Source organism: Elaeis guineensis, chromosome 4 (genome assembly GCF_000442705.2).
Source record: "Elaeis guineensis isolate ETL-2024a chromosome 4, EG11, whole genome shotgun sequence".
NCBI classification, from domain to species: Eukaryota; Viridiplantae; Streptophyta; class Magnoliopsida; order Arecales; family Arecaceae; genus Elaeis; species Elaeis guineensis.
The window spans coordinates 17,851,003-17,923,091 of record NC_025996.2 but is presented as its reverse complement, the minus strand read 5'-3'; the positions used below and the strand labels follow the sequence as shown (position 1 = coordinate 17,923,091).

The following is a 72,089-nucleotide window of genomic DNA, read 5'->3' as shown; positions in this document are numbered from 1 at the left end:
TGTTTGATTGCACATAGATTCTTGCGAGCAACCCCTGAATCGCATGGAATCCCGTGCTTGGCTGCATGCCCGGTACATGCTCCTAAGAATAGGCAAACCATTTGGTTGCTAGATTGCACGAAGGGAAGAGAAGATAAGGATAATTTGATTAAGGTGGGGACTCAATTAATTTGGCCATAATCATCTTCATGTTTCTCTACTTTCAATTGTTGTTCTCTTTCCTCCACAGCAACCGCATTAGTTAAATTTTTTACAAGATAATTTCTACTATCCAAGCAGAGTAGACATGGATGCAACGAGAAGAAGTATCGATAATTTTTATGATGCAATCTTATAGTATTCTTCTTTATTAATATTATTCTTTATCATTTTTATTTGGCAGCCTAATTATGTGTCAATTGTTATTATTTTTTTATTTACAAAATCTGTATACTAATATAAATAATCTCTGAAATATATCAAATGACATTGGAACAGAGACAATATACTCCCTTCTCTCTGTTTCTTATTTTTTCTCTTCTTCCTTCTATATTTTAACATGATATCAAAGTTATTGATCACCTAATATACTATTATCATCTCTTTTACTTTTGCTGTGGCCACCATGATCGATCTATCGATCTCTATTTTCCTACAGATCCTTTGTTCTTTAATGGATCTACAGATTGTCTATTTTTTTGTAGATTAAAATCCAAAAATTTTTTATTTTAGATGAATCCGCAATTGTTCTCCATTGCTTTTCTTTTTGGCTTCAGATCTTAGATTGTCCTTTTTTATTATCGTTCAACAAATTTATCTTCATCATTGACTTTCGATTGTTTTTTCTTAGAGTATTGATCTTTTTTTATATAATATTTTTATTTACAAAGATCATCGATCTTCGATTATTTTCTCTTTGAGCGTCGATCTTACACGACCGTCACTTTTTATGTCTTCTTACAGTCACATTATCTATTAGTCACACAGCAGATATGTCAGTTTATCATGTGCTACAATACCATCATGAATTAAGTTGGCTCCTATAGTACCAAAATGAGTTTGAAAAGGTGTGTTAGCATAACTTTAAATAATCATATGATTATAGATGATCATATGATTTTAGAGATTATATGATAATTTATAATTTTTTTTTATTGATACGATCTCATAATATTCTCTTTTGTTTACATTATTCTATATCATTTTTCTTTGTTAATCTGATTCTATATCAGTTGTTATTATTTTTCATTTACGAAATTTGGATACTAATATAAATAACTTCTAAGATGTATCAAATAAAATTAAAAATAAGATAATAAAATCTCTTCTCTCTCTCTTATTTTCTTCTCTCCCTTCTATATTTTAACAAAGTTGACAAAATAATAAGTAATAATTAACCGAAAGGATAGAATACTTTTAAGTTACAAGATTTTATGATTTTTTTTTTTGACATCGTATTTCTAGAGGACATATATAATCAAAAAATAAACTACATGTTGTGCTCGGCATAGAAAACCAAGGGTAGTTTCACATATCCAGAATGTATGGATGATAAAATTAAGCTCATGTTGAGATATTCGAAAAGAAGATTGATAGTGGTAGATGTGCTGCACTGTTTATCATGTGATCTTTTGACTCAAATAACACCTGTAGGAAACTTGATAATTAATTAAACAAATGACTCTTTAGTTTCTCAAAAGAATGTAGGAAGTGAAATCAAAAAATGATGCGGGTTCAAACTGTTTTTCAGAGAAAGTCAAATGAAAATCGCATTACTCATATGCCTTGCTCTTAATTTTCTTAAAATAATTTATTTTTTGGTAAAATTGAAGTAATTTATTAACATCCACATTTTAAAGGGGGAAAACCTTAGAAAGCCAATCAATTGAAAAAAAAAAAAAATACTGTGATAATTGGATCTCATTATGTTCTACAATAAAAGATTCACACAAGCAATGCCACGTATCCATGAATAATCCAATTTATATAGTCTTTCCTGTTGAGCACTATTTTGAGACAAAAAAATATATAAAATTGAAGGTAGATGTACCTATTTCTTCATATTTTTTTTATTATATTATCACGCTCCCGATCCGAGATTGTGAATCGAGGGTCATGGCAACCGCCGCATACTCATAGAAAACTTTTCCCATAAGCATGCAAGCATCTCATCATGATATTTTACACATAAAGTTAAATAATTTTTTAATTTTTAACAATCAAATCTTAGTTCAAATAACAAATCAAAACTCAGTGTGCAAAAGAAAAATAATTATCTGACAAAATCAACACTTAAAATAAAAGTCTTGAATCAATTATGAGAAAATCCTAAATCAAATGGGCTAACTCCATCTCTAATCGCTCTCCCAACCGAAATCCCGCATCATGCTAATTTTCTGGATCTGTAAAAAAAAATATAAAACTCATCATGAGCTAAATAGCTCAGTAAGCAGTGTATACCTTTAACTGAATAAATCAGGTAATAATACTGTACATATCGATTTACTGATAATAATAAAATCAATATGTAAATTCATGAATTCATAATTTGATTCATCATACTATCAATAATATATAAAATTTCAATTCATCATAATTTCAACTTATGCTTATCATCTTAAATTCATCAATTTCTTAAGTTCTTCTTACCAACCATGACTATGACCATATTTTTCCTGTGGCAAGATCATAATACCGCGTATCTGCTTGCGGTAGGCTGTGAAGCATCTAGCAGCCAAGTCCTTTGAATCCGCTGGTCTCGCTGGCGGTTTGTCGCTGGTCTCTCTGGCGACATGTCGCTGGTCTCGCTGGCGATATAAACCCTTAGGATAATCAATTGCCAACGTATATGTCCTCATTGGCGGATCCTTTACATAGTCAGGTTGTCAAATTCATATCATCTTCCAATTCATATATTATTTTCAAAAATAATATAAATAAATAATATTCGAGTCAAATCAATCATATCATTCTTTATGATCATACATCATCATAATAATTTTTCAACAAATAACTTTAATCATAAATAATTTCAACAAATAACTTCAATCATAAATAATTTCAACAATTATTTTTATTAAATATTTTCAATCACAAACATGCTATGAATTTATTTAATTCAGAATTTATAATTTTTTAGATAAATTCAATAAAAGTAAACACTACTTACCTCAAAAAAAAATCCAAACTAGGAATTCTAGAAATCTTGAAAATCCTTCTCCGAACCTGATACGTCAAATATCATATTTTTGATCAAAATTTTATTGAATTAAAAAATTAAAATTTGTTAAAATCCAATGTCATCACATGGATTAAATAGACGACAGCATCCAGGATTTTCGGATTGATCCATAAAAACTCTTCTTATATTTCTTTTAATTATTATTATTATATTTTTTTTAATTTCATAAATTTTAAAAATCTAAGAGAGAGAGAGCAGAGAGAGAAAGTTTCTCTCTCCCTTTCTTTTTCTCTCTCTTTTTTTTTTCTTTTCTTTTCTTTTCTCTTTTTTTTCTTTTTTTTTTCTTTTCTTTTCTCTTTTTCTTCTTTTTATTTTATTTTATTTTCTTTTCTTTTCTCTCGGACTCCTTCCTGGCCGAAACAGGGGACCGGTAGGTCCCTTCCCTTGACCGACCGTTTAGACCACGGCCGACACGGCGAAGGCCGGTGGCAGAGAGGGGCAACTCTCTCGAATTCGGAGAGGCAAGGCCGGCGGTTGGTATTGATCGCCGACGCCGGTAAACCAAAGGGAAGAAGAGACCAAACAGGGGTCTCTTCTCTGACAAAAATCAACGACACCCGTCGCCGGCAGTCGTGCACAAAGGCACGGGAAGAAGGAGAAAGAAGAGAGGAAGAGGAGGAAAGCTTACTTCGATCTTCGGTGACCCCGCCGGCGAGCAATCGCGGCGAGCACGAAACAAGTATCCGCGGCTCCAATCGGAGAAATCAGGGAGGAAAAGAGGGGAAAAAGACCGGTGGAGGGTTTCTAAGGAAGGGGAGAGCCTTTTTATAGAGAGCCTTAGGATTTCTGGTGGTCCTAGGACTCCCGATCACCGTGGTTTCATCGGAGAAGAAGACTCCTATCGGGAGTCTTCTTCCCGATTTCTCTTTTTTTTTTTTTTTTTGTGGACTTGGGCTTGGGTCTTGATAGTTGGACTTTGGTTTGGGTCCTGATATACATATAAATAATGTTTGGAGTTTCAAAGATACTCTTATAAAATAGGATTAACATATTTAAATAAGTTGATTATCTACCGATCAAAATAAAATCATTATTTAACGAAGTAATTGAACATCATCTTTCCCACTAATAAGACACTGACGGATGCTCGAAATCTACGTGTGAGTGCACGTGTGCGCTAATCAGAACAATGCAGACGACAATCAAACGGCTGAGTGCTGTGGACCAACAATTAAATAAATGTTCCCATCCCACGTTCGCTGGGTTGTTTATTGGTTTCTCTAACAGCTGGCAGTTGTTCCTGTCGGTTGTTGCTCCTCTTGAAAGCTAACGAGAGTTGACGTTGTTTCGGCGGGCGGGACCCCAAAACTAAACCAATTTATTATTATTATTATTATTATTATTATTATTGTTATTTAATTAAAGACTTATCCAAGTTTAAATTATTCCATTTCCGTCGGCGGGCTTTAAATACTTTTAATTCTGACCGTTAATTGTGCCCGCGGTGGTTCCCGGCAGATCACGGATTGGGCGTGGGCTCCGGTGATCGAAATTCAAACACACCGCTCTCATTGGTCCTAAAAGCTGTTTCGTACAGTTTACCATCTTTAATCCTGACGTGAGGACGCCATGAGAAGTTCGCCGGTGGTCTTTTCCATGTTGATGAGATGGCCGACCTAATGGACGGACGAGATTGAATTCGATGGCATATGACCAAATTAAACAGAATTATCCATACTTGGGGGCCCTCTGGTTCTGGGCGTGTAAAGTTTCGTGTGGTGACAAGCGTGATCGTTGAGGCAACTAAGCTTGATCTCATTAGAAATGTTCACCTTTGAGAAAAATATCGATACTTTGGTTGCAAAATTTTAGTAACGTCAGGAAAGGTAGTCAGCGGAAGTTGTAACAACCATTCTTACATGTTTGATTATGAGATTTTCATATTATATATATATATATATGATAATTAAATATAAAATGGATGTGATTAAATCATAATATATTCCTCTTTATTACTCAATTGATGGAATGACTCAGAGGTTCAAAAGTGTGCAATAGGATGGTCTCTTCACACCGCCTAGGTATCATAGGAGATGATTAATGTCGAAAAAATGTAACATAAATGAAAAGTGGATGAATAACTACAATTTAGAAAAGTATTTTTTTTATTATATAGCATTTCTGTTGTTTCCAGTTAGTTAAAGAAATAAATAAATATTTATTTATTTATTATTAAATGTGAGAGTATATTTGGAGGTGAGGGGAATGGTAGAGTTTATATAGATGTGATGTATCATAACCTAAAAATTTTACAATGAGCAATTCAGTCTTTCATAATATTTTTAGTTTAGGAATTTGTATGTCAAGGGAGGCATTTTTTATTGAGCTCGATGTATTGCCGACACCAATCTGTTCCATATTAATCTGATATTTTTCTGATGTTCTCCAAAATATTCAAAGATATTGCAAAGTTTGCAGGTTTTCTTTTTTTTTTTTTTTTTTGAATGAAAATAGAGGAAGCCAAACACTTCCATCAAATTTATTAATCAAAAAAAGTAAAATTATTTACAAATAGAAATAATAAGGGAATCTTTGAATTTAACTTTAACTTTTCTCCATACCTGCTCAATAAAAAGGCAGCAAAAAAATGTGATAATATCATAGACACAAATATATTTTCTTGGTAATATTTTCTATAAGAAATTCAATCCCATTCCATTATATAACATAATTTATACTTCCTAAAAAAAAATCTACTATGTAGAGACGCAGATATGGTGATGCTTGGATTCATATAGCTCCATTAAAAGACTCTAACTCTCTCTCTCTCTCTCTCTCATTTTGTTCCGAGAGGAAGTGACTAAAGGCCCTCTTGACTCTAGCCTTCTCTTGAGAAAAATAGATTTTCGTTGTCTCACCATCATCGCAGGTCTACTGTTGTTCTATTATTTTTATTCTATTTTATATTTTACACAGGGGAGACGAGGACCCCTCTCGAGGCCAATTTTATTATGCCATAACTACTTACGCTACATGAGCTAGAGTGGTGCATGCAAGGCAGGCATTAGGTGGGCTACAGTAGCGGTGTGGAGGTTTCGCGAGCCGTGAAGCTAACAACAGACAAGATGATGACCCAGCCCTGCGCTCCATTTGGTTGGTGTGGACCCACTCATGAGGCTACCATCAAGGCATTTTCAGCTGTGCGATACAAATTGGTACGCCAGCAAACTTTTGCAAATAGGACGGAAATCTTAAGGATCATGGATCAGATCTATCGAATTCCATCACATCCATCTTGATACGTGTCCTGGCCAATGATTCATAAATTGCGTCATATGGTCCATGATACTGAGGATATTTCAACCAACCTCGATATCAACCGAGATGGAACCAATTTGGTAAAGCTCACCCTGTCATCTTGGATATGGACGACCTAAAGCCACAAACTTATCAACCCGCAAATATCAGCGGCAGTTACATCCGTATCTGTTATCGCACAATTAAGATGCTCAAAACTATTATATAACGTGATTATTCATTACTGTCTATTTAAATCACGAACTAGCGGTTACGTGTAGTTATTGCACATATCATTCATCGTGGAAATGATCATTGTCCTCCTTTTGTAAAATGAGGAAGGCAAGGAACCCTCAAGTAAGCTTCTTCAGCCCAACCCATTGCTCTTATTTGCTAATTACTCTTTCCGTCTTTTCTTTTCCATTGTTCTCTGAATTCTAAGTAACTAGAGTGTTGGATTTCTGTTGAAAAAACTCTAGCAAGAAAATTTTGAGATTTAGTAGTTGACTTGGGAGTTTCGACAATCAAATTTTGATTCACTTCAATCTCTATTGACCTCAGCCAAGTATCGGAGTCCAGTAACAACAGTTTTCATTCAGGGAAAACTCTTATACTTCAGCCAGCAGTTTTTTCAGAGGGCAAATTAAGCCATTTAATACCCTTTTCTACGATGCAAATAAAGAATAGTTCAACATAAAATTGCTACCTTCATATACATGATATCATGTTGCACAGCCAAAATTGCATGGCCGTGGACCGCTTGATGAGGTTCTCCAAGTGCAGGCACGGGCCCGTTAGACGCGCATCTATGATGAAAAAATTTGTTCCCTTTCGTTCTTTTGGTTGGGCAACTTATATAGCTTGATATGTCTGCAGCAACGTGGTAGATATAAGCTGGACTTTTACTTACCTTAAGATAATTAATCAAGCATTTTTTTCTCAAGGAAACGTGGATTTTTTTCATTGATTCATTTCATGGTGTAAGAATTAAATACAAAAAATGACTTCGAAAGGAAAATAAATTTTGAACTAGCAACTTCTCTTTTGAAGAAGTGGAATAGTGTCATTCAACACAGCATAGAATTATATTACTTAATAGTGGTTCTTATTCCTTCGAAGCTGAATGGAAGATCCATTTATTCCTTTCAAGCCACAGTTTCTTTGATCCATTGCCACAGAAGTCTCAAAATATAAAGATCCATATTTTCTTGACACTTATCAAATAGTTTTTAGATTCATCTTCTGCTGATGTCAGAATTCATCCCTTTATACAGTAATTCTCACGAATGATGTGTACATTATATTTATTGAGATATTATATAGTTATAAAAAGGTTAATAGTGTAGTTAATTGGATGGCAACTCATGTGGTGAACCATATTGAGATTACATTAGGGGATTCTTCAAAACATCTTTCTAATCATTTTTTGAATATTTTGTTTTTCAATTGTTATGGATGCATACATATTCAAATGGTTTAACTCGTCCGACTTAATAAAAAATAGGATCAACCAGAAGTATACTGCTTTTGTTCGTTTGAGAATCAAGTACTATTTTTTCCATCTAGCTGATTCTTAAAGAGCAACAAACCTCGCACCCAACGAGATATGTTCCCCTTGTTTAAAGGTCCGCATAGCGTTATCCTCTGTATGGGTAGACTAGATGATCTAGTTTCAAAGGCATGCCCAACACTGGGTTGTTGTGCAAAATGGTTCCCAAAGATGGGCCCGGATAGCTTAATGTCATTTATGAGACACTAGCCTACACGAGCAGTCACGTCCAAGATCCATCCGGCGTCAGCTCTGCACCCTCCTACCGGATCCCCACAAAAATTTGTTGTTGGCCTTGGACCCCATGTAAATCGATGATAATTCAACGTAATTTGGTGCTTTCTTCGGGTTTGATTTTTTCTCAAAAGAAGCCTGTCTTGGTTGGATTCTAAAGTGCCCTTATGCTTTGGTTGATCTCCTCTCTCTCTCTCTCTCTCTCTCATAATATAAATCATATAATTTAAATTATATAGGAGAAGGTATATCCATTGAAAATAGAAAATCTTACGGAATTGAAAAGAAAGATAAATTGAGGATGCCTAAAAAGTTGAGCCCGTATGGTTCACAATATTCGATGCCATCCGACTAGTAGTATTATTCACTACTCTATAGACATGTGAGACCTCAAAATATGGTAAAAATAGAAAGCATCTCTAGCAATCCTATAACAAAGGATGAAATCTACCCTTATTAATAGAAGGCTTAGAAAGCCATTTGATAACTGTCATATAATTGCTCTCTATTTAAACATATGGAGCCCCTCCTATACATACAATATATTTAATCCTTTTCTCGTTGCTCGCAGCCCAGTTATTGAAATCATGGTATCAAAAAATGTAACAGCATCAGTTGCTATAAAAGCACCAATATCACTTCCAATAATAAAATTTGTGCTATTTGAATCGTCTCTTTCCAATATACTACCATCAAAATTGCCATCCTTCCTTCCAAGAATTGGAATTCCCGGACTCCATTGCTTGCAGTACTCCACATGAATTTTATCGTGTCATTTGGAGCAGGGTACCAATGGCTGCACATTGCCTTAGAACTTGTAAGTCTCTCTGCAGCGAGAGATAGCTGTGCAATCTTTTTTTTTATTCCTTTGTTAGGAAAGAGATATTAGGAGACGAATGTGGAAGTCACGAGGATTTTTATTTCTTTCTACCCACTGATGTCCCGGTCATTCCAAAGGTGTTGAACAGGCTTTTCTTATTCTTCTATTCAACCATATTGGCATACGAAGAAGCTAGTTTAAAATTACTAAAGCAAACAAATAAAACAAAAGAGACAACTTTTATATGGTTCCTGGTACAGCATAGGTTCGTGGATGGAGAGGGTCAAAGAAAGCTTATTAGTGATAAAAAAAAGTACAAAGAGAGGGGAAAAATTCTTAAGAAAGATCCAAAACAAAAGATAAACTCCAAATTCTGAAAAAAATGTGTGTGTGTAGAGATCCGAACAAAAAGATTATTTTCAGCGATGCAACCTCTAAAAACAGGATAGATGATAGCTTATAAAATAATCAGCATGCTGACATGGCCTTCTTTCAATTAAATAGTTCATGCATGCTTGACAGTAAGAGATGTAAAGCTTGTGCTTGCAGGCCAAATTAGGTCTTTCATGAAACGACAGAATTTATAAAAAAAAAAAAAAGAACTTCCAGATCGCCCGGTGTTTAAATTTAACACACCGTTGGTAGCTCAGCGTGGTATGCATCTTTCCGCATAAGCGAAATCCTGCTTTAAATATAATGATGGCAAATAATTACTATATGATTAAAAAACTCATAACTTTGTACCAGTATAATCCCAGTACAATCTCTAGTTACGATGATTTTGGTCTGCCACCCGTACGATTGAGCATCTGATTGACGTGGTGGATAGAAAGCTACCAACTGATCATAATGGCTGGTTTGCAACGTGGCAAAGCATTGGAAAACGTGACGTCGCCTAAAGATTTTCCTTTTTTTTTTTGTAAGATCGCCTAAAAAATATTTCGTCACCATTCGGTTTCCAACTCCCCCGAGATACCTGAAGACCTGGAAGTGGTGTACTTCTCCTGTAATATAAAATGAAAAGAAAAATAGTTCAAATTCAAGAACCCTCCCTCTAGTCTAGCTTATGTTAGAATAAAATGGCACAGTTTTTGTTGATCGACGTAGACATGACAGCACCAATTGACATTCCGCTTTTCTTTATTAGTATTTTTAAACATTCAAAGGATGAAGGTCAAGCCAAATCCCTTTTTTCTAAATAAACAGGTTATAAATGCTTTGGTAGATATGGCCGGCCGGGTTGACCATAAGCTTGTGTAGATTAAAGATCCCATGGGCCATGACGCGTGCTTTGTGTCGGATTTAGGATTTTGAATTTATTATCGTGCTTCTTCCTTTTAATTGTGAAAGTGAGATGATCTCATCTCCTTTCTTCCTCAAATCTAATAACAATAATTACTTGTCTGAAAATGATATGCATTGAATGAACACCAGAATAGATCATTGAATCAAGTGTAATGTATTAAAGCAACTACTTCCATTGTTAACGGTGGAGACGTGGCTGATATAGCTATGGATTAGTTGTAGTCAAGTGTACTTTGAGCTTATGAAGGAGAGGAAAAGAGATGTGCTTCAAAATTTCATAAAGGGATAGCAATGATCAATTACTTTGATTAGTTGAGCTGCTTTTTATCTAATCTAATCATCATGCTAAGACTTGCTATATTTTGTGCATGCTTCTCTAAAGATGCCCATTGTGATGTCATGTAGCAAACAAGGTTGTAGTTGGGTTTTCCAGATCTATGTGAAAGACTAACAAGCAACTTCACAATATTTAATTGCAAAAAATTCCCACTACTTGAAATGTTTTTCAGAACAACGTTACTATTTAAAATATTTTTATAGCGAATAGGATTTGTTTAGTCTAATACTGTATTTCTAAGTGCGCTTATCTTTAGGAGCACAGAGTAAGTTTGTCTTCCCAATCATTTGTCTTTCAATCGTGATTGCAATTATATAGTGTTAGTTGCTGGATAATAATTAGCAATCCACAAAGACAAAACACGTTAAATAAAACAGCCCACTAACTGCTAATTTGAACAATAGTTTTGGGACATATTTAGTGCATGAGATTTTATCAGGTAAGAATCTTCACTTCTTGTTTTTTAAAAAAAACCAGTCGGTACAAGAAAGATCATATACCCTTTATTCCTTAAACCTGGTGCCCTTACGGCTTATTATAACATCCAAACTGGACCAGCCGGTCCGGTCCGGATCATCTGCTCGTGCCGGGCCGGACGTGGGGCCCACGAGAAGTTGGTCAATGGACAAATGGAGGTGCGAAGCTCTGAGCCACCATTAAACGACAGATAGAGATCCAGAGAATCCACGGCGGACACAGGCCTTTCTTTTCTGAGGGCCCACAGATACCAGATTTCCTTGTGCTCAGCCTGGGCCCACGCATCAGTAAGTGTACGTGTCAGGTGCTGATTGGGTTGGACCCCTGGTCCCTTAGATTGGGCTCCGGCCAGCGGATCAGGGGGGTTCTGCTGGAGGATTCGGCCCTGTTCTTGCTCTAGGATTGCGTGAGGATCCCGATGCTGTACCCAGGGCAAGACGAAGTTGAACCCGAGAGGGGAAAAATAGACAATGAACTTTTCCTTTATCACCCCCATCTCTTAGTTTTTATTAAGACACCCCTTCAAACATTTGTCAGTCACCGTCATGCCTCAAGTTTGGGTAGGTGGAGACTGGAAAGAAGTAGGTCCGATGAACTGCCAGTGCCACCCTGCGCACTGCAATACATGAGATGCTCGGGGCATTGATAGCTGTGCTGATATAGTTCATGTATGCATGCTATGACTCATACATAGAACAATACCGTATTGAATGGTCCAATGAGCATGAGATCTAGCCTAGTCTCCTGTCTATGGGAGATTTCTGCTCGAAACATGGGATTTGTAGTGTTGGTGTTCGCTCCATGTTGAGCCGAGTGATTGCACAGGATTTAGAATTTCATGTTTCATCTCGAGTCAAGAGAACTATGCCTAGGTAAAAATGAATAGGGGAGCTGAACGTGAACGGAGATCGCCACGTGGTGCACAATATCTATTGGTTGACCATACAATAAATGAAGACATATCATTGCCCTATCGCTCTTCATCTTATTTATTTATACCACCTAAAGTGAAATCGGATGTATAAAAATATTTTTTTTTATATTGATCAGATCGAAAAAAATTATATCTAAATAATAAAATAATATTGATTCAAATTCTTAAGATTACTTTATATTTTCAATTATCTATATAAATAGATTTTAATTATAAAATATAATAATATCATATATTAATAACATAATTTAATATAAAAGGTGTTCTTTTCAGATGGCACAACAAAATTTATTGGAGAAATTAAGTTGACAACACTCCAATACTTTTTCATAGAGTATTATTATATTATATATATATATTATATATTTTATATATATATATATATATTTGATTTGTGAGATTAGGGAGATCGGAAGGTTGCTCATTTGGATTAATTTTGACTACAACTTAAGTTAATTTTACTTATTCTTATCTATAAAAAAAATGTTGACTAATGTTATAAATTGCAAGAATTTGAAATCTCTTATCCCAAAATACCTTCTAGTAATTGGCTGATGAAATACAAGAAAACAAATATAAACTGGTAGATAATTGCAAGGACTTTTAAAGAATGATAAGCAACAGTTTCTTATTGCGCAAGGGTGATCAGCTGATTAAAATGATCAATATTTTAGCAGCATTGGCTAAATTAGGTACCAATGAGTTTCACTTGTGTTACGGTTTTTAACCTGCTCTAGCAAATCTCATAAGCTATTAGGGACTAATTATTTATGATTAATCTAGACAACATAGATTGTTCATATGGTTCATTTAAAAAAAAGATAAAAAAACATTCTAGTGATTTACAAGTTGCCTTAAAAAAAAAAAAAAAAAAAAAAAAAAAAAAACTGAATAGGTTTTCCTCGTTGCTCCACTTGTCCGGTGAATATTTTAGACTTGTGATGATATCTTGCCGCACCTAGCCCGTTGGTAACTTTTTTGGGTGCAGATCTTCTCCACCTACTCGCTCTCTCTGTAAGATGAGCCAAAAAAAAAAACAAATGATGTCTTAATCACCCAGACATGAACGATAATCCAACATGAATCTTAAAGCTCAAACTATTCGCTTTAAAAGTTGACGTGTAACTACCTGTACCTACCACTGTGACGATGTTTTTTTTGGAACATACAAGTGGGCTGGAGTCGACCCGACCAACCCCGATCCAAAGACCAAATCTGATCAGGGCAATTTAATAACATACAAATATCTCCCTTTTTTTTTTTTAATCTATACTATTTATTTTATATTATTAAATTTTATTATCAATTATTTTAATTTTAACATATTACTTTAATTAGAATTATTATTTTTATTTATATTCACTTTTTTATGTTAACTATTTATATAAAATTTATTAACCATTTAAATTAAAGTATAAATAATTTTTTATTTATATAATTAATATATAAATTTATTTATATATAATTGATTTATAAAATATTTTATTAAATTCAATTAATATCTATTATAAATTTATATATTATTCTATTCATTTTATTACAAATAAATGTTATAAATTAATAATAATAATATTTTATTATCAAAAAATAATTTAGTAAAAATATGATATAAATATCACCGATTTTTTTTTTACTTCTTTTATATTAAATAAAAAATAATTATTTTTATCTATTTTTTAATAAATATAAGATTCATCTATCCTTATCTCTTTTTCTTTTAATTCTTCCCCAAATCCATATATTGTATGTAAAGGAGAGGAAAGTTCTTACCAAAAAAAAAAAAAAAAAAAAAAAAAAAAAAAAAAAGGAGAGAGAGTAAAAGGAGAGGATCTCCCTCGTGATGCCCTTTTGTTTACCGCCAGGTCGGGCGGGTGAAGAAGGCTAAAAGGCACGCCTACTTCTCGAGGCGATTCCCCTCCCACCTCCCTCTCCCTCGCCAACTCCTCTCCTTTTCTCGTGCAGAGAGCCTCCTCTCCTCTCCTCACCTAAACGCCCCCTCTCTCTATATATACTTCTTCCGCCTCCTTTCTTCCCCAGTTCCCTTTCCCTCCTTTCCTCCTCCACTGTCTCCTTTCTCTTCTTCTACCCTTCTTTCCCCTGCGGCTCTCTCTTGTTCGACTTGAGAGAGATAGAGACAGACAAACGTCTCCGAGCTCAAAGGTACTGCCTTTCAGTCGCATTAGCAACAATGTCGGCTTGCAAGGACAGGGAACAGGACCCCCGCATCGAAGGCATAGCTTCTTCCATCCGTGTCGTTCCCAACTTCCCCAAGCCAGGTCCCTCCCACACTCACCTGCTTCGCCTTCGTCTCCTATCTCGCTTGTTCTTCCGAACCCGATCTCTCTCCCTTTTTTTTCCCTCTCTTTTGTTCCTTTTCTTGAAATCTTGGTGTCAAAGATCGGTTCTTTTTAGAAATTTTGGTGCGACTGATGGATGATTGTGGCAGGTATCATGTTTCAAGACATCACCACTCTCCTTCTTGATCCCAAAGCGTTCAAGAACACGGTGGATTTGTTCGTGGAGCGTTACACCGGGAAGGATATCACCGTTGTTGCTGGTAAATATCTTGATTTACTTCACTTTTTTTTTTTTTCCCCTCGTTCCAAGATGTGATATTTCCTTCTGTCTTTTTTTCTCCCTTCGCTTCCTTACATGGTGAATCGGTCTTCTTTCGCTCGCTTCTTTTTCCCTATCAACTCTTGTTGGCTATCACTATCGTTTAAAATGACGGTTGTGGGACCATTTTCTTTCGCTCGTGGGTTCTTTCTTTCTTTCTTTCTTGCATTCTTTTTTATTTTTGGGAGGAAGGGTGATAGATTGAGGAACAGAGAGCTCCCTAGTTTTCATTATTTCCATTGGAGAAATGCTCGGCCGCCTTTTTGGCGCATCGAGAACATTTTTGGCAGTGGTAGGGGCGCCTGGTTTGACTGCATCGCCATATCCAGTGCCCATGTTATCATGGGCCAGCTGTGAATTGTGGACTGCCCGCTTCTGGCTTCTATTTCGTTTCTGTTTTTGTGGAGGCGGCGCTCTCGATGCTGACATCGCTCCCTGGTCCCCCCCCTCCAATTTCTGAAAGCGTCGCCGCTGTTTGGTCGATCTCCATATTCTGTTTTTATGCCTGTTATTTTCCTTACCTGTTTGGATTTGGTAGGTATGGTTGTGATCTGAGTGTCGAATCACACAGTTATGGTCCCTTGGTGTATTTGGAGCGTCCAAAATTACGGCCTCCAGCTCAAAAGAGTGACAGAGGCTGCCCCTATTCTGATAGAGTTTTGATGCTTGTTCACATGTTGATACACTATGACTAAGAGAAGGCATTTCATGCTTCTAGTTCTTCTGGATTGGTGATTCTTACGATCTTATTGCTTCTTAGATGCACTACATCTGCCCGAGCTATTTGCCTTTCTTGTGGGTGTAGAATTTCATACATTCATATTAGATGATTGACTGTTTTCTTCTACTAGAAATAATGTACACGATATATTTACTCCATCCGAAGAGACCCGACTTTGATGATGGTTGAAGCAGTTGAAGGTATTTTCAGATTGATATACTGTTAAAATTATAGCTTTAAGCTGATAGTCTTTACTTTAAGGATTGCCCTAGATTACCAACATAATTGGGAGAAGGAATAACATTAGTAAGGTATAATTCTTTGTGAATATCTGTAGCAACTTGAAATGAATCGCTTATTTTACTCCACATTCGAACAACAATTTGTCAATAACCGGTGCATTTGTTGGCTGTCACTGGTATAAGATTATGACTTAATAATGCTTTCCAGTACATCCATTCTTCTGTTGTAACAGTTAGCATCAAATTTCTTGTTGTCTTCCACCATCATATAGCTAAAAGTGACCAGCTATGTCTTTTCTTTCTATGCTTTATTATTCTTTCTTTCATGCTTTTACTGTTAGACAATGGCTTGTATAGTACTCTTATCTTCTAGGAGGCGTCCTTGAAAACCAATACTTCAGGTCCACCATGTTAACGTGCCTGTACTAGCTTGTCTGCAAGCTCAAATTAATAAAGCGAAAGGTTAATAAATATTGTTTGCGCATGAGTCTTTGGGTCTTGCAATACCTTAAATCTGCCATTATGTAAGTTTAGACAATACGAATCTTTATTCTTTATGCACTAGTTTGGAACATCAATAAGTTTAGCCCAGTCCATTATCGTGGAATCTCTTTAAAATTGCTATATAAGTGGTCTACCAAGAGTACAATCCAACCTCTTTTAGTTGACAGAATACCTATAGCTATTGTGTTTGAGTTCAGATGATGGTGTTAAAACTGATGATTAGCATTAGAAGGCCTACATAAGTTTTGAGTCTGCTGCTAATTCTTTTGTACCAATGGTTTTTGGTGCTAGTATTTGTTGTTGTGGGCTTTGATTATTTTTATGTTCTCAAGCATCATGTCAAAATTTTTTGATATCTATTGAGACCATTATAATCTTCATCTGTGTGCTGTAGACATTCCAATGCTGTGCTGTAGACATTCCAATGCCCAACAAAAAGTTGGTGACTGTGTGATTGTTTTGATGACCAAAAAGTAAGGTTAAAAGGTATTGTGAACAGTGGTCCTTACCTAATATGTTGCCAACTTGCAAAACCTCTGACCTATTCAAACAAAGGGGTAGAATGTCAGGCAAGTTATGATTCCTTTATCTACCTGATCACAAGCACTACTTGCAACTTCATTCCTAAGTGTTAAATTGCCTTTTAGTATTTTCATGGCATTCAGCAACTAATTCCTCATTATCATTTTGCTTTACTTAATTAATCAGGTTTTGCATAGGCACACAATAAGTCCAAGTATAGATAATATGTTACTTTTGTACCTTATTTATTGATTAGATGGCCATAGGTGGATGGGGTTGGTATAGACGAACTAGAGTGGAGAGAGATTTTAAGTGGCAGTTAATGAGGCTTATAGTGGTTTGTTTGGTTGCTAGGAGATCTAGCATAACCTTTTATTTTGGTTTCTTTAGAGTTAATATGTCCGTTTTCTATTCCTAATTGCTTTGAAGGTTAAGGCTGCTGTTGGATGAGATTGTAGTATGCCTCTGCCTTGTCTAGGATTGTCTTAAGGTGCTTGGCTGACAGGAATCTTTAGGGTTATGAGTTTCTTGAGTTGGTTTTGATCATTTGTATTAAATTTTCAGGTCAATTAGTGTTTAGGCACAAAAAAAAAAATTGAGGTTTTCCATTATATGGGGTGTGACTGCACAAAGCTTTAGGTCCTGCCCTAGCATTCTTCTTAGTTTTGGTAATGCGGAGGCTAGTCTGGAAACAATTATAGTTTACTGAATTGTCGATAAAGTTCTTTTTGTTCTTGCTAGGATGTGATCATCACTTAGATGATACTTCCAACCTTTTTCTTTACTTTTGCCAGAATATGATATCATAAAACAAAAAAAAAAAGAACTAGAGTTTGCAAATTTTTGCATGACAACTTAGTTCTCATTGAAAAAGGAATTTTTATGGCTTTTATTTTGTGTTACCGCATTATATATTCTTCTACTTTGGAGGCAATATTAGTCATTGCTTGGCCTTGAAATCATATTTTTCTTTTTCTTTCTTGAGTTAAAGGTGGAAACCAACTTAAATATGTTTCTTGCATGACGAGTGGGAGGTCCAGATTTTGAACCTACCAACCTAGCACCAAATTGCAATCTACTCCCAGGCCATAATACAGCCCATACCCCTCTCTCTCAGAGAGAGAGAGAGAGAGAGAGAGAGAGAGAGAGAGAGAGAGAGAGAGAGAGAGAGGCCAAAGTAGGTTTTTAAAGCAAGGAGTTAATAAAGAAGAACAGTAAGAAAGAGCAACTGGAATGTCAAGTAGATGAATATGTGGAGGCATCATTTATGGATAAACTACAAGACATTTATGGTTGTACTATTGATTGATGAGACAGAATCTTGATTGCAAGGTGGGGGATTTGGGATAACACTTTTAAGAACAACTACCTAAAAAATCAAAGAAACCCAAAACTCATACAATATGTAGTTTTATAAATACAAGGGTTCAGCTTGTACTGCTCATGAAGAGGAATGCCAGATGGAAATACCACTTGATTCTTGATTGTGAATGTGTTCATAGAGCATAAGAGGTTCATTGTAAATCAAACTCTATAAATGGCCTTGTTTTAGATTTTGAATATTTAAAGTCAAGGCATGTGCATAAAAATTGAGATTTAAAATTTTCCATTCAGATGTATTTTTACTAAAACATGATAGATTTGTCGCTGATGTATCATTACAAAGATTTTCTTTGTAAAATATCTGTACATCGATATCCTATTGAATACTAAAACGTGAAGAATATTTTGATCATTTATTATTCATTGCTGGAGTTATTATGTAATTTTTATGGAAATATAAACCATCATATTTTGGTCATTACTGTAATCTTGGATGCATGAGACCAAAGTGCAGCAAAATATTCAACATGGTGGATGAGAGGGAGAGATGCTTTTGCTTTCTATGTGCATGTTAGATGCATGATTGTTGTATGTCTGCCTTCAGGACTAAAGGAAAGACGTTATAAACAATTTAAGATGCAATGCATCATGGGGATTATAATGTTGAGCAGCAAATGGGGTCCACTCAACCAAACAACAGATGGGTTCCAAGATTGTAAAATTGTGGGGCAGTTTGATGTTTAAGAAAAGGTGGTTTGGATGAGAAATGAGGATGTTTCCAATATAGTATATGCATGTTGATGAAGTTCTCAGTACCCCTGGGTTTTGAGATCAGCTTAAATTTGCAGCCTACGTGTCAAAAGAGAAGGGCAAGGTTTAAGATAAGCTGGATGAAAGTATGAGAAAGGCATTTGGAAATATTTTTTTAGTGATGAAGTATCTGGCCTATGTTGGGTATGGCTAGAGGAGCTGACACCGGATAGGTTTTAACACTATATGGTCACGGACATCATTGCTCTCTCTCTCTCTCTCTCTCTCTCTCTCTCTCTCGTCTCAATTTTCCCCCTTTTTGTGATTGATATTTTGGACAGTCAGGAGCAGATTGACCTAAATTGTACAACATGAAAGGCATTGACAAATGGAGGAGGGCAAAGTGCAAAACTCTGCTAGTAGTGATAACAAGCCTTCATTTGGCCTAGATTTTTCTAGTTGCTAAATCAATTTGGATGTAGACACTTGCAAGTCACCTCTTTTTTCCTTCTTAATGTATCAAGTTGGTATGTCTTACGGCTTGTGTACAATTATGCCCTAGTCCTTGGACTGATATTAACATTATTTACATGTTAATGTTTATGTTTTTAACAGGAATTGAAGCTAGAGGTTTTATATTTGGTCCTCCAATTGCTCTAGCAATTGGTGCAAAGTTTATTCCATTGAGAAAACCAAGAAAGTTGCCAGGTATTTCAATTATCCTATTCTGATTGGTTCATTCAAATTATATTGTGGTTAATGAATGGCATAGAAACTTGCATATGTCCGTTGTGTTGTAACCATATTGAGTCAATTACAATAGCCATATCCAAGAAGCATTATTCATACTCTGTAGCATCATGAACGCTCTAATATTCTGAAACACTGGCAAGTATAGTCTCATGTTGTGGTATTGTGTTAAAATGTACGGCTGCATGAGCTAGTCTGTTTGGCTGCACTTAAAATAAAGCTGGACCTACCTTGTGTTGACAGTTTGACTGGACTTTCAAATTTATGTTTTCATATTTGTACTAGTTACTACCATAAAAATTCCCAAAATCCACTGTAAAAATTCCCAAGTCTATTACGGTCATCCTGGTCTATCCTAAAATGGTGGCATTTATTGCATGACTGTTCAGATCATGTAGATATGCTTAAATCATTTTATGCAGCAGTAATTTGATTTTAATATTTTCATTTAGTAGGAAAGGGTAGGAAGGATTTTGAGGATTTCAACTATTAAAATGTGGTGTTTCTCATTGTATGAGTTAATTAACTGTGATTTTAGTAAAGCAAAAAAAAAGAAAAAAGAAACTTGTAACCTGTTTACAGTATTCGATTATGTGTTATGGGAAATATGTTGCATTTACTGATTTCTTAGATGGAAAATATGAAGATAATGCAAGGGGTGCAGTTTTGGCCTGCATTGTGTTATTTCGATAATTTTTGGCCCAACTAATGACTGTTGGCCTATGGGCTGACTTGTGATAAAAGGTGTCTAGGATGCCTACTTCATCTATGAAACAAACTAAGTGGGAGCTGACCTTAGTTCGCTTGATGGATAATTGTAATGGCAATGGTTTAGTGCTGATTTCCAGTACCAATAGTTTAACAGGGTCTCCATAAAAGTTAAAACTTGTTGAATTCTGCATTATGGCTGCAGACCATATTAATCTAGAGTGTGACCACTGTGATGAACCTTCTTCATCCAAGGTTTGACCCAATAAATATTGTTAACCTGTAAATGTAGGACTGTGACGTCAAGATCAAAGAGTTCCCTCTTTCCAACCAAAAAAAAAAAAACCCACTACTGTCATCATTCCTTTTAAGCAAAGAAAAGTTCTAATTCTTCTTCTTTATGGATTCATGCATTTGTCTCCTTAAGTGGTCTCAAAGATCCTGTTATAATTTGATTTGGTGAAAAGCTATCTCCTATAGAGTTTTTCCCTCTCTTGTAAGCCGACATTTACAAAGCAAAAGGTAAAATTTTTCTTAATGGTGCCCCTTTGATCAGAGCTGGTCTTATGCTTCGGTTGGTTCAAGATAGGGATCACCTCAGAATATAAGCAGTTTTGATTGGCTCTCAAGTTTGGGAACCTAAACATAACCAGAAAATGTTGAAAACCAAGATGACTAACCCCACTAAGAGTGGGTTGTTTTAGATGAGTTGTCAGGTATACCATGAATAAAAAGAAATCAAACTTTATCAAGACAATGTTTTTCTTCTGTGTAAGAAAATCATTAAGATTGAGCAGTGAAAAATGAACAACACAAACAAACAAAATAACAAATAATCTATTCAACAACATCATGTGACAAGAAAGCCAATATAAATGTTCAATAATTCATGTTACAACAACAACAAAAACCAAATTTTCTGTTGAACATAAAACAGTGCTTTAAATAAACCATGAAACCATGATATATAAAACCATTAGGTGATGTATATTATGTTTTGAACTCGATACATAACATTATAGGTAATATGGTACCTTTGGGTTCGGGTAATATCTGGCTGTCCAACCCATATATCTTGAGATAAACTGGTCCAAATGGGATTTTCAAACAAGAAACCAAACCAAACAATGCCTATACCAAACCAAATCAATCTGAGGTCAGTTCAGTTTAGTTCTATGATTGACACTAGAAGCACTTGTTAGGTGGTTAGATAAACACTACTTGCCATGTGGTTGGTGGATAAACACTTTGGGACTGGAGACCTCATTTCTTGAAATGGTCTAAATTGGTTGCTAAAAGGCTTCTTGGTTGTGTTTTCTAGGAATCTGGCAGAATTTGACTTGACTCATTTATAAAAATTGTGGATAACAAGTCCAAATAAGTACATTTGAAATGTTGGTAGAATTAAGGGGAGTAACTATTAGTACTGCTCTCCTGAGTTTTTGCCAGAGTGACTATGAGGGATGTTGGCATACCACTTCTTGGAGGCTAAATTTGTTAACACCTGCATACTGTGAAATTTTGTTATTTCTTTAAAAGGAATTGTGGTCTCCATGCACTTCAAGCTACCTCTGCATGATTTGGTTTTGAAAATTGAACAAGCGAATTGCAGTATGGTTTATTTGAATTGATTAGCTACTTCGAGAAGTATCAGTTCACTCAAACCACTGGCTGAACAGCAGCCTCTTTCTTTGGCCTTAATAATGGTTCTTATTTTCCAAATTCATTCTCTTCCTGTGCTTTTGTTTCTTCAGTGTTCTTCTTTAGCACGTGACTTTTCATGCATCAATTCCTAATGACAATTGCTGGCTGCTCGATGATCCTTAGTAAGTCGTTTGCTGGCTGCTTGACATTTTAATATGATGACTATCCTATGTTAGTTGCTTTGTAGTGTTGCTTGCAGAGTGCTGATATTTGAAAAAGTGAATTCACTAACTTTGGGATTTTTGAGTTTACCATACTATATAAATTAATTGTGGTCCATATTATTCTGAACATGTGTTTTAGTTAGTTACTGTGATACTGTTCTCTGTGTGTGTGTGTGTGTGTGTGTGTGGAAAGCAGTCATTGTAACTCATTATAACCGTTATGGATCAAATTTAGTTTGTTTTTATTTGCATTTCTTATGCCATTCTTCAATTTGTATTTTGACTGTTGTGGCTGTCAGTTTATTCTGATCATTTTAATGGGCCTTTCTTATATCATATGTTAGGTGAAGTCATTTCAGAAGAATATGTCCTGGAATATGGAACCGACTGTCTTCAAATGCACATTGGCGCAGTCCATCCTGGTGATCGTGCTCTAGTAGTTGACGATTTGATTGCAACCGGGGGGACTCTCTGTGCTGCCATAAAATTACTGGGTATGCGTGATAGAAACATGACATCCTTATACTTAAAATTGTTAGCAATTTAAATGGAGCTGGTGTTATTTTTCAACCATTTAAATCAAAATTTGTAATCAAATAACAAGAAATATCATTAAGCTTTGTGTTAGGATGAACAACAATTAACTAGGTGTCAAAACTATTAGAAACTTGAAAGCATTTAATAAACCTTTTGTTGATATGGTGAACTTATTGTTAGTCTTGTTTAATGAAATTGACTTAAAGAATCTGAAGTTTGCTTGTAATTTTTTCTAGTATTGTTGCTACTACCTTCTTTACAGACTGACCAATTTATCTAGTTTACATGAATATGAACCGATTCAAGTAGATGAGGTTTATAGATGCTACCTGTTCTTCCTAATTTCCTTTGAGGATAATAATCAACATTTAACATACTTTTTCTCAACATAAGAAAATAATGTAAACATATTAACTGAGCTTAGTCTGACCTAGATAACTAATAATGTTCCTAATAATGATCTAAATTTGGAGGTTCTAGGTTAGCTCTTGGTGCAAGTCTGGTGCATTTATGCTTATAAGATCAAACTAAGCCATGAAAGGTCAGACCTAACATCAATGTCATGCTTTTATTTTTGGAAGAAAATGCACCTGATCAAACTAACTGAAGAAATGTCTTCTACGAAGTTAAATTATCTCAAACCATCTCAGAAGCATGACACATAAAACATGTAAGTTGTATTGGCAAAAACTTTGCTATGCCCAACCATGCTTAGTTTCAATCGAAAAAACCAAATATTCACATTTTTTTTTATTTTGCCATGTTGTCTATGTTAATGATGAAACTGTAATGTCATTTAAATATTTATTCTTGGGGCACAATTTCTGTTTCCCATCATGAACTATTTTGCACCTTTTTAGGTCATTTCTGCTCAAGTTTCCTTGTTAGACCACCTTTAATCCATATGCCATTGTTCCTACAGAGCGTGCTGGGGCTGAAGTGGTTGAATGTGCATGCGTGATTGAACTTCCAGAACTTAAGGTAACATCGGACATTTCTTCTTTTCATTGACACTTAAAGAATGTGATTCTTATGTTAATATTGAAATTGTTTGTTTGTGCATTCTTCAAGTGTTGAGTATGAATTTCCTGAGTGGGATTTTATTTGGAATCTGCTACGAGCTTGAGAGGTGCACATGCATGTACATGTTATAACTTTTATCAGATGATTCAACCCCATAATCAGTAGTTCTCATCCTTTGCCTGTGCTTTGTGGATGGGAATTTTTTTTTAAAATTTTACTCATCATCAAGTTGGAGTCGGGTGCGCCTTAGCACAACAATAAGGTTGCTTCACTATGACTTGAAGGTCATGGGTTTGAAATATCGAAACAGCCCTTCTGCATGCAGAGGTAAGGCTAGATATATCTAACCCTCCTCAGAAACAGCAATGGCCAGAGCTGGGTGCACTAGGCCACCTTTATTAGGTAGGAGTCACCTTCTTCCCTCTATTTATTTTGTTTTTGTTTTCTTCTCTGAAGTTATGCTTGATCCTTTTGTATTGGTTTTCTTTTGAGCGGATTAATATTAATTTCATTATTCTTTTCTTTGGTACATCTCGGAAGTATCTGACTCCAAAATACTGGGAACATTTCTTCCCTTCTCTCACCATGAGAGGTTGGTTGTTCTTTTGCAGTAGCATTTGTAAAGAAATTATTGTTAATTGTAGGGAAAGACACTGAAGTTGTTTCCTTGCTCATGATGTTCCTTGGACTTGGTAATCTAATGTACAATGAATTATGCATTATGTTTCATAGAAGTTAAGTCCAATCTGCACAGATTAGCTCAGTCAAAAATGAATGTTATGTAGAATTTCTAGGTATCTGTAGCTATTTTGAGTTTTTGTTACAGACATTTACATTTAACATGACTGTGATTAGTCCTTATGTGTCTTTGCCAAATCTGTAAGATGGAGATCAGTATATGAAATTTTTCCATTCGGTTGCATATGGTGTTGGTCTAGATATCCACTTGCTTTACTGTGAGCCAAGAAATATTTTTTTTTGAGCATTGTCATATTCACAGTTTAATGGTGCTTTCTTTGTTCAGTAGACCTTATTTCTAGGTTAATGCTGTGCATCTCCTTGGTAACTTCTCTCTATGGCAACACTCTATTGCCTTTCTCCATCAGTCTTATTATATTCTAAACAGATATCTAATGGTGCTTTCAAAAGGATACTTACATTTTTCTTGTTCCGTCTCATCCAGTCAAGCGATCTGATCTGAGAAAGATGATTTCTTTCTGTAATCTGCTCAACTCAAATCTTACAAGGAAAACAACTTAGAACAAAATTTATAGCACATGGAAAGCTGGTTCTCTATCTTTTTACTTTAACAATTCATGATACAGAACTATGTAACAAGACTCTTGTTTATGTTAATAAGTCGGTCTCTCCAAATCTATGTCAGACTCCTCTTCCTGTTAAAGAGGTGGAATTTCAAAAATAGAAAAATACAAAAAAAATGCTAAAATTAGCCAGAAATCTAAATCTCAATTCATATATCAACTTTACCTGATATTACATTAGCAAATTCTTCATGGATTAGAGGATATGCCCTTGTCAACATTTACTAAAAATAATAAGTCGAGTTTGTCTGAGCAGTTTGGGGCATCAAAGGGTCTTGAGTGAGGTCAATTTCCAAACATATTTCAGTCTACTCTCTTATCATTATTCATCAATGGCCTTAAATCTGTACTCAGCATGAGCCCGCAGGCAATGATGCTTAGATTTCAGAAATGGTACCTCCAGGGAAGCCTCCCCAAATTTAGGTATTTTTCTTCTAGATTTGAGCTGCCTTCCAGTTTCCCACTTCAACTACCAGGTTCCACTAGGCTTAGTTTGTTAAAACAAGCAGACTCTCTAGTAATAGTTTGTTGGGTGTATACATGTAGCTACACTTCTTGGTGCAAAATAACTAGTATTTTTTGTTTGGCCAGATTGACCAAACAAAGCTCTGTATGATTATAGGTTGTGATTCCTGAGTTGAGAACAATGAAAGCTCTTTACGTACGTTATGCCATCATACTATTTATCCCTCACTAATAATTTCGGTGACACCGCACTTAAAAAATGTAGGATTAGTTGCACTATGTGTTTATGTAGAATCTTGATCCTGATAATGCTTCAATCTTTTTTGAGCAATCCCTGGGATTTGAACCCTGGACCTCCTCTAAGGGCAAGCTCTTGGGGAGAGGTGCCAAGCAGCTGAGCTAAAAGTTCTTAGCCTTATATTGCTTCATTTGCCACATGCTCATGTGTCAACTGTTCCAGTAATATCTGAAAACATCTTGAAACATTGCATTAGGTCAAGGAAAAGCATTATATGGGCATATTTTTCATATAGATGAACACATTCGACAGCAGTACAATCCATGTACTACAGCTGGGATTCCTTTTTTTTTGTTTGCAGATATTATTGGGTTAAACTATTGCTGATTATTCACCTAATCTTCTGAACGAGCTTCTCAAATACTTTGATCTAAATTTTGGTTCCCTAGTTTCATCAGCTTATAAATAACAATCAGCAAATTAGAATAAAATAGAATAAAGCATTTAGTTGAGCTCATAATAGCATCTTGAATATATGTGCAGGGCCGTGAAAGGTTAAATGGTAAGCCATTATACATACTCGTGGAGTCCCGCTGATGATACTTTCTCTCATTCGGCTGATGAGAGTCTTGATTCTGTAAATTCGAGGATTTCATTCAGATATTGTGGAAGCTGGCAGCTTTTCCTCTGGATAGCAGTAAATTTTGATTATTTCACTGCCTTTTAGGCTTTCTATTTTTTTTCGTCCCTCATTTTATGTCAAAACTGGATTTATGCAATCAAACTGTTTGTTATTTGAGGAAAAAGAAAAAAAAATCGAACCTGATGTGTTTTCCCTTAGGCTCTATATGCTGCAGTCTTCCATCTCTATAGCTGCACTCCCATCTTAAATAAATTTATCAGTTCAATTCCTGTTTGAAGAAGAAACAAGATTCGTGCATCTCCGAAAATAGTGATCAAATAATATAAACAAAACTTAAATCAATCACTCTTTTCACTTCTCATGTGCATTGGCCCTCTAAAATTCCAGTTAACTGTATTTTAACTGCTATAACAGGGCGATCTTTGATAGGGTGCCACTAAACCATCCATCTAAATTAAGGAAGCCTACTTCACAACTCCAACGAGTGAGAAGCAAGAGAGATTTTCATCCACTGGATAAGCATTGGACTAGACATGCATTTCTCGTTGTCAAATTTATATAACCATCTTTCATTTTTTCATTGGCTCAGATGCCTTCTTGGCTGTCTATGCTTTACTGTTACTGTAGCAGTGGCAGATGGTCCTTTCCCTTGCAATGATTTGTTTCAGCTATGAGCAGTATGTTTACTGAAAGCACCATCACTATTTCCGACGTCCCTTTCTTTTTCTTACGAGAAAGAAAAATGTATGTATGTGTTTTGAAGATCTCTGATCCTTTTTTCCGCGTCTAAGAGAGAGAGCCAGAGAAACTTAAAAGAAGACAGCAATAACAGTGATCCCACTTAATGAACTGAAGCATTGATGCCTCTACTTCTTTATCTGAGTTGCAGCATTTCCATTGTCAGGTTTCAACTGGCAAACAGTATTGGACCCAACGACAGTCGAAGTGGGGTGCATGCTCTTCTCGGTTCTAGCGAACATTATTTGAGAACCCCAGTTCAGGGCTCACCTTTCATCTCGGAATTGTGTGCAGCTTGTGACCTGGTGTCATTCATTTGGTAGTACTAGTACATGACGGGAGGTCATTTGTGGGTACCATACGCAATAGGATTGCTATATTTTCGGTCATGTCAAGTCTTCTATGTTTGGACGAACACAGTCTAGCCAAGTACAGATTTGGAGGTCGAACGACGCAAAGGTCAAGCTCATATAAGAATTAGGAAAAAGCTACAAGGTCCAAACGACTTACCAAAATGACTCTGAAATCTGATATGCTGGATTGTATAAGGCCCTTTTCCTTGTCTACTTCACCTGTATGACTCTCACCACTAACCTCTTCCCATATGAACACGGGAACTTGGTAACTGAATTGGGCCCTGTAGCAGAACTTTTGAGTAGTCTACGTAGCGCCACCTTATTTGCTGCACCATTCATCACCTGGTGGGGCAGAAGGATTTTGGTAGGATTCGCAATCACAGGACTGTAACTAGCATTTTTCAAGAATCTTAAGACTGTTAAAGAAGTACCTAATCTAAAATATCATCAATATTGGTTTCTATTAATGAAAAACAGTTTTTTTTTTTTTCCCCCTTTCTTCTTTTCAGAAGATCATTTTCTAAAAGTTTCGGCATGGATTGTCTTGCACCATTGTACATATGAGATCAAAGAAATCTTTGCAGAAACCATTCAGTTGAATTTTTCATTAATTCTGTTAAACTTGAGAACTTGGACAGAAAGATGTCCACTCGAGATCAGGGTGGCAGCAGCAACCAACCCAGGTTAATGGCATGCAACATCCAGTGAGACCTTTCGGTAATCTTTTTTAGTAATATGAGAAAATATATCTTACTTTCTAAAGGGAGGCAAACCATTTGGGTAGATTGCCAAGGGTCTTTTTAAGATGAAATCAGAATAGTTGTTCTTCCTTTGCTTCATGCAGCCTATCAGTCCAAATTTTTCCTCCTATCAATCAAACACCCGGTGGCGCGGAAGCTATAATTTCAGTCAGTAGCAAAACATGGAGATTGTACTGTCATTGGTCTTTTTTTTTTTTTTTTAAGTGAAGTTACTGTCATTGGTCTTTGGTCGGGTGAGTGAGCATAAGATTTGCGTAAAGCCAAGGCATATGTACTGGTTTCCCAAGTGCAAAGGACTATCTACTGTCTGCATGTGATACACTAACCGTACTCCTTGGAACTGTGATATTTCTCTGGTACAGAGACTGCAGGGTGAGGTATTGATGGAGTAAGCAATGGACATTATGCTGTGGATTCAGTTCAGAGTTGTACTTTTTGCCAAGGGTGAAGAGCCATCAGGCAATTGCATTGAAGACTCGCAGCAAAGAAAGTGCAGGACACGGTTTAATTAGCACCGAATGTCTGATGACTGGGTACATGAGTTGGTCGTTCGTTGCGTATTTAATGTTTTGGAGGAAAGATCCTCTCGACTCTTTGGATTTACTTAAGGTGGCTGCTTTCCGGGTTGAAGCGGGCCAAATTTAATCATTTGGGTCGTAGACGGATTAATCAAAATATTTTTTTTTTAAAAAAAATTTGACCAATCATACTGTCTAATCTTAAAAAAGTAAAATAAAATGATAGAACATAAAATTAGTATAAAAAATGGGATATATCTTTTATATGATTTTAATTTTTTTATTTTGATTTCTATTAATTATATTTATTTAAAAATAATTTTATTTAAATTATAAAAAAAATTAATTTTAATTGTGCAAAGATGAACTTCATTATTATAAGAAGAGTTTATATATTTTAATTTTTGAATCATCAATAAAAAAAAAAAAAAACTTAAACCCTCCTTTCATCAAATTTTCTACTTATTTCAAACTTTTTCTTAGAGATCCAAGTTAATTAGTAAAATTTTTTTTCTCTCTGATTAGATTAATAAAAATAAATGCATGCTTTGAAAATCTCATAGGATTGGCTGGATTTCTTATAGGAATTGGGATATGCTCAGACCGTTTTTTCTAAAAGCCAATTCTAGTCTTAGCCTATATCCTATCTATGGTTAGGATGAAAAAAAAGATCAAGAAGATTTTCTTTTCCCTCCCACAAGATTTAGGCTGGAGAAGGACTAGTTGATATATACTTTATATAGATAAGGAAAATTTTAGTTCAGCTTTGCTGGATTTTCCAAACTGATGCTGGAGAAAAGATTTTCACTGAGTCTCAACTCATCATTCATGTGGAAGAAATGGGGGAGAGGGTAGAAAATTTAGTCACCTATCTTAACCACCACTTTAGACGATGTACTGAACATGTGCCATCGTATCATCAATTGATGGTACAACTTTTATTATGTGGCTGACGATTCGAATCTATGTAGGGCAGCAGTGGTAACTGTAGCCCGTTGGTGCCCTGATCCCCTCTGTCCAGAGCAGCATGGCCTAGATTATCTTCTCATGTTAGTGGCTAAAAGCCTGGAGGAAGTAATTAATTTGTCCGGATTGACGAGAGTCAAATGGAGACTTCACAGTTACGCATATAAGTTTTCAGTACACATATATGGGATGATATTTTTTTTTTCCGACCTGATAGATATTTGATCCTGTCTAATCTGATTAAGGGGCTGGATGGTATAGATTTTTAAAAAAATATTTAAAATAAATACAGATCAGATATAGATAATGATATATTCTATCCGGATAATTTTTTTTTAAATCTTAAAACATCTCTCTCATTTTAAAAAAATCTAAATCTAAACTGAACACCCCCCCCTCCCCCTCCCTTCAACCTACCTGGCCACCTCAACACTCAAGGGTCCTGGTGGTGCAGCCCGACAACCGTGGGTCCTCACTCCTCCCCATCCCTAACGGTGGGTCACCACTCCCTCTCCAATCTTTTGTGGCAGTTTGACAGGAGCTTGATGATGGACAAGGAGAATTTGACAGCGGAAAGGAAGCAACTATACCAATGAGAGCCTATCAGTACTGGTGGGGACTTGGTGGTGAATGAGGAAGGTGCCAGTAGTGAAGAATGGAGTTTGGGATCATTTATTTGGGGGAGAGGAGACAGTTAGGATTTCGACAATAGTCTAAGTTTTTCTATTCTGGCGCTTTAAGCCTCCCATCCGATTGAGACTCCTAAGAAGTGAGGATGGAGAAAAACTCGGAAAAAATGAAGGAAAAATCAATAAAAATAAAAAAATGTAAGAAATTAAAATGTAAGATCTTTTCCCGCATAGATCAATTTTTTTTTTTTTTTTTTTTTGTTCTCTTTTTTGGAGATCTATTGGGAAGGAGCGCACCTACGTGAGATGGGATAGGTTTTTATGGTTCCAATTGTGTTTTTTCTCAAGTATATGGGTTTTGTGCAAGTTGTGGCGATGTGAGTTGGTCCCTTGAGGTTTTGAGAGTTTAATCTTGATAGAAGCATGATATTTTGTAGGATTTGAGGATGGGATGGCGGTGAAGATGGGGAATAGAGAAGGTTGGTGATGAATGGAGAAGTGGAGAGATGTTGGGAGTGGGGCGAAAGGAGAGACCGAATATATCCCATCCGTCTTTAGAGCTTGATCCAATCTGATCCAAAATGGATATGAGGTGGATATGAATATGAATTTTCTTCTGATGGGGTGGATACAGATATCAACCGATCCGATTAATATTCAATTCGTTGCCATCTCTCTATATCTCTCTATATATATATATATATATATGAAACTTCTATGGTATAATTTTTGTACCATAAAATTTTATACTATTATAGATAATTTTTAAAATATGAGGAGATATCATTAGTATAATATATATAGTATATTAAGATGACGAAGAAGGATTATATATATCAATCTTTGAAGTGGATTATATGATGACTATTTATGATGGTACCAGATTTTGCGGTGCAAAAATTGCACCGCAGAGTACCCGCGTTGGGAGGAAACCGGGTTGATATGATCAACGGGTAAATTCCTTGTGTCTCTCATCCGTTGTTCGGAGAGACCGTCCGTCTTTAATGGCACTCGAAGTTCTCACCTTTTCGGGTGGCCTGGAAGCCTTCTCGTCATCAGTGCAGTGGAAGTGAAGGCACATGATGCCTGAGACCGTCTCGCCGTGAGAATTTTTGGCTGCTTAATTATATACGTTGAATTTCTGTCTGTTGTTGAGCTTGTCAGTGCCTTTAAACCTTTGCTTGGTAGACTCTTTCGTGTGATATTGCATGAAAAATAAGGATAATATTATCAAAAAAGCTTTAAATGCTCTTCAAAAATCGAAACAACACAGAGGGTTCATCTCCTTAGAACCAATGTTCTCTCTCGTGCTGGTGTGATTGTGGGCAACTTGCTGAGGCCGAGTCATTGTCCTCTTTCGGTCGATTTTCTTATATGCTGCACCACAACTTTCCATATGCACTGAAAAAAATTCAGTCCTTACAGAGTGTTATCACTACTATGGTTATGGTCAACACTGAACTCGATCCTGACCTTTGATGACCCACAGCCAAATTGGTGGACACCACGATACTTTTAAATGGTTCTATGAGGAGCTTCCGCAGGCGGCTACTTGTGCTAGCCATTAAATTGCTCTGCTATCCATCAACTGGCCCTTGATGTCATAATGCGTCCGATTGGAAGCATGCATTAAGTACTCCTATCCTCTGATCCACCCCTATTTACCACTTAGGTAGAGGTTTGTTGCCTTCCAACGCCCACGGATGAAGGGGGGTTATGAACCTTTCAGCCAAAACTACTCGACAAGTTGAAATATGCCTGAGAATTTAATGAGGATCCTTGCGTCGGTGCGATAAAATAACACACCACATTTGAACGCAGCATTCTATGTCAAATTATCTCAAACGCTTGGGATTGAAGTTGCATGTTATTGGATATGCAGCACATGCATCATTTAGATAACAAATTTTCTATATGCTATTCTAATGCCAATGCTACGTTTATATTTTCCAAATTGCTATTTTCTCCCACCCAATGGCCATCGACAATATGCTAGCATATATACAAAGCATGCATTCCGATGGGAGGCACTCAAATTGAAAATGTCTACTACTACAATCTTCTAAGGAATTTTTAATAAAATCAAGCGTGGATCCTCTGTGGTGTGTGACAGCGTGCGGTGCATTGCACTGGCTCTCCATCGCAGATGACCAGCAAATAAGGTGTGCATGGACCGTGCATACATATGGTGCATATTATTTGTTGATCATCCATGAACGACTAATGTGATAAATTGTAGAGGAACCGGTTCTAATAAAATCTATACTATATTTGCATATACAATGTGATGCATACAAGTGTCAAGTGCCCATGGACGGTCCCGCACCCTCAGCTCATGAAGTATTGTCTGCTCTGAGTAGGTTCAGACGGAGAGCGTATCCCATGGTCCTCACCGGGGGTTGTCCTTGGGGGCCTTGGGCCCCACCGGAGGTTATTCCGCCCCGGCCCAGTGTCACGCAGACGGCCTTACGGTTTTGTTCTTTCGCCCTCCGGAGAGAAAAAAGGCACCTCGTGAGGGAAAGGGGGGTCCCGGATTTACTTAAGCACGCGTACACTCAGAACCCACCCGATGTGGGACTATTAAGGGTATCCCCCTGTGACCTGCCCACAACACAGCCCCCTCCCAGTTTCGAGGGTTCCGTGCGAGGGCAGGAGACGGATACCCCCTACCTGGCGCGCTACTGATGCGTACACGTGTCCAGTGCCCGCGGGACGGCCCCGCACTCTCGGCTCATGAAGTATTGTCCGCTTTGGCTAGGTCCGGACGGGGAGCGTGCCCCGTGATCCCCACCGGGGTTGTCCCTGGGGCCCTTGGGTCCCATCGGGGGTTATTCTACCCCGGCCCAGCGTCACGCAGACGGCCTCACGATTTTGTCCTTTCGTCCTCCGGAGAGAAAAAAGACGCCTCATGAGGGAAAGAGGGGTCCCGGGTTTACTTAAGCACGCGTACACTCAGAACCCACCCGATGTGGACTATTAAGGATATTCCTCCGTGACCTGCCCACAACACAATGAAACATGATATTCATATATATTATAGATCTCCACTTGAGTCATGGTTAAATGCATCCTCGCATCAATTGAACTTTAGAAGATGGACTTGATTAGACCACATATCTACAATTAACCCAAAAATTATCCGGCATGCTATACTAAACTGAAAGTAGCAAAGTCGTTCCTCGACTTATGTCAAGGAGTTCACTTTGGCTATGGACGAACTATTTTAGGACGGTCAAAATCGAATAACGGTCGGAGAACCATTGTTGATGGATCCACTTCTAGCAAATTGAGAAAGTTTAAATAGAGAAGGACACCTTCTTCACGATCGAAGCTTCCTCCAAAGAAAAAAAAAATTTGTTAACTTAATCTACATATAAAATTCGAAAGGAAATCAAGATTCTTATATATGTACGGCTCCGACTCCTCTCCTACAAATAAAGAGGTATAGAGATCTTTAAAATAAATATTTTATTTTTTTTTTATTTTTATTATTTTTTATTTTTTATTTTAAATATCGAAAAATTTTCATCAAAAAATATTTTTATTAAATTTTTTATAAATTTAAAATTAAAATCGAAACATACGCAATCATCTCATCCTCTGATCTCGAATATGTAGTCGGGCCCAACAATATATATATATATATATAGAGTTGATATCGTATGCGGTCAAATTAAATCTTTTACACTTAAATATAATTAGTACCAGTACTTCTTTGCGACCACTCCCTTCTGTCTGCGCTGTGCCCCAATCAGTTGCTAGTAGTTTTTTTTTTTTGATAGTGGTCCCACATCGTAGTTTTTTTTCGGTAGAGTCCCACATCGTAGTTGGAGAAAAACTCACAGGCATGTATCGAATGCGGGGTATCGTTTTCACCCACTGCAAATCAATGCAGGAGATTGAGCTGATGGAGGGAAGAGGCTTAGCTTTTTCTTATTAGCATAGATGTGTCCCCACTCCAACCGAAAGTGTATCCAACTTCATGCCGAAGAAAAAAAAAAGTATGTCTAACGAATTAATCTAAAATATCTCATTTGGATTTGATACCAGGAAGCAGACAAACCATGAAGCTAAAAAGATTATGTCCGGACACGACCTGTTGGCTGGACTGAACAGTCTTGGAAAAAGAGACTCCAGCACTCACGTATATATGTACCAAAAAGCATTTCTTTTTTGTAATTTAGAGCAAGCTGCTACAGCATCCATATGGGTGCTGAAATCAAGAAATGTATGGCCTCTATTTTCCCTTTATTATGAGGATCTCAATCACATGTAATTTTTACAAATACACACACGCACACACACCCACACCAAAAAGCATTTCTTTTTTGTAATTTAGAGCAAGCTGCTACGGCATCCATATGGGTGCTGAAATCGAGAAATGTATGGCCTCTATTTTTCCTTTATTACGAGAATCTCAATCACATGTAATTTTTACAATATATATATATATATATATATATATATATATATATATATATATATATATATATATAAATTATCACCTTCATTTAAAAGGAGTAAACTGTAATATTCGATCCAAACAAATCAGCCCATCATGAATTGGCCCACCAAATCCATATGAAAGAAAAAAAAGAGAAAGTCTGGAAGAAGATTCTCAATGAGAGCCTTCTTCTTCCCTATGCCCGATTAGGATCGGGCCTCCTAGGGTCAATGAGAATCTTAGAAAGAGCTCTATAAAACCTTATCTTCCCTTCTCCATAGCTAGCCACAATGAGTATCGATTTTTTCTTCTTCTTCTCTTCCGATTCTTCTATTAAAGCCGCAGATGTCCTCATAGTGTTTGCCTCAAATCCTTGCCGGAGACCCCATCGGAGCTTGAGATAAGCCTCGGCCCTCCTTTCTCTCTTTCTTCCCCTCTTTTCTATGGATTGCGCACACTACAACAAAACAAATTATTAGCGATGAAAAAAATTCGACGCTAATAATCTATTTTCGTCGCTAATAGTTAGTCACAAATAATCGCGTCGTTGATAATATTTTATGATGAAAAAAAAATTTATCACAAATAATAATATTACCAATGAAAAATTTTTATCGTTAAAAAAATTAATTTTTTTGAAAACTATTTACGATAAAAATTTTAATCGTAAAAAAGAATATTTACGATGAAATTTAATATTGCTAATAAATAATAAATTAATAGCAATAAAAATTTCATCGCTATTAATTTAATTAAAAATTTTTATGAAAATAAAATTTTTAATGATGAAAAATTTTCATCGCCAATACGAATATTTGCGACAAAAATATTTCATCTCTATTAATTTAATTAAAAATTTTTATTAAAATTAAATTTATAAAAATATTAGTGATATAAATTTTTCATCATAAATAAAATTATTAGCGATAAAAATATTTTCATTGCTATTAATTTAATTATAAATTTTTATAAAAATTAAATTTAAATAATATTAGCGACGTAAAGCTTACATTGTAAATATAGCAATTTCTGATGTAAATTTTTATTACTAATATATCAATTATTTACGATGAAAGATTTTTGTCGCTATTAATTTAATATAAAATTTTAATATTTTTAAATTTATTAAAAATTTTATTTACGATCAATTTTTCATCGCTAATATATTTTTTGACGATCAATATTTCATCGTGAATAATTCTGTCGCTAATAATTTATACATATTTTTTAAAAAAATAATTTATGAATATATATTTTTAATTTATATTTATAATATTTTTTATAAATTAAAAATAAAAAATTAACATAATAAACTCATGAATAAATTTTATTATTTTATTATATTAAATTAAAATTATAAGAGGTTTGAAATAAAAATAAAAAACTACATAAAAAGACCTCAAGTGTCGGTATCTGCAGAAGGAGAACGAGTTGGAGAAGGAGAACGCTCGGAAGAGCTTAGATCGGCCAGCTGCTGCCTCATCAGTTGTATCATCCGTTCCATCTACGCCATCCGCTCCATCATCTGGATTTGGAGCAGCTAATACTCATCGACGGATGCAGCCAACTCATAAGCTTGATGCTCAGCCTGCTGTCGATCCTCAGTAGCCTGCCTCTGCACCTCCACCAGCCGAGCATCGCAGCAATATGGATGTCAGCCCTAGACTAGCATGAGAATGAGGGAGCAGTGATCCCATACCCTAGACCCCTAACCGAGCATCGTAGACGCTGTCTTGGGTGCTCGCATCTCCAACACTCTAGAGCGAGGTCCTTCGATGGACCTCACCCTCGCCTCACTATCGATGAAAACTGACCTGAAATAATAATAAATAAATCATTAATATGATAGCTATTCAAACAAAAAAATTAAATTTTATTATATAAAAAAATAATAATACCACTCGAATCCGTCTCACTCGAACTCGTCTTACTAGGACCTACCAGTGCAGGACCCTCTGATGACAGAGTTGGTGCGGTAGTAGAAATCGATGAAGGTGCCTAGCCTCCGAGGTAGACAGTGAATGCGAACATCATCGTCTGTCTCCTGGTGCCATATCTATAATTTTTGATATATAAATAAATATAATATTAAATAATAATAATGAAAACTATAAGCAGTTGAGCATGTAATAAATATAAAATAAATTTATGTAACAAATATAAAATAAACTATAAGCAGTTGAGCATGCAAAATAATATTAATGCAAAATAATAACACGAAACATAATTTTGAGGACTCGATGATTTTTTATTTTTTTTAAAATATTTTTTATCTAAAAATTATAAATAATTTTTTATTTTTTAAAAATATTTTTTACCTAAAAATATTTTTTTAATAATTTTTTTCTAAACAAGCTTCGAACTTGGCCTCCCACGGTGCCAATGCCGTCACACACCCCGTGCCATCTGAACTCGACCCCCGCTCCTACGGTGCCAGTGCCGACACCATCACACACCCTACGCCATCCGGACTCGGCCTCCCACGGCCGTCGCTTCCACAGTGCCAGCACTGTCACACACCCTGCATCGCCCGGATCAGATCTCGATCTAGATCCCAATCTGAATCGAGATCTCGACCCAGATCCCAACCTCGATCCAATTCGGATCGTGAATCAGATTTTATTTTTATTAATCAAATAATAAAATATTTAATTAATATTTTATTTTTTTATTTTTTCTCCCTCCTCATTCTCTTTCCTTCCTCCCTCCCCATCGTCACCCACCCCTCCCCGACCGACCCCCTCCCCGTTTTGTTGCCGATCGCCCCCTCCCCGACACTGTCTCCCCCGACCGATCCCCTCTTCGACCTTGTAAAGCCGACGGCCCCCTCCCCGCCCCCGTCTCACCTCCGACTTCCAATGGACCCCATCCTGCCCCCATTTCGCCTCGACCGCCGGCCGCCCCCTCCCCGACTCCGGCCCCGTCTCCGATCCCCGACCCCCTCCCCAGCTCCGTGGCACCGTCGGCCGCCCACGGCCCCCTCCCTGCCCCCGTCTGGCCCTTGGCCACCCATGGACCCCATCCCACCCCCAGACACTGGCCGCCCCCTCCTTGACCGGATCTCCGCCCCCCAACCTCCTCCCTGGCCCCGTGCGTCGTCGGCCGACCCCCTCCCCTCCCTGCCCCCATCTCACCCTCGATCGCCCCTTGACCACCTCCCCGCCAGCTGACCCCCTCCTCGGCCTTGGGGCGTCCCGGCCCCCCTGCAACCCCCTTGCCCCTCAATGGCCCGATTAACACAAAAAAAAGAGGTTTGAAGAACCTTGCCTCCGACGGACGGCAACGGCAATGGCGATGCAGACGATAGATGGCGGCAGTGATGGGCTCGTCAGTTGGAAGAGAGGGGGGAGAGCATGGAGAGGGAGAGGGAGAGAGGAGAGGGGAGGTGGGAGAGTTCAGGAGAGCAGAGGAGAGGAGAGAGAAAGCAGAGGGGAGAGGCGAGGGAGGACAGTGGATTTGGCACGATGGGACGTTGAGTTGATGGAAACTATTAACGATGAAAATTTTCATCACTAATACCATTATTAGCGATAGAATTTTTTTTGGTCGTCAATAATTTCTACAAAAAAAATTTGCTAAAATTTTTTTTTCTTTAAAAAAAATTATTTGCGATGAAAATATGATTTTCGTCGCTAATAATTTCCATCAAAAATAAAATCTTCACTAAAAATTTTTTTCTCTAAAATTTATTAGTGACGAAATAAAACTTTTTGTCGTTAATAAAATTATTAGCAACGAAAAAATTATATTCATCGTCAATAATTCTCATCAAAAAAATATCTATAATAAAAATTAAAAAAATTATTGGCAACGAAAAGTATTTTCATCGTTAATAAGTTTATTAGCAATAAAAATTTTATTTTGTTGCTAATAATTCAAAAAAAAATTTACTAGAATAATTTTTTCTCTAAAAAAATTTTGTCAAAAAAAATTATTGGTGACGAAATATTTCATCGTTAATATTTTTATTAGCAATATAAATTTAAATTTTATCGTAAATAATTTCTACAAAAAAATATTTCTCCACTAAAAGTATCTTCTTAGGTATATTCACGAATTCTAGCAACTTGGGACGTGTTCATACCAGTCAGGATTTATGAAGATTGCAGATCTGTGCAAAAGAATGAGATGAATACGAGACATCCATGATATGGATCAATTTGATTTTTCTTGATCACAAAAATAAGACAAGTTCTCTAATATTCTGCTCCAATCAAATATAATTTATAATTAAAAAATCTAACAATTAGATTTATTTTTTTCTGATAATACTGTTATAAGTTGATCGAAAGGTTTGAATGGACATCTGAACTCAAATTTAATCTGCGAGTAGCTAAGACCCTTGAGATCCGACGTAAAAGAAGCGTAGTAGAAAGGATAATACCTGCTCAAGAGTATGTCAATCTCAGGATAAATTTGAACTGGATAGAAATCATAAGAGTTTAGCTAGTTAGAGAGTATCTGCGATAAATAATCATCTAATACCAAGACCATGAATGCACTCTTGAAAAATAATACTGAAGGATCCAACAAAGATCTTTTGCATACTTTTCGATCTATATAAATGCAAAAGAGCATTAAATAATAAAATTAGAAACGGTAGAATAGTTATAATAAACCAAACAAATAATCTGTAATTTTTATATTTTTTAAATTTTAAATTTTTTTATTTTTTCAAAAGATATATTGATACTATAAATTAAAACCAGCAGAATATTATTCTCTTGAGCTTCTGTTTCACTGATCTATAGAAAGAAAGCAATAATTTTCTGCAAAACAAGAGGAAAAGGGGGAGCATTTAAACTCAAATTCAAAGACAGGATCTAAGCCTTAAGAGTAAACTTACTTATCATGCCACCATGTGAATAACCTTTTTGTGGATCATGTTTTAACATATAAAGATCCTGTATCATCTCTTTTCTATGTTCTTGGGCAGATATAAGGCTTTTGTACTTTGTGACTCTGGTCAGTCCATAAACCAACAACTTATACAAAATTGAGTAATGAGATAGATTCAAAGAAACTTAAAGATGAAAAATTTTATCGCAAATATGATTAACTTTTGATTTTTTTTTAATTTTTGATTTTTTTACCTATTGGCGATGAAACATGTTTTGTTGCGAATAATCATTATTTTCATCGTAAAAAGTTTATTGACGATGAAAAATTTTATCGTAAATAATCTGTAATTTTAAGTATTTACATAATTTAATTTTATCTAATTTTTAAAATAATTTTTTATCAATTTATCTATATTTTGTTTCCATTCAAGAGACCAGCAGATCAATACATTATCATGTACTGTCGAATAAAAATTATTTTTCTGCTGATACATTGTAGATGTTAACTAACAATCTTTTTACACATGAATTAAATTTTTTCGTATTTTTATTTTTTGACAGATATCTTGTTTGGATCAATTTTTAGGTAATCTGTTGGCCTTAGTTTCTATATAGAGTCTGAATTTTTTGATGGATGATCGACATCAATTGGTGGTTCCAGAGATCGGACTGTTGTGGTGCATCATCTACCACAGATTAAGGACAACATTCAAGAAGTTATATTTTTCTTTTAAAGATGTTATAGAATTTTGTTGTCACAAGAGATTATTGGCTAAATTTTTTTAGGATGATTTAGAAGTAAATGACATAATTTAGTCTATCGAACAGTTGATAAAATTTTCTTCTTTATGCAGTTGGAAGTTGATATTTTTCTTGAATCAAATTTCTTGTGTTTAATTTTTTGAGACAGTTTGCTCCTAGATCTTATAGATGGTTAATTCGATTGTGGATGAAAAATTTTGTTAATCATCCAACAAAGTCTGGATACTGAGAGAATGATTATTTTTTAGCATCGAAAGTTTTTTTTAAATTTTTAAATTTTTAATTATTAGCGATGAAATTATTTCATCATAAATAATAAAGTATTTACGATGAAAATTATTTTTTATCATAAATAGTCAATTATTTATGATATTTTTTCAATTCATCAAAATAATCTATAATTTTTATTTTTTATTTTTTTATAATATTGATGATGAAAATATTTTTATCGTAAATAATTAACTATTTATGATGGAAAATAAGTTTTCATCGTAAACACTAAGTTATTTATGATGTAATATTTTTATCATAAATAATCTATAATTTTTATATTTTTTATATTTTTATTTTTTAGAAATATTATGTCAAAAATAATTTTATCATAAATAATTGATAATTTATGATAAAAATAATTTTTATCATAAATAATCTATAATTTTTAATTTTTTTATTTTTTTCAAATATTAACGATGAAAATTTTTATCTTAAATAATTGAGTACTTATGATAGAAAAAATTTTTCATCATAAATACTCAGTTATTTATAATGTAATATTTTTATTATAAATAATCTATAATTTTAAAATTTTTAAAATTTTTTATTTTTTTAAAATATTAGTTTAAAATTTTTATCATAAATAATTGAGTATTTATGATGAAAAAATTTTTTCATCATAAATACTCAATTATTTATGACATAATATTTTTATCATAAATAATCTATAATTTTTAAATTTTTAAATTTTTTATTTTTTTATATATTAGCGATAAATTTTTTATCATAAATAATTGAGTATTTATGAATAAAAAAATTTTCATCATAAATACTAAATTATTTAAGATGTAATATTTTTATAGTAAATAATCTATAATTTTAAATTTTTAAATTTTTTATTTTTTTAAATATTAGTGATAAAAAAATTTATCATAAATAATTGAGTATTTATGATGAAAATTTTTTATCATAAATACTAAATTATTTATGATGTAATATTTTATCATAAATAATCTATAATTTTTAAATTTTTAAAATTTTTTAATTTTTAAAAAATTAGTGATGAAAATTTTTCATCGTAAATAATTGATTATTTGCAATGGCAAAAGCTTTTTATCATAAATACTAAATTATTTATGATGTTATATTTTCATCATAAATAATCTATAATTTTTAAATTTTTTATTTTTTAAAAATATTAACGATAAAATTTTTTGTTTTAAATAATTAAGTATTTATGATGAAAAATACTTTTCATCATAAATACTCAATTATTTATGACATAATATTTTTATCATAAATAATCTATAATTTTTAAATTTTTAAATTTTTTTTTTTTCATATATTAGCATAAAATTTTTTATCTTAAATAATTGAGTATTTATGATGAAAAAAGTATTTTATCATAAATATAAATTATTTATGATATAATATTTTCATCATTAATAATTTTAATTTTTAAATTTTAATTTTTTTCAAATATTAACGATAAAATTTTTTTATTGTAAATAATTTATATTTATGATGAAAAAGTTTTCATTGTAAATACTTAATTATTTATGATGTGTATTTTCATCATAAATAATCTGTAATTTTTAAATTTTTAATATTTTTTTAAATATTAGTGATGAAATTTTTATCGTAAATAATTGAGTATTTGTGATAGAAAAAGTTTTTCATCATAAATACTCAATTATTTATGATGTAATATTTTATCATAAATAAACTATAATTTTTAAATTTTTAATTTTTTTTATTTTTTTCAAATATTAGTGATGAAATATTTTCATTGGAAATAATATTATTTTTGATGAAAAAATATTTTTTATCATAAATACTAAATTATTTATGATAAAAATATTTTCATCATGAATATTTAAAAATTTAAAATTAAAATAAATATTTTATTATTTACGTTGAAAATAATCATCATAAATAATAAATATTTATAATAAATTTTTTTTTCATCGTTAATGTAAAACTATTTAGATGAAATATTATTTTTATCATAAATATTTTATTATCTATGATAAATTTAATTTTTTATCATAAATACTCTTATTGCCGATGAAAATATTTTCGTCATAAATAAGTTCATCGTAAAAACTCTCTTTTGTTGTAGTGGAACCCTCGCTGGCTGTCGGATTTGCTGAAAAATCCAAAAAATATAAAACCCTATTTTTGCTATTCGATCGAGCCCCCTCTTCCTTATTTCCGGCCACTGGCACCGCTGCCTACGCTGCCATATCCTTAGAATATGACCCCCACCTTCTATCTATTTTCTCGAGGATCTTGACTGTCGGTGATTGATCAATGATCGAAGAAACTTCAAGAAAAGAGGCGATCCTTTGTTTTTCTTTTTTTGGCTGGCTGCTTGGCACCGGCCCTCCCTTGCTTGCTGCCATGATCAGTTGTCCGCCACTCACTGCCGGTCATTCAGTTGTGAACCACCAAACCACCAAGCCTTTCTCTTTTGATTGGCTAAGAAAGGAAAAAGAGAAAGAGATAGAAAAGAAAAGAAAAGAAAAAGAAAGAAGAAGAAGAAGAGAGAGAAAAATTCTCTCTCTCTCTCCTTAGAGTCCTTCCAGGGTTCTTTCTCTTTTTTCTCTCTAAAATTTTTTTCTCCTACTTTCTCTCTTAAAAAAGACCTATAGATCTTGTATCGGGTCATCTTTACCCCTTTGGGGATCCATGTTGACTTTGGTGAGATGATCCTGAATCGATTTAGTATCGGATGGTCTATCGGATTGATCATCTAGTTGATTTTTTTTTTATTATTTAATTTTATTGAATATATGGAATAAAAATTGATCATGATTTAATATTTTAAATAAAATATCTGATTTATTTAAAAAAATTAAAGATCTAGGACGATCGAAATAAGTAAATCTTATGCTCCTTATTTATTTTTAAATTATCATATTTTTTATGTAAATGATCTGTTATCGATGAAATCATATTTTTCGTAAAATGAGGATCAGTATATATAATCTGAAAAAATATATTTTATTACAATCATTGATTTTATGAATATATTTTATGGAAATAGCATGCTTATGAAGTATAATTTTATAATTTTTTTTATCTATGTATATGTATGTTTTAGGAAAAAAAACAAAGATTTCAAAAACTCTCAGTAGATATGGGCAACGGGCCGGGCCACTCATTACATGGCCCGATCCGGCATGAAAAAGGCTGTGCCAGGCATAGACCATTAGAAGGGGCCGGCCTGGGCGAGGGTTTGCGGCCCGCGGCTCAGGCCCGGCACGGCCCATAAGGACCTGGACTGGCATGACCCCAGCCAGTACTGCACGGCATGCGTGCTGACCTGACCCTTTTTTTTAATTTAAAAAATATATTTTTTATAAATTATAAAAGAGTTAAGGAGTAAAATTAAAAATAGATGTGTGATTTTTTTTATAAAAATAAAAAACTACCTTGTAATGGTTGGGGGTTTGGCGTGGACCCCTATCGGTTTATAAATAACAATCAAAATGGTACAAGAGAGAGAGGACTAGACCTGACCTTCAAATACAATGAGGAAGAGAGAAGAAATTGAGATAACTCACCTCAATAATTAAAAGATAAATCTAAAAAGTTACAAAAGTAAATCCAATTATGAGGATATCCCTCCTTGCTCATCCCACAAGGGATTTGTTTGCATAGTTTATTGAGTCTCAATCAACCAATAGCTATGCACAATCTGAGATTTTAACAACTTTAGTTAGTGCTAACCCCGATGATTTTTTGCCAGTCCATAAACCTTTTAAATTCATCTGTTTGGTTATAGAAAATTGTGATAGTCTCGAGAGAAGTAGCCACGACAAGTTAATCACACATTGAATTCAACTCAATTCATCTGTAACTATACTCATCCTCTTTCAAGATATTAGGCAGATCTAATAACATATAATTTTTTTCTTTAACATACAATTTAAATAATGAAAAAATTCATCAAACTCATAGAAAAGTTTATAAATGACACATGAGCAGATCTGCTCGTTATTAGCCGTTGGAGCCATCGCCGAATGTTTTAAGAATGCCTAACAGCTAATTAGGATATAATAGTTGGTATGGAGTCCGCACAACGATTTATATGCGCATGCTGGCATGCCTAAAAGTAGAGACCGACACTAGTTTGGAGAGATTTTTTTCATTTTTTTTTTTTCATATAAAAGTAATGCTTGTTCTAAATTCTGACAGCTTATTTACCAATTATATCTTGCTATATATATATATATAAAGAGAGAGAGAAAGAGAAGAAATTAAGGACTCCTGGACCAAAAAAAACAAATAGTGTAGAACTGTGGAATCCTAACATTTTTATTTTTCTAAATTATCCCTAAAACTAGCCATTTTATGCTGTTAGGGGGGTTAAAATGGCAAAAAATTAAAAACCAGCCGTTATCCAACCCAAAAAATATATATAAAAAATTTGAATTAGCCGTTACGGGCCATGCCTAGCTTGTAACGGCCTTAAACGAGCTGTGCCTAGTACATCACATTTGGGCTACTTTTTTTAAAAAAAAAATGGGCCGCCCATCAAGCCCGCGTGTTGCCCAACAGGTCCGCAGGCTTGACGGCCACAGGCCGTGGCTAGCACGGCTCGCCAGACCTCGGCTAGGGCTGTGCCAGGTCAGGTTTGGATGAACGACCGTGCTGGCACGGCCCGTTTAGACTCTGGTCTGATGACCTGGCCTGGTCATGCCGGACATAGCCAGCCAATGTATAGCTCTCAAATAGCCATGAATGAATTCTTATGGAAAGATCGATATTTGAAGCTAGCATCCACGTGAAACATGACCTTCAATGGTATAAAGTTGGCACATGAAATAAAAACTCTGTCGATTAAAAAATATGACCTATCACGAGTATAATAGTAATCTTAACATGAATATCTGTGAGCAATATTTTGAAACACGGCACGAATACCTGACATGAATGATTTATGAATCATATTTACGAAATGTTCATGAATTTGTGCATGCATGATTATCTTTATGACTTGTTTCATTATATGTTCTATGAAATGCTTTAATTTTTATAACACGCGTTATTTTCTAAATGTTGTATTATCATGAAAAAACTTTTACTTGATTTGATAAAGAAGCATAGGTTCTACTTACTGGGTTAGTGTAGCTCATATTTTTTTTATTATTTTTTTTACAGAGAAATAAGATTAGGACTGACGAAGGATTCAGGCTTGGGGATCTACGTAGCAAGCTTAAAAATTTTATAGCAAAAGTTTACTTTATTTTATGATCTTGGACTTATCGTTATCTATTTATGAATTTTAAGTCTTGGGTTGATATTTGTTTTTGGATTTAGATGCTCTGAACTAATTTTGATTTAATTAAGAATTTGAATTGAATTTTTTTATTATTTTTATTTATGATACATCTGTTATTATATTTAAGAAGATGAATGTCGGCTTCATGTTATCGTAGACTGTATTCCTTAATAGCATGACCGTATTATATTCCAAATTTAGGGCATGATATGAACTTATTATCAAATTGCAAGAACAAAAGAAGATTCCAATAAACCAGAATTGGCATTTGTTGAGGATATGTTTTATATAATGATGATCAGGCATAAGCTGAATTTGAATCCCTTCTAGTGCCACTAATCACCCATCAGAACCATATCTAGTGTAATTGGTAGATAACCTTAATTCTCTAACAAGTTCATCAAATTTATCTTCTATTTTATGGTAATACAGACCAACATTCAAAAATCATTCCTAACCTAAACCCATAGGCCTATGGATCAAGTATCATGATAGACCCATGTAACTTTTTAAACTTTGTCCAACATTTCCTTTGCAATCATCACTTAAATGAATAAATGACATGGATATTTATAGGTGCCATCTAACATTAAAAACTCTAAGAGTTAGACTTTTTTTTTTCAAAAAAGAAAAAGCTATTGAAGAATACGTCATGGTACCTCCTTGTTCACATAAGTCAAAATGCTTCAAACACACCAAGACAACCTTGAATAACGGGGCCTCTGTACCCACAAGATAGAAGGTCGACTTACATCATCATCTGATTTTGAATCAAATTCTGCCCAAAAAAAATTTTGACTGAAACGTAGATGCGTCCAGAACTTTAATGAATAAGCTCAGTATATAGTTACAGAATAATTTCATTATTGACGGATAAAATGTCTACATGTATCATGCATGTAGTTTATTTAAAATAAGATTGAGACCCCATGAACCAAGGATTGGAAAAAAAAATGTAACTTTTTTTTTTTTCAAGTCTTTGAAAAATATTTATTGTCTTTCATCTTTTCAGTTAAAAATTAATGCAAGGAGTGTAACTTTAATTTAGAGAACATGACATTTATAATCATAGGCAATTGGTTAAAAAAATCAATTCATGGTTCATGGGCGAAAGGTAAAAAGTAATTGTGGCCTAAATTTCCTTTGAACTAGAAGCATGCATTTGTTTTGGATCTATGTATCTTGTAACGACTTATAAATCATAGTAAAATATTTGCATGAACAGGATAAGTACTGCATGCATTAAGGATGTTTTTTTCTTTAAGATTAGGATGTTTACAATGTTTTTTTTTTTTTTGATAAGAAGATAAAACATCTACATTCTAACCTTTTTTGCTGCCAACCATAGCCAATTGGGTTACAGCACCCATTCAAATGACACCTAAGACATTCCGTAAGCATGCCCTATACTAGCAAAAGTTCAATATCATTAGACAGCATACGTTTATGTAAGGAAATATTACATGTTTATTCTCAGATAGCAAATAAGTACAATTAATTGTATCTTTTCTATACCAAATATTTTTTCATTAAAATAATTTTTTCGACAAAATCTTTCATAATCTTTGTTTCGCTAGGCTAACCATGTGTTATACCCATTTCTTTTCACCATAATAGATACAAGATAATAAATTGAAATTTTTTTTAATGAAGTATGAAATTAAAAATGGAAATAGACAGGAAACATGGACTGTGATTTATATTAAGAGACCTGTGGTGTTACAAAAAATACTGTCTCAATGGCATTCTGAATTCTGAAGCTACATTAAATTATAATAATTATTTAAAATAATTAGAACGTAATACTAAAATCATGATAGAAGACAGAGAGGGACACTGATGTGGCCTTTCATTGCAAGCAGACAAAGAGGGACACTGATGAATGACCTGATGCTGCTATTGAACGGAAAGACGAGAGAATGCACTGGCCATCTCTGTGTCTCTCTTTTTCAGCACCCATGTATATACTTCTTGCTTGCACCTCATCCAACAAATATCAATTTTATTCCGTGGAGCCAAATCATAGTTCTCTCTCTGTCAACTCAATTCAAGGAGTTATCAGTTCCTGGTTTTAAATTTGTCAAATCTAGCAATTAAGTCTAATTTCAAAAAAGCATGCAAGTTACAACAGTGTGTTTGATAACCATAGAAACTATGGATACCCCTGCGAAGGATCCCCTGCAGATGGTAACCATTGATCATCCTAACAAGAAGACAAGATAACCGCACTCCATCTTGCTCAGATAGGTCCAAACTCTTTAAAACACATAACAACCAAACAATCGCTTGGACCAAACATCATAAAATCACTCTCCCAATCCATCGCACAAACAAATAACTCCAAAAAAATAATAATAATAGAAGGCAAATAAATTTCTGTAGATGAGATCGAAAACTTCTACACCATTTCACCAACCCATAAATGCTTGAACACAGCAGATGATATGAACCAAAACAAAATAATCGCTGGCAACAAACATCATAAGATCACTGCCGCAACCCATCGCACAGACAAATAACTCGAAAGAATAATAATAGCAGAAGGCAAATGGATTTCTGTACTCATAAAAATAGTAAACTTTTTCACCATTTTACCAGCCCAACCCCACCCTTTTCTACACCACCGACCCGCCACACCAAACATAAACCAAGTCAGTAAATCGTAACTAATAAAGAACTTAAAAACAAAGAAGGAAATTATTAATGCCGTTGTTAATTTAGGACTAATCCGAGATTAGATTAGACCCGGTAGATAATTAGGAAGCAAGGGAGCACCGCCCGGGGGTCGAATACCACAAGCTCTCCTTTTCCCAGGGCCAACGACTCGCCCACGGACTCGGGGTCCGACTCGGCCCGGACCCGGCCGGCTATGACCCGGGAAACTAGCATCGCCCTCCGACCGGCTCCACCGCCGCCGATCTCGTGGGCTCGGCCGCTCCCGGCGAAGGTCCGGATCCCCCCCGACCTCCCCCCCAGCGACCATACATCGCAGCACGCCACCCTGCCGTCATAGATCGCATCGCCGCCGGCGGAGCCGGACGAGTTGGGGCGCAGTGGAAGCGCATCATCTCGTTGCCGTCGGCGGCGCAGCGGGAGTCGTCGGAGCGTGAGGCGGTGCAGCGGGCGCGGACCGCGGCACGGTATTCCTCGAACCGGGCGACGGTCCGGGGTGGGTTGTGGACCCGGAAGAGCATCTCGATGTCGCCCGGGAACGCGGCAGCCCGGGCGGACCAGCTCGAGCCGAAGATGATCTCGACCACCCGACGGGACGAGTGGCCGACCGGCAGCTCGGCGAGGGTCGGGAACTGGTGGGAGTGCGCCGGCCCCGCCGGCGGCGGCGAGGGCGGGGCGATCGGGGGCTTAGGTCTGGGTTTGGGCTTGGGTCTGGGTTTGGTTTGGGGTTGGGGGGTGGGTTTTTTGGGGAGAGAGGAAGGGATTTTAGGGAAGAGAAAGACGACGTCTTTGAGAACGTGAGGGGAGTTGGCGCAAGAGAGAGAGAGGAGGGGCTTCTTTGACGGCGTCGGGGGGTAGACGTCTTCCAAGGCGTTGGATTTGCATTGCAGGGATTTAACCCACCCCGTCGCCATTAACGGCAGCGAATAACAAACGAAGCTGGAACAAATGTGTGTGTGTGTGAGAGAGAGAGAGAGAGAGAGAGAGACTACGACCAAAGGGAGAGAGAGGAAAGGCTGAGTTGTGAGGGAAAGGATGGTGAAGGTGGAGTCCAGATGATGAGGTGGGTATTTGGTTATTTGGCTCTGGCGATGGTTTTATGCGTTGGTTCCGGGGATGATTTATTTTCTCGTTCATTGCTGCGAGGCTTTCCGGCTTCGGTAGGGTGAAGTATAATATCGAAGCAGGTGGAGTACTTTGGCGTAAACGTTGTTTACCCTTCTTTATTGTGCTTGGCCCGACCTGAGAATTAGGCCCATGTAGTTTCAATCACAGTTTGTAATGGATCCTATCTTCTGTGATTCATCTATGGTTTCGATTTTGTTTAGAAGGGTGATCGTTTATGGATAATTTCTAAGGTTGAGTATGTTGTACATTACCATTGTACTTGACCATGTCAATTATTCTCGCAGCGATAATATCACTCTCTGGTAGGATGAATGGTTCATTGTTAGCCGGCTACTCAAGTGGTATGCAAAGCATTACAGTGCATGGCTTGTTACTTGATCAGGAATTTATGTGTTTGGTAGTAATAAATGGTGTCTATCATACATATCACCTTGTGGCCAATGTTTCAGTATGTTTTACTGAAGTTTGTTAATATATGCTTATGAATTATGCATTGTCTATGTGTATATTATGGGCTTTGCTTCTCTTGTGTCATTATTTATGACTTGTCCTGGAAACTCCCTTGGTATTACTGCTAGTTTGTAACAAGATTTTTGTTGAACTCTCCACCATCCAGCATTGTAAATGCTCAGCTAGACTCTTGATATGCATATTGTGGCTGGATTCCACTTTGCAGCCAAATTTTATTTCACCAATCATCTATCAAATACTCTTTTAATTGAACAAAAAATTGGTGTCACACATTCAAAAGCACTTGTACATAGTTTCAGTGAAAATTGAAGCCATGGAATCATCTTTGGTGAAGTATCACAGAGCGACATGGTGATAGAAGGAGATGAAAACAGCCCTGATGCATTCATTTATGAGAATTATTTCAGTGCCTGAGGGCTTGTGTGACCATTCACTTTAAACCAGATGGCACTATAACTTACTCTACTGACAAATTCTTATCGTCAATTATAATTCGATCTATGGTCAAGCAAATTGGACAGCATTGCTTTGTTTTCAAATTGAGAATTTTCAATAGTCGAAGATCTGATAATTATCAGGTCCATCTTTTAGCAAGATATGGTCATGCGCAAGAGCAGCCCAAACAATTTCCCAGGTCGGTTGCCCCTGCTATTTTATTCGTTTAGGGACAGAACATGATGTCAACAAGCTAACGGCCTAATGCCCATCCCAGCATTGCTCCCTTTTTTTTTTCTCTCTCTCTCTATTTTTTTAAAAGATTTGGTGGACATCAGAAACACGCATTGGATGGAAAAGTAAGGCCCACGGATATGGCATGCGGAATAGACTAATGTCATGGGGTTACTTTGAAGTCATTCCCCTTGTTTTATATAAGCTCAAATGGGCAAACTGTTTCAATATTTCCTTCTTCTGACCTGTGACAACTTTCTAACGAAGATAGCGTTTACTTGTTCTTTCCTCTTGCCAGTTGCATGTGGGTTTTTATATGGATTAGACATTTATACCAAAAGAGTTGGAAGAAAAGAGGACATAGAGACATGGGAGGACAAAAGAAGTTCCATCATAGGCTTGTTCTGTCTCAACTCAATATGAGAACCTTTCAAGTTTCAGTCTGATGCTACTTGGATTAGTGAATTGCATGGATAATAAATAAACGTAACAATGACAGAATACTACTTATTTGGGTTGTGACGCAAGCGTCATCACGTCCAATGAGTCATAGTTATTGACCCTATCGGAGAGATGGAACAGCATTCGAGGTTAACTCTCAGAAAAAGTAATGCATGTTTCCAACCACTACCCTCGCCGAAATCATTTACCATTCGTAATGGGATAACGTATTTGATTTTATTGCTTATATTAAAACGTTGTATTTTTTTTTTTTTTGCTTATATTAACATGCCGTACTTGAGTCAAATCTCTTTCTTCGAGTTAGGTAGTTTAAGTGAAATTTGAAGATCCAACTTGGACAAAATTTAAGAGCAAGGAAGCATTCTTCTTGTCAAAATCAACACATTATCTGCATGCTGATTTGGGTAAAGATAGCAAACAAAGTATGTTCGTTTAGCTGTCAAACAGGTACCCATTTTTGCAGACAAATTGATATCAGACCTGACTTTGATGGCTATTGTTCCTCGCTTTTGCTTATAAACCAAGAAAGCCTTGGTTTCTATTCTCCCGTCTCTCCTACATCAATCTTTTATTGATCTACTTGTTGGGCGGGCTTTGTGGTCCTTCCCTTTATGATAAAAGGAAGTTGCATACGGAAGAGAACGGATAAAATGGAAGAGGAATAAAACCGTGGAAGAAGTTACCCAAAGTTTCTCCCACTCCTCTGAAACTACTTGCGGAGTAAAGTGATGGGGAGAGGTTCGTGGGGGACAAGGCCACAAGAAAGACGACAGCTTTGAGATTTTAGGTATGATGAAAGAAAGGTTGGAATTTTCAAAAAAAAGAAAAAAAAAAACCCTGCGAACTGAAATAGCGTCAGCGGCCAGGCCAGTGGGAAGATTTGAATGGGAATGAAGATTCCAAAGATGCTTTAAACGAGGTGAGAGACACAGAGTTAATATGAATCCTCTTTGGGTGCCCCGGCAAACCCGCCGTCTGCCCGGGCGTGCGCCTCGGACGAGTCGGTAGCGAGTAAAAATGGTGGCTTAGGCCCGGGTGATGGTGAGTCCAGACTCAGAGACCAGTTTACTCGTAGAAAGAGGTTTTGGTGTTCTTCATTTTCTTTTAATTTTATTTTAAGGATTGAGCAAAGTGGAAACCCGCAACCGCACGGTCACAAAACTCTTGATAGAACCATTGTCTTCTAATCATGACTAAAAATAAAAATAATGGCTAATAAAACCCCCATTTAGAGAATATAGTAACATATCACTATTTGACAAAAATGTTAATATAAGAAGCATCAAACGGAGGGGAAGAAAGATCAATCAAAATATGGGCAATTTATAATGCTGTTATGATGATGATTTGCATTAGCTATTTTGTTTTGTATATTAAAGCACAACACATGTCTTGAAATTGTTATGATAACCGTTTCAATGTGACAATGAACTTTATGTAAAACCAGTGATTTCTCTCTCACTCACTCTCTCTACTTTTGAATTACATTTTTGAAAGGCTACTTAGTAAAGCACTGAAAGAGGATAGATTTTGATGTGATGGTGGTGTTGTTATATCATAATCTAGAAATCACATGTTTGAGACGTGAAACCCCTTTTCTAGATGTAGGGGTATGGTTGTGTACATCTAGCTCTCCCCATCTTTGATTGTTTACCTAATTTTTTATTGATTGCTCTATTATTTGGGTCAGGTTCTAAGATCATTATTTTAGTAGGTGGAATTCTAGTATTGATTTTAAATTTTAGCATGGCACACATGGGATGATTATTAGCACATCCCCCTCGTCCAACTGTCTTTTGTCTCTTGTTTGCACGAATCAATGCCAGTTGAGGTTCTCTTTTAACAAAGAAGTCCGGTCAATCAGGAATCATGGAAGCTAATTAATAGAAATCATACATTCTTCCACACCTCCATTCCCCTATAAAGCGTCCAGAATATGACTGTTGGAAGCATGATTAACAATAAAGAATGTGCTATTAAAACCTCATCGTGTTTATAATCACATGATGAACTTCTTTAGTTTTTGTATTTTTAAACCTTCGTGCTTTCCTTTCATGATTTATCCCCTAACTTTGGGGACGTTGCTGCAGCTATTGGGCTTCTAATATCCAATTTAGCTGGATTTTTATTAACCTTTCACACGAGGGTTCCCAGACATAGATGGCATCTTTGCAATTAAGTTCTGATTCGTCATGAATCCAGCATGTATAAGCCATAATGTCATAATGAGCTTTAGCAAAGATATGCCCAGGTGGAGACCAGAAAAAGATTACTTCTGCTGCTGAAGTGGATAAAGGCCAAGGTATTGATTAAATAATTCGATATACGGTAAGCAGACTGCACAAGAATCGAACAGTTGTTGCTGCATCGGCAATAAAGCCGTCAAAACGGCCGGCCCGGCCCGTACCCATTAAGATCGGGTCAAAACAATTCTTTTGATAAACGGACCATCAAATAGACGGTCCAGTCCTGACCCTTATAAATGAAGGACCTAAATGGATCGATCCTTATAGCTCATTAAAAAAATTAAAATAATTATAAAAATTATAAAATTATAATAAATTAAAAAACTCTCAAACATAATACTTCATCAAATAAATAAATAAAATCAATCCCTACATCAAATTTTAAAATACCAAAAGTAAACATGAAAAAATATGAAAACCGAAAAAAAATCGCATCCTTCGCATGACTTCATTCCATGAAATCATTATAAACATCAATAAATTTAAAAAAAAAAGATTGACAAGATAATAAGACATACCTTGGAGGGTTTAAAGAAGCAGAAATACAGAACCACCACGGATATTTGAAGAAAGAAGAGAGTAATAATGATAAGATGGGTAGTAGGAAGATGAACAGGAACTAAAGCTTGGAAAAAGTGATTTGAGTTATTAGACATTAACGATGGAAGTAATGACTAATGAGGTATAGAAATGAGAAAAAAGATATTTTAGAAATAATTAGTTATTTACTGATTACTTTAAGTGGTTAAGTTATTTTAAAATAATTTTTTTTTAAAAAATAGACTGGTCCGCGGGCTAGACGGACCAGCCCTTCACAGGCCGGACCATAAACGGGTCGGGCTAAAAAGTCTTTTTATTAAATGGACTGCTAAAACACTGGCCCATCCTACTATTTTAAGGGCTTAAACGGGTCGGCCCGTGGGCTAAGGTCCATTTTGACGGTTCTAATCGGCAAGTTGTCCGCTTGAGATCGGGGCTTGGGCCATTTTTCATACTTTCAGAGTGCAAGAATCCCCTACGGTGTAAGCGCAGCACCATAGGATGTGGTGTAAGCATAAGATCATAGGATATGGTGTGCATGCACCACCGGATGGCCATCAAAATGAATGGTTGTGCTTAAGCCTAGGCTGTACGATACATACCGTACATGGTGTTTGATGACCATCCATCTTGTGATGGATGCCATCTATAGGTATACCGCATCCTACGGTGCTCCTCATGCACTGCAAGAGATCTGCGCTCGTTTTCAAAGCATAAGGTGGATTCCATAACCGAAATTTAAATATGGAATGCAAGCGCTAAATGGACTTACTTGCTGGGGAGAACGGAACTCTCTAGGCAAATTCCAAGCATATTTCATGTCATTCAAGAGTTGAGTTTGAGTTCGAAGATAGATTTATCCATACGTTTGTAATAATAAAGTTGCTAATTGGTTATCTCACCAGTCTTGTGAAGATAATGTAGCATAAAACCCGATGGAGGACATTTTTGTGACATGACAATACCATTTAGGTTCTCAAGAAAAGATTGAAAATGCTGTTTAGAGAATCAATGGACGGTAATGTTAAAAATGTTGGGATAAGTGGCTTCCTTTTTTGCGGCTTGAGTCCAAATAGGACACTTACTCTGCTCCACTGCGAGGGAGGTAGGGCCTCTCAGTCTCCGAGCAGGAAAGAGATGGTCGTACTTCCCTTGATAAAATAGGTGCTATTTTTTTTTTGATGGGAAAATAGAGGCTATACGGACGAGTAGAACTGTAAATGGATCGGATTAACCCACCATCCGATTCAATTCGATCCATTTAGATCCGATCCATTCAATTTTAAAGGATCCACAGGGTTGGATCGGATTCTAAAATTGAGCCTATTCAATATTCTGGATCGGATTTAGATTTACGAAATGAGGATCCGACTTGATCCGATCCAATTTAAATTCAGTATTGAATTCAATATATAAACTATAGAGCAAATAGAATGGAATTATAATTTCAAATGCTATTGTAGCATTATTATTTTTATATAATCTTATTTAATTTGATCATAAAATTTTAAAAAATTACTTATAAATTAACAGTCAAGATAAAATAATGTTTATTTTCTTTTGTTATAAACTTCGCATATGTTAATTTATTGTACAAACCGAGCCCGACTAAAATTTGGATCCGAACCGAATCTAAATTTTTTAAATTGAGATCGGATTATACATAGACCTAATCCGATCCAAAAGATTCAATGGGGCAGACTTTTTGATCATAGATCCGATTCAATTCAGCTCGATTTTTAATTGGGTTGGGTTTAGATCCAACATTAGGATCCGATCAAGAAACTGTGTCAGATTGGGATCACTCACGATCTGATCCGATCCGACTCATTTGCACCCCTACAGGGGAGCTACAAGAGGGGTCAAATTAGGTTTTGTGGATAGGCGCTACAAGAGGTGCAAAATTAGGCTCCATTGAAGAGATCTCTGGATCCTAAATCCTAAAAATTTTAGATCCTAAAATCCTTGAACCAAAAATCTTAAACTTTAAATCCTCAATTTCTTAGCTGTCAAATCCTTGACACATTTCTTAGTGCAATTCTTCTTGATAAATTTCTCATCTATTTTTTTTTTATATTAAATCTATTAAGATTTCTTTTGGATCATTTTCTCTAGTGACCTCTTCTACAACTTTGTATATTATAGCAGACCTCTCGCTCCATTGACGAACATAATTTAAAATTAGAATTGAACATATTAAATTTTTATAGAGTTAATTACTTAAAAAATTTATATATTTTAAAATTTTTTAATTTTAATATAATTTTTTAATTTTTTCAATCAAATATGTGTATTATTTAATTTATTGTAATATTGATTTGCCGTTAATCAATATTGGAATTTACTGTTAAGATGCTGACGTGAAAATGATGCGTCAAACTTGAAAAAAAATTTTGAGCTGAGTTGGAATAGCAGTGAGAGTGGGAAAGATAAGGCGTCGAGCTGCTGTTCATGTCCTACTCTACCAACACCATCACCCATGGCCTCAAGGACTTCACCCAATGGAGGAGCTCATCATGGGGGCAATCCCTCGTGGCCTTAAGGATGGCGAAGTCAAGGAAGTGGATCCTGAGGTAATCCCTCGTGGCCTTGAGTATCGCGAGATTGGCAGTAAAAAGAATGTGCTTGAAGCAGGGAGTGAGATCGTAGAGTATCTGGATGGCTGCTGGGTGCTTGGCACTATAGAGCTCGATGAATGAATGATGAAGCACCCCAGACGATGGTGGTTGCTCTATCCATGAGCACAGTGCAGTCACCATCATTGCCATGTGCCGTTGTTTAGAATCGCCATGGGGGTTTGCTGCCCACTTTAGCACAGAGCGATTCGTAACTGCGGCCTCTAGATTTCCGACCACAATCACCGCCACGGTGTCGGAGAGCATCTGACATGAGGGCGTGCTCGAGAGAGGAAAGCAGGAGGTAGAGGAGGACGTAGTGGAGGAGGAGGTGGTGGTCAGCGAAGGGGAGAGCGTATTATGGACTGCTAACGTAGCTGGTGGTGGCAAGAAGATGAGCTATTATATCATCTCACTCCACTCATTAGTGGTCACTGCTAAGCAGCCCGATGCGCTGACCTCGTCCTCGTCCTCGTCCTCTCCTCGTCCTCGTCTCGTCATCAAGAAGCCGCCTCTCCAACTCCTCGAACAGCCGATTCCACATCATGGTAGACTTGTGCTCCGACTTGGTCATACAAGATGGTGCTGCCGCTACCGATGGCACCACTGAGAAGGAGAAATCCAGCAGGTTTGGATTTTACTGCTGCCTTCTCACATATCCGCCCAAACTAGAAGAAAAAAAAAAAAGAGGCCGACAAAGCGAAAGAAGAAGAAGACCGGGTGAGAATTGAGAGATCCAGAGGAAAAAAGACGACGAGAACGACGAGAGATCGACCATAGAGAGAGGAGAGATGGGAAAGGTGAGATGGGTCCTCTGCCTCATCGATCGGAGAAAAAGAGCATGCTGGTACTGCAATCACTGCTGCCTCTTCATCTCGTTGAGCGACCGCTTCAGTAAACCTCTGGCCACTGTGGCCTCCACCGCCGGCGGGCTCTGATCAATTCGTGAATGGTGGCATCTGGATCGCAAATCCGACCCCAATTCCCACGCCGTTCTCCTGTCCTTAACAACATAGATGACACGTCATTCATATAACATGACATATCAGTTAGTAGATTCACGTCTTGTATGATATATCAGCATCTTAACCGTAAATTTAATATTGATTGATAGTATATCAATAGTACAATAAATTTATTAAGATTTGACGTCTCGAGATTTAGCTTACAACGAGATCGCGGTAAAAAATGGAGTCCAATAAGATCAAATCATCCCAAATGAAGCTCGGATGGAGGAGATACAAATTTTGAAATCAGCACGAGATCCGAGCGCAGAAGGATCGCCGGCGGCCGGCGGAGCAGCGGCGGCGCGGCCGCAGGCGGCGATGCACGGCCCAAGTGGGGCCAACGCACGAGACAGCGGCCCAGCCCATGCGCAGGCGCGGCCCAGGCCCGCGTCGTGCCGGCCCAGGCCCAGGCACCTTGCCTGGCCTGTACCCCAGTCCACCGGCACCTGGGCCTGTACCCCAATCCACTGTGGATCGAGTGGTTCACGCTGGGCCTGTGAACGCGTGGATATTTTTACATATTTTTTGCGGTCCACGAACTATTCCATGGATCGGAGCATGATCGGACGCGTGGGTGGCTCCCGATCTTGATCCGACGGTCCAGGGGGTTATTTGACTTTGTTTAGGACTCCTAATCCCTCTCTAATCAGGTTTAAGCCTTTTAAATAGGGCTGATCGGTGAAACAGAGAGTAGGTAGTCTTCTGATTTTGCCGCAAACCACCGTACGGAGCCGTACGAAACCCGAGAGAAGAGAGAGAGGTGGAAGCGCTGAGAGAGAAGGAGCAGGAGGCTCCTGGACAGCGGACGTCGGTTACTTCAGGGGTTCAGGGGGTCTTCCAAGAGAGAGAGAGAGCTTTTGAGAGGGGAACTTCTAGTGAGAGAAAATTGGATGTACAAGGGTTGAGGGTGAGTCTCCTATTGTAAATTTTTTTTTTTCATAATGAAGTCTGCATGCCCCTTAGAGGCGTGCCCTTTTGTAGCTGATCCACGTATTTTGATTGTTTTGTTTTGTTTCTTATTTCTTCCTACTGCATCGGTGATACTGAAAAGATCTTGGGAGGTGGTGTCCTGGTCAGAATTCATCCAACAAGTGGTATCAGAGCAAGACGGTACAAGGACGCAGATTGCAGCGGTGGTGAGCAAGACTGAAGATGGAGAAGACAGGAACAATCAAGATGGAGATCAACAACTTCGATGATAAAAGCAATTTCTCCTTGTGGCAGGCAAGGGTGAAGAACGTGCTCATCCAACAGGGGTTGATCGATGCTCTCTTGTGCGATGAGAAGCCAACCACCATGGAGGTGCGGGATTGAAAACGGCTACAGATGCAGTTGGTGAGCACCATCTGCATGATAGATGAGGTGGTGATCCATGTGCTGAGCAAGACTTCTCCGATGGTGTTGTGGTCGAAGCTCGAGGAGTTGTACATGGTAAAGTCTCTCACCAACACTCTTTTCCTCTGGAGGCAGTTCTACCAACTACGGATGGCCGAGGGACAGAGCGTGCAGGAGCATCTCAGCCACTTCCAAAAGATTCTCACCGACCTCCTCAGCGTTGGTGAGAATGTTGAAGAGAAAACCAGGGCACTGATTTTGCTGGCGTTGCTTCCCTCTTTATACGAGTTATTGGTGACTGCTCTTCTAATGGGAGAGAGCACTATCAAAATGGACAAGGTAACCGCAGTGATACTCCAGAATGAGGTTCTCAGGAGGGAGAACCCAGCTTCGAGCTCAGGTGGCGGTAGCTCAGCTTTGGTGGCTTCTGGAGGAGCAGGAGACGGTAGACGGAGCGACAGGAGATCGCAACGAAGGCGGTCCAAGTCCAGGAAAACTTGAGCAAAATTAGGTGTTACCGATGTGAAGAGTTGGGGCATCTAACCAGAGATTGCCCTCAACTCAAAAATCGGACGGTGGCTGCTGTAGCGATGGTCGACAATGATTCAGATGGAGATGTCCTGGAGATATCTAACGAGATATCTACTTCTTCCCAGCAGTGGATATTAGATTCTGCATGTCCCTATCATGTATGTTGCAGAGAGGAGCAGTTTAACTCTCTGGAGAACAGTGAGGGCACTGTATATCTGCCGGATGGATCGAACTGTGCGATCAGAGGCATTGGGACAGTCAGCTGGAGGACACATGATAGTGCAATGAGGAGATTGGGGGAGGTCCGATACATATCCGATTTCAGGCAGAATTTTATCTCACTTAGCAAACTGGATTCGAGATGCTATAGACGGTAGCTGGTGGAAGAATCCTGAGGTTGCTACGCGGCGATAGGATTGTGCTGGAGGAGAAGAAGGGGAGCAGAGGATATTATTACCTGGCAGGAAGCCCAGTGCGATGTGGAGCTTCGGGAGCCAGGTGGAGCCCAGAGCGAGGTGGAGCTCCAGGAGACGGATCGAGCACGAGACAAGAGACTCGGGAGGACGAGAGGCGACGTCGCAAGGTGAAATTTCTATTACCGCATGATGATACCCCGAGCAGGTCTCAGGTCAGGAGGAGCACAGCATACGATGGAGATGGGATCGAACAGCCTGACTCGACTTCCATGTTTGCCCATCCATGATCAACAGGCGATTGCCTCAAGGCATGGGGCGAGGAGATACAAAAGCTCTCGAAATTTGGAGGAGGCCGAATATCGAGTCGAGGTGGAGATTGTTAGGATTTGATGCCTCGAGATTCAGTCCATATTGGACCCACAACGAGGTTCGCGATGAAAAACAGAGTCCAACAAGACTAAGATCATCCCAAACGGAGCTCGGATGGAGGAGATATGAGCTTTTGAAGTCGGCACAAGATCCGAGGCGGCGGAGGACCGCCGGTGGCTGGCGGCGGGCCGGCGGAGCTGCGGCGGTGCGGCCGCAGGCGGCGGCGCGCGGCCTAAGCGGGGTCAATGCGCGAGACGCGTGACCCAGGCATGCGACCTAGGTGCGCGGCCCAAACGGGCAGGCGGCCCAGCGGGCGTGCAGCCCAGGTGGGCGGGCGGCCCAGCCCAGGCGCAGGCTCGCACGCGCGGGCCGGCCCAGGCCCAGGTGCCTTGCCTGGGCCTGTACCTCGGTCCACGGCTGGGCCTGTGGACCGCATGGGCATTTCCTACGCGTTTCTCACGATCCACAGCACTATTCCGTGGATCGGAGTGCGATCGGACGGCGTGGGTGGCTCCCGATCTTGATCCGATGGTCCAGGAGATTATTTGGCTTTGTTTAAGACTCCTAATCCCTCTCTAATCATGTTTAAGCCCTTTAAATAGGCTGATCGGTGAAACAGAGAGTAAGTGGTCTTTTGGTTTTGCTGCAAACCGCCGTACGGAGCCGTACAGAACCCGAGAGAAGAGAGAGAGGCGGAAGCTCTGAGAGAGAAGGAGCAGGAGGCTCCTGGACAGCGGACGCCGGTCACTTCAGAGATTCAGGAGGTCTTCCAAGAGAGAGAGAGCTTTTGAGAAGGAAACTTCTAGTGAGAGAGGATTAGGTGTTCAAGGGTTGAGGATGAGGTCTCTTCTTATAAATTTTTTTTTCATAGTGAAGTCTGCATGCTCCGTGGAGACGTGCCCTTTTGTGGCTGATCTATATATTTTGATTGTTTTATTTTGTTTTTTCTTTTTTTTGCTGTATCGTATGATATTGAAAAAATTTTAGGAGATAGTATTCTGACAGATATCCACCCAACAAAATTAGATAGTATATCTATTTGAGATAATCATCATAGGCAGTGCACATTCTGCATGGTGCGCGCTGCACAAAGAATTTCTCTTACATCAAGTGTGCGAGAGCTATTGATGGGCTGATGCCGGCAATCTACAATGTTCGGCCCAGTTAAATATACAACCAACCAGATCAGGCCTGGAAGCCCCTGACCCTTGATCCAAGGCGCGACCCGGACCATAGAACACGGCGCTGCCATGTCCGCCGCCGCCACCACCACAACGGCGGCGTCGCTGCCCCGCCCTTCCCTCCTCCACCATCTGGTAACGCTGGACACGGCCTTATCCCTCCGTATCCACTCACTCTTCCGTCCCGTCCCCCGATCCCTCCTCAAAGCCCTCGAGATCTCCGGCGACGGCCGCTTCTGGTTCCCCATCCCCCTCGCCCTTCTCCCCTTCTCCTCCTCCGCCACCGCTTTCCCTTTCCTCCTCGCTCTCCTCCTGGGCTTCCTCCTCGACCTCCTCCTCATCGGCCTCGTCAAGCACCTCGTTCGCCGCCCCCGCCCCGTCTACAACAAGGGCATGAGCCTCGCCTTCGCCGTCGACCACTGGTCCTTCCCCAGCGGCCACTCCTCCCGCGTCTTCTTCATCGCCTCCTTCCTCTGTCTCTCCCACGCATCCCTCCGCCAACTCCTCGCCGACCGCCTCTGGATCGGTGCCCACTACGGCGGCGACCCCGCCGAGCTCCTGTTGCGGCTCGTCTTCGTCTGGTCCGTCGCCACCTCCGCCTCTCGAGTCCTCCTCGGTAGGCATTTCGTTCTCGATGTCGTCGCTGGGTCTTGCCTGGGTGTTTTGGAAGCTTTCATGGTGTTCTATTTCTTCCACTTCTAGAGATTTTAAACAGACATTAACATTGTTTGTTCGGGATGGTTCGTTGTAATCCGCTTTCTTGACTTATACGAAATTATGCCATCTTTTTCTCATTCTCCATTGTTTATAGGCTTCTTTTTATTTAGTCAGAATTGCAGAAGAGGATTTAAGAGAATTATCACATATAAAAATTCTTGCTCACTCAATTATAAAATCAATAATTTCGTTGTGGCACCAGCCACCATCTTTCTCTAGATGTCTCCCTGTGTTGATTTCTGTCCTTTATATAAAGATCTCGTTAAAAAATCAAACCCCAAGAGAAAATAGTCTGCAATTGCTAGAAACTCTTGATTTCATTTTTCGAGCGTTTGTGGTTGTAACCGTAGTAGCAAAATATTCGGAGGCAAAGTGTACAAGGATTTACTTATGCTCTTAAACACCTATCTTTCGTTACTGCCTACTTTTTTGCCTTATACTCCAGGAGTCTTGACTTCAGTCTCCTTCATGCATGTGTCAAAATAATGCTTTGGATGCGTCATTAACCCCTAAAAAGAAAAAAGTTTGGTCCATGATTATGATATGCAACAACCCAAAAAGTCAAGTTGGTTCTGGTGAACCAAGACCAGGTGTTTGTGTTGATTAGCATCACCATTCATAGATATCTGCAAGAAGTTTATGAAAAGTAGCTGACTATTATGTTTTCAATTTCAGGGGCTTTTGACTATTGAGCTGTTTAAGAATGCTGAATACTAGTTAGGTTATAGGCATTGACAGCTACAATGATGCAAGTGAACTCAGAATGAATATCTGAATGATTTATATAGGTACAATACCCCAAAAAGCTTTATTGTTCCCAAAAAGAAAATTAATGAAGGGAGAAGAAGGGACACAAAGTGCAGGAAGCTTTCAAAGCCTAAGGCTTATACCAAGCAGCTGAGTCATGGCTAGAAGCTTGAGAACAGGCAACGTTGCTAAACATGAAAAGAATTATTGTAGCTCATGGCATAATGTTCCAAGAGAGAGCCATTGTTAGAAAGGTAACTTACAGTGGCACAATGTTTTTGGCTTTTCCTTTATGGATAGTCTAAAAGATGGTGACTTAGCGATACACTTGCTCAAGCATTAAAATCAAGAAGTGAGATAGAATGGAGATGCAAAGGAGAGTGCAAGCCTCTGGGAGCACCATAGGATAAGTCTATTCTCTAGGAAGAAGCACTAGAAGTCTGGAGTGGAATTGCTTGAAACTTGATTGTGGTTAGTGACAATTATCAAGTTTCTGTACAAAGGATATAAGGACAGTAAAGGCAGGGGATGGACCGACAATCAAATGCTTTACTGAGTAGTCTCTCCCCAAGTAAAAGAAATTATCAAGTGATAAATAAGATCATCATCATTTCATATTGTAAACCAAATTTAGGAGAATTATGTTTCAATATGAACATTCTTTGCTAACAAACTTAGACTTCTGAATTCTAGTTGATGAATTCTGGGTAGGAAAAGTATGGATTAGTGGAGAGAGGGGAAATTGTTATTTTATCTGTCAGGTATCTCTTTCCAAATATTTTTTTCCAAACATGTAATATATTATGGGCATCTACTGTTGTTCAAATTTTTTTGGCCTGGGCATTTTATACCATCAATTTAGAGGTTTTCGAGAAGCTTTCGGGCTTGGTAGCAGTCAAACCTGCCATCCCAAGGGAAGATCTGCACTTCCTTTATCTATCCCTTTTATCCTCTCTCTACTGATATAACTATAACCATCATTATAAAGCCTCATCCTAGCTATTTAGAGTAAGCTTTATGAATACTCATTCACTGAGCATTCCTAGTTAAGGTTGCTTTTCATGTTATTTCAGGCATTTCCATATCCTTTTTACAGCTTTGATACATGTTATGATAGGTCTTCCTCTTCTCCTCCCAGATCCCTCGACAAAGAATCAAGTACCCCTGCCTACTAGAACCCCCTCGGCTATTCATTGTACATGCCTATGCCATCTATATTGTCAGCCATTTGTAGAAGGAAATTGTACGGCTCTCTGCTATTGTTGATGGGGAAAGAATAGAAAAGATGTGGTGAGAACAAAACAGTAAAGAAAATAAACTCAGAAATGATTTTTTCCTGTTCGAGAACTCAAGATCTCATTGACTTTTTATGGAAAATCTTCTTTTGTTCATTTGCTTCATGCCTGAGAGTGACCATGATAACTGCTCATCGAGATAAAAAGATTGCACCTACTAGTTGAAATGATGTTTACCTCCCATAGATATGGCTGACTGTGCACCACATATCATATAACAGGAGACAATTCCACTTGTTTATTATTTGATTTAATTTTTTAAATAATGACAGAAGAAACATGGAATCCACTATATGATGCCATGATATGATATTGGGGGATCCACTGGGTCTATCTGTCTGTGTCCTGGAGCCTTAAGGTTCAATAACTGGTGCAGCTCATCTTTGAATATGAGTACCACCACAAAATATAGTGATAATAACATGATCAAATTATAATACCTTTAATGCATTTGGTCTAGGAAAGTCTCAATTGCAAGGAATTATTTAAAAATAATAGCTTAAGCAAGAATGAGATAAGAGAAACAGCTAGACTTGTGGATCTTTAGAAGTAAAACTTAGTTCCTAATGTAACAAAAATTATGATATAACATAGCACTTACAATAAACTTGATGCACTCTATTGTTGTAGTTAGAGGGGACATATACTTTAAGTGGAAGAACCATTTAAAAAGCAGGATTTAGAAAACCAACACAAAAGATGAACAAGAAACAAGCTGAGATGAGAATAGGCTAGAAAAAAGGGCTTTATCATTTTCAATACAAATTTTAAATGTTTTACCACCACATTTGAAGAGCAATGCACCAAATGAGAAGAGTGGCAAAGTCGGTAGACCTTTTACCTTTCCAAAGCTGAGGAATGGAAAACTAAGAAAGTGCTTAGAAACATGTGTGGTGATTAAGTATCATGATGCATAAAATCTGAAACCATAATGTTGAGCAATCTAAAACAAGATCCTGAAAATCATAGAGGGAAGTGATAGCTCAACCTGGATTCATGCGGTTAATCTTTTGGGTTAAGAAATCCTAGATCTGTGATGGAGTTTCAACATGCATATGAAATATAGGGGGGAAAAACTGAAAACTATGAATCTTCTTTAAAACTCCTTAGGGTAGTGACTACTACGTATTGGTCACATGTCTTGTATTCTAGAGAACCTAGACTTTAGTTTGTGGGTTCTATCTTTTCGTAGTGGTTTAGATAAAAATCTGACTCACTAAATAAAGTATGAAAAAACATGTGTCTCTGATTTTGCAACAGTACTTTTAGACCATCCTAGTTCCAACATGTATATGGTATGCATGTGAGAAACCCAACAAGGAAAAAGTCAAGTACCATGGAATGTGGACATTGAATCTTGAGATATCTTTGCAGCTGTGGTTGTGATTAGATCCAGATATAGGAATGTTATTTAAGGTTCAAGGGTAAACCTATAGTTTAAATCTACTTGCGTCAAATTGCTTTCAGCATGTGATACTAAAATCATCTTGAGAAAATATATTTTTTACTTTGCACTGTTGATTCTCTACAATTTGATGAAAGAGACCAAATAGAAGGGGCTGGGTTACTGTTTGAGCAACCCTAAGTCCCTGGTCTTGAGACACCTGATTTATCATTCTAGGAGGTTAAGCATGGGATTCTTTGCATCCTGATTAAATGATCCATAGGAATTTTTCTACCTGGTCACAGAAAGGAAATCTTAAACTAACGATGGGATCTGGTGATGGGTGCCTTTGTAAAAATCAATCAAATCTTCCATATTGGTCTTTCAACCGAGCATCTACTTTTGGATCTTTAGTCATTAGATTCCTTGATGATCAGACTTTCAATCACCAGATTTCTTGCATTCAGTTTGTCATTTGGAATTTGGTTAGGAACTGTCAATTCCATCTCAGAATTTTTAGATCTTACTTATCCAATCTCTTAAGTTATGTGTGGAAATGAAAAGCTAAGATATTACCAGGCTAAGGCTAATACATGTGTTCCATGAAAGAAAATGGCACAAGTGTCTAACGGAAGATAAATGTCTCTTCTCCTGGGAGAGATCATCTTAAGAATGAAGGAATCATCATGTCAACTTGAGCATTGCGGACCAAACCCAAGAGTGGGGATGCCCAATTACATTGTTGAGGCTTGTTGAGAAGTTGGACTTCAAAATTTTACTTATGAGCTATATTTGAGAATCATCATCCAGTAGGTGGTAGTAAAGGATGCCACCTGTAAGATGTATCGAGTGTTCTTAATTTCTTGGTGCCATGCTTTCTTCTTTTTATCATGGCATTTCGAAAACTTAAAATATTGAGGGTGATCTAAATAACTTTAATGAGGAAGTACATGAAGAAAGCATGAAGCTTGAGGGCATCATCTGAATGGTGACCAGCAAAACTTAGGAAAAGAAGACTAAAGTCATTCATGATTGAAGTTTTCTCTGCTTAGGAATCCCAATTAGATTAATGAGCTGATCTTTCTGCTTTAGGATTCCAAACCAGATTCATGGGACTAGAAGCTGTGTCTATTAATATTTTCTCCAAGTTCAAGTTACACAAGACTTAACAAAGGTTGAAAGGTAAAATAATGGACATTATGCAAGTTTTGAAATATATTAGATAGCATTGCTCTTATAACACTGCAGATCAATGATATCATCATTTCTATTTGCTAGCCGTGCTACCAATTATGCAGTTAGTACAGGAAAGTGGATATGCAATCTAGTGTTATCTCTGAGTTTAGACAGCATCTTTTATTACATCTGCCATGTAATGGCTAGTGTCCAATTTTGTCAGAGGCTGCAGGAAGCTAACATGCCACTGCTTGACCATGCTGCAACATACTGACCATGCATGTCTGATGGCTGATGCAGACTGTCAGAAAATGGTTTAGTCTATCGAGAGTTGTTTCCATTGATTGATGAACTAGTTCAACTGGCTTTGAACCTACATGCTAGAGATTTAACTCTTACACTGGTAAATCCTCAATATAGCAGAAACAAGCAGCAATATAGTGTTGACATCTTAGAGAACCTGACATTGATACAAAATAGTGGGTGTTTTTGGATGATTTGAAGCTGGTGTTTGCAGCAGTTATGCACTTTCTTTGGGAGGCCTGACCTGTCTAGTTGACATAGTTGCGTGCTTTTTGGGAATCCAATGCTGATATTTAGGAACCGGAGTTTGAGGTTCCTGTGCCAGTGTGCCCACTCGTGTGCTGCATTTCTTTTGACAAGCTATCTTATGTAAGGATGCCAGTCTTTTTGAACAAAAGCTGTATATCTGGGGCTGGATAGCTGGCATCTTTTAACTGTGGAACTTAACTTCTTCATAGCATCAATGGCAGAAAGGTACGCAGCCACTTTCAAAAACAAGACATTCATATCACATCATGCTTCCTTTGGTAGTCCCACAATCATGTTTTCAAATAGAGGTTTGCTCTTTACAGGCACATTACCCATGTGAATCTCTTTCTGCATTGTCTGACACCAATGTGAGTGCCCAGGTAATGGAAGTTGCTTTGGTTCTTTTTGTTCACAGATCTGGTCCTTGAATATTTGGTTTGTTGAACTGCATTATTTGATAACAAAGTCGCTGAATGGTTTGAAATGCCTTTATTTTGGCAACCACTTTGTTGAAACAGAGAGGATTCTAATGGCTTCAAAAGGTGGTAAAGCTCCTCCTGATGTAGCACAACTGGGAAACTTGTGAAGGGCAATATGTGGGAAGATACAAAGGGCTAACAATTTTTCAGATCACATTGTATGACTGAATTCTGAAGCTTGTTGCATGCAATATATTTGGAGTAAAACATGGCATGTCTACAAGATACTGCTTTTGTATGAAACCTCAACACTGGATGCTGATTGAAAAAAAATTGAAGTCAGATCTATTTGACACAACCTAATGTGTCCACCTCCTTTGGCTCACGTGAGGTAGCGTTATGACTGCTGTGAGAACATTGAATGAGTAGCTGAAATCCTAGTATTCTAGAATTTAGACTTCTTGTAAGATGATCTTATCAGGCCGATGCCATGCTGCCACTCTCTGGTCATGTCTGAAACGAGGTGATAGGCATTGTGGAGCAATGCTACATTTCTGTTTACTATTTAGCTAATTATAAAGTTTGCTTGCTGCAAGGTAAAATGTAGCAAGTGCTGGTTAGGTTAGTTCAGAGGTCATCAAGGTGCCATCCCCTTTATCACATAACTATAAGGTCCTGTGGCCTTGGACCGAAAACCCACAAAAGATCATTGGCCGTGGAAGATATGAAATATTGTGCTCTTTTGATGATTCACCGTTTGATCTCATGGAGTCAGCCTCTAATCTCACATGGATTATAATTATCTAGATTCAGATTTTCTAGGATGCACTTTTCACAAAGAACTGCTATACAGGTGCATTCTTGAACAAAGAAAAAATCTAATTGTTTTGAAAGAATTTTATGAGACGCTATATGAGATGAAAATTTCTAGCTTGATCAAGTGACAGTAAGGAGGATTTATTTGTTAACTTTTCTACTATCACTCAAAAAAAATCGGACTCCGCCTTATGTGAAGTTATCAGGGTACAGTTAATCTTTTGGATTTGAGAACGCTGCTTATATATCTGGTATTGGTTATAGTTTATAAAAATATTTCGTAGTATATTAATAAGAGGGGGAAGGGTTAAAGATATCTCTTTGATAGTCTATTAGAATAATTCACCTCGCCCAAGGTAAGCCTTGCTTCCAGGAGGGATGTAGGGTACGTAGTTAAACCCCACCCCGCACCCCCACGCCCCCCCCCCACCCCCTACCAACAAAAAAAAAAAAAATATATGGTAGGAGTAGATGGCCCAGTCTGCTTGAACTTTGTTCATAGGCATATTGACAGGACATGAGTAGGGTACCGCAGGAAGAAGAAATAATTAAGATAAAAACAGGGATAGTGCTGTAAACACCAGTGAAGAATTTATAAACATTGTCACCTCACCTGCTTCTAGAAAGGACATCTAATTTACCCGTCATATTCTGTTTACCCGGCTGTAACTGCACCAGAAATTCATTTCACAGTATAATTGTTAGCTGCGAGTTCCAAAGTTTCATTCTTGTACCCACCAAATTTCGTTTAATCACTTTGGCCATAGGACATGAGAGATGAGTCAACAACTAAAATTATAATATGATTTTTCAATCATATCATACTTCCAAGTTTTCCTTCACACTATATACTAATTAAATTGGCAATTAAATGATAAACTTTTTCAAATAATTTGGATTGGCAACTCTATCAGATAAAATGGTAGCCTATATATATAACAGCAGTGTAAAGAGCACAAGGAAAACGATACATGATTGGGTAACATTTGCGTCACAATAACAGTACAACAAGAAGAATGACTGCAAGTTTGCCATTTCTAGACTAACCAGCTGAGGATAATCTCTCTCTCTCTCTCTAGCTTGTGCGCACAGCCATTCCACCCCTATGTCCCCTACCAAAAGGATAGGGTTATGAGGACAAAAGAATGCTCGAGCCTTAACATAATCCAATGTAATGATCAAGCCTTAACATAATCCAATGTTGTCAAGTTTTGTTGGTATCTAGGGGTTAGCCCCATAATTAGCTGGAGTAATAATTTTAGGGTTTGGGATGGGCTTTCAAACATTTGGTTGCAAGCACTACCATCAGAACGAATTGAGCTCAGAGAGCCCAAATATAAGTCTGAAATACAAAGGCAAGTTGGATGAACATCTCACGTGCTGCATGATAAAATCAAACAGCATTTTCTGTCGCCTTCTATATTTGTACTGCAAAACTTGACTTCCACAAAGATTTAGACAACCGTTGCACCAATTTTGAATCCCTTGAACTGTTCTTTCTGTTTCACCTGTCACAAACAACTTACGTATGCTTTAAATAATAGATTGCAGCGATGTTATCAGTCTTCTGGAACATAATGTTCTCTTATCTGCATTTAGAATTCCTAATAACGTGTCTAAAGAAATTTAAAGAAATTAGTACTCTCACAGTTATATGCACCAAAGCTTAGGGGCTAGGGTTTGATCTGATCCGCTGAATAAGATGTGGACCTGATCAACCCACAAGTACAATACAAGCGCTGAATTGAGACACAAACAATCAGATCGGTTGGCTTCATTAGAATTGTACTCAATCTAATTTTATTTAATTTGACCTGTCAGATTAATCCACCAAAAACAAGTTCAGTGTATGAACCTAGCTCCCTAAAATTAGACCTAACCCGAGCTTGAGCCACCTGATCCAAAAAGAATCTTGGCTTGATCCAACCGTCCAAGCAAATGGGATGGCCTCAAATCCCAATTTCAGGCTGGAAGAAAATGAATATAAGAGAAATAATGGTAGACGTTATCTTAGATTCATCACCTTCCACCCCTACTACTGGTTAATAAAGTATCTTTCTAATGCTTTTTAAATTTGAAGCAGGTGAGCAAGAGGCATAAAGAAAACCTAAAACAAGCGGGCAATATTATAAGTCCAGATCCAACCTCACGTGCGCTCCATCTCTTTCACATCATAACTTATCATTTGGGTAACCACCAACTAAAACAAAACAAATATATAAATTATAGAGGTAGTTTTAGCCGGATATGCATATGATAGTGACATGCCCATAAGTTACATGATCCTTGGGAGATCCTGTCTCTAATAATTTGAAGCCTGGGATGAATGGTACTACTTTTCAAGGCTATATCCATGTTGTTCGATGCCGGTACAAATGATAAAGAAACGGGCTCCCCTACTGTACTTTTGAGTTGGATTTGTATTATTTTAAACCACAAAGTGTGACCAGTGACTCCTCCCAAGATGGCTCATTGGGGTATCTGGGAGTAAGTGGCATCGTCTCCCCTTGCACCACAGCTCAACACCCTCAGCTGTAACATATGGTCCCATAATCTCCCCATATTTCTACGTCCATACCCCCTAACAAGAATTGGTCATTGGCTCTCCATGATGGTGGAACCAAAGGGGACGGGGATATGATTACAAAATTGCATTACCTTGACCTCCTCAAGGAAACAATCCTAGTTGCGCCCCATGTTCTCCATGGCCCTATCCTTGGTGGGGTGTGGAAATGGTCATACATTCCTGCGACACTCTTTAGTTGGAAGTGACATGCCATAGGGTTGGTGATCCAATGAGGCTCACGGGAGTTGATCCATTAAGCATGATGATAAGGAACACATGGGTAGGGGAGGTTGCTCCTTGCAAGTAGGACACTTGTATCTTTGCTGTTGTGGTTAGGAGACTTAAGTGACTTAAAGTGGCAATTTGTTCCTTCGACATCTAATCATTATAACCATCGTTCTTGGGCATAAATTATCGATTTGATTAGACTCCATTAGCTTAGTTGACCTTCACTTTTATGACTATTTTGTGGGACATAAAAAGGACTTACATTTAAATTCATAATGTTGTTAGTAAAAATGTCATCGTCTCTGAGATGCGAGGCAGGTGAATAGATAGGCTAAGGTTCATTTTGCCCAACTACTTGTTTGGTTTCTTTTGTGCTTCATAAATCTATTGTATTTTTTAAGAATAATCCCGGGATGATTTAGTAATGCTGGAATGCATTGTTATAGGAATATCTCCCTTTTAGACATTGATTACAATAATGCTTACAAGCACAGAACATGCAAGCTTGCAGGACCCACTTAGCCAGTCGATGTAGACAAACGAGATGCCATTACCTTTCATATCAAATAACTTTCAATTATATCTCTGATGACAATATGTTGATGGCAGCAACAAGGATGCATGTTAATTTTTGTACCTATTATGTGACAATATCACTTTTTGGTTGCATTACTTCATGTTTG

General features: G+C 37.2%; 2 protein-coding genes, 1 non-coding gene and 1 pseudogene across 17 annotated transcripts; 2 read left to right on the top strand and 2 right to left on the bottom strand.

Annotated features, from left to right (window-relative positions):
- Positions 1 to 13,905: 13,905 nt before the first annotated feature.
- LOC105043607 (adenine phosphoribosyltransferase 1) lies at positions 13,906 to 26,542 on the top strand. Of its 3 annotated transcripts, XR_012140709.1 has the most exons (8): positions 13,906 to 14,389; positions 14,560 to 14,670; positions 19,407 to 19,499; positions 22,462 to 22,611; positions 23,577 to 23,635; positions 23,726 to 23,783; positions 23,907 to 24,079; positions 26,246 to 26,542. XR_012140709.1 is itself a non-coding variant. In XM_010921197.4 (6 exons), exons 1-6 carry the CDS (start codon positions 14,302 to 14,304, stop codon positions 26,297 to 26,299), a joined length of 555 nt encoding a protein of 184 aa, XP_010919499.1. In that variant the 5' UTR covers positions 13,908 to 14,301; the 3' UTR covers positions 26,300 to 26,542. The 3 variants fall into 3 exon arrangements, 1 of the variants encoding a protein (XP_010919499.1); XR_002164493.3 differs by having other exon boundaries at positions 23,726 to 24,079; XM_010921197.4 differs by lacking the exons at positions 23,726 to 23,783; positions 23,907 to 24,079 and having other exon boundaries at positions 13,908 to 14,389.
- A 21,863-nt stretch (positions 26,543 to 48,405) lies between these two features.
- On the bottom strand, positions 48,406 to 49,809 carry LOC105043865 (uncharacterized). Its single transcript, XR_012140708.1, has one exon. It is a non-coding gene; the product is annotated as an uncharacterized protein (transcript).
- A 6,699-nt stretch (positions 49,810 to 56,508) lies between these two features.
- On the bottom strand, positions 56,509 to 61,577 carry LOC105043866 (uncharacterized; annotated as a pseudogene).
- On the top strand, positions 61,465 to 68,154 carry LOC105043608 (probable lipid phosphate phosphatase beta). Of its 13 annotated transcripts, none has more exons than XR_012140706.1 (5): positions 61,472 to 62,122; positions 67,126 to 67,228; positions 67,330 to 67,602; positions 67,701 to 67,757; positions 67,896 to 67,976. XR_012140706.1 is itself a non-coding variant. In XM_010921200.4 (3 exons), exons 1-2 carry the CDS (start codon positions 61,576 to 61,578, stop codon positions 67,715 to 67,717), a joined length of 564 nt encoding a protein of 187 aa, XP_010919502.2. In that variant the 5' UTR covers positions 61,473 to 61,575; the 3' UTR covers positions 67,718 to 67,757; positions 67,896 to 68,154. The 13 variants fall into 13 exon arrangements, 6 of the variants coding, with proteins under 6 accessions (XP_073111842.1, XP_073111843.1, XP_073111844.1 ...); XR_012140707.1 differs by having other exon boundaries at positions 61,473 to 62,122; positions 67,049 to 67,228; XR_012140703.1 differs by lacking the exon at positions 67,126 to 67,228 and having other exon boundaries at positions 67,343 to 67,602.
- The last annotated feature ends 3,935 nt before the right edge of the window (positions 68,155 to 72,089 follow it).

Coding starts and splice junctions, on each gene's coding strand:
- LOC105043608 (XM_073255741.1), top strand. CDS start 61,576: ATGTCCGCCGCCGCCACCACCACAACGGCGGCGTCGCTGCCCCGCCCT. Junction 62,123..64,108: donor CGCCTCTCGAGTCCTCCTCG/GTAGGCATTTCG, acceptor TTCTCCTCCCAG/ATCCCTCGACAAAGAATCAA.
- LOC105043607 (XM_010921197.4), top strand. CDS start 14,302: ATGTCGGCTTGCAAGGACAGGGAACAGGACCCCCGCATCGAAGGCATA. Junction 14,671..19,406: donor GGATATCACCGTTGTTGCTG/GTAAATATCTTG, acceptor TGTTTTTAACAG/GAATTGAAGCTAGAGGTTTT. Junction 22,612..23,576: donor TGCTGCCATAAAATTACTGG/GTATGCGTGATA, acceptor TTGTTCCTACAG/AGCGTGCTGGGGCTGAAGTG.